Source organism: Piliocolobus tephrosceles, chromosome 14, assembly GCF_002776525.5.
Source record: "Piliocolobus tephrosceles isolate RC106 chromosome 14, ASM277652v3, whole genome shotgun sequence".
Taxonomy (NCBI): Eukaryota; Metazoa; Chordata; class Mammalia; order Primates; family Cercopithecidae; genus Piliocolobus; species Piliocolobus tephrosceles.
The window spans coordinates 107,069,411-107,140,646 of record NC_045447.1 but is presented as its reverse complement, the minus strand read 5'-3'; the positions used below and the strand labels follow the sequence as shown (position 1 = coordinate 107,140,646).

The 71,236-nt window shown below is 51.7% G+C and overlaps 1 protein-coding gene across 1 annotated transcript; it reads right to left on the bottom strand.

The window, feature by feature from the left end:
* Window positions 1-19,860: 19,860 nt before the first annotated feature.
* Window positions 19,861-67,375, bottom strand: PHF2 (PHD finger protein 2). The gene is made up of 21 exons (XM_023187779.1): window positions 67,292-67,375; window positions 60,877-60,991; window positions 51,636-51,796; window positions 48,197-48,338; window positions 44,228-44,414; window positions 43,018-43,180; window positions 41,615-41,702; window positions 41,035-41,141; window positions 39,387-39,478; window positions 38,051-38,140; window positions 37,098-37,466; window positions 34,608-34,727; window positions 34,023-34,141; window positions 31,833-32,011; window positions 31,637-31,707; window positions 30,474-30,637; window positions 25,506-25,783; window positions 24,353-24,448; window positions 23,607-23,716; window positions 22,459-22,828; window positions 19,861-21,848 (listed from the first exon to the last, which is right to left on the bottom strand). The coding sequence occupies exons 3-21, from the start codon at window positions 51,742-51,744 to the stop codon at window positions 21,760-21,762; spliced, it is 2,943 nt and encodes a 980-aa protein (XP_023043547.1). The 5' UTR covers window positions 51,745-51,796; window positions 60,877-60,991; window positions 67,292-67,375; the 3' UTR covers window positions 19,861-21,759.
* Window positions 67,376-71,236: the final 3,861 nt, after the last annotated feature.

Below are 71,236 nucleotides of genomic sequence, written 5' to 3'. Positions count from 1 at the left end.
ACAGTGCGGTCAAGGATGCTCTCCAATGCCTGCCCTTTAGGCTCGCAGAAAATTCCAGAACACTGGAGTTCAGAGGGGGCAAAGCAGCAATTAGGGCAAGAGCTCATCAGGAGCCAAGCTGATCAGCCACTGAGTTCAGGGGCCAGGGTCTGGGGAAGCTCAGACTGGTGTTGCTGGGGCAGGAACATGTTTCCCAGTAGCCTCCCACTCTGTGGCCTTTCCAGAGGTATAGAAGGTACCCACCACCAGGGCTGACCTGAAAGACTGGGCCCAGCTGGGCACAGGGCTGTTAGCTCAGAGGTCATCTGGTGCCCGTCATTCTGGCAATTACAGCTGTCCATCCTGTATCCAGCCAGAGTTGAGTTTCACACGTCACCATGCCTAACGCCCACTGCAGCCTTGCAAGTTCAAGAAGTTGAAGCTCAGCCCCACATCTTTTTACAGAGGAGGGTCCTGAGGCTCGAGGAGACCTTGTGACTGCAGTGTTCACTCTTCCTCCCTGCCTCCACACCTGACCTGATGCTGAGCCAGGCTCCTCCTTAGCTGCACAGGAGGGAGGCTCAGACCTCCCGTGGAGGCCTCCCCCTCCCAGCCCGCGGCCCCGTTTTCCCTGCAAGTTGATAGGACCACACGAGGCTGCCAGGTCTAGCCAAGAGGCTTCAGTGGTTCTGTGTGCAGAACATCCCTCTGGGGAGAGCTCAGCAGGGAGGAACAGAGGCCTGGGAGGAGTGAGGGTCTGTGGCTGAGGTGTGGCAGGGGAGGCAGCCCTGGGCAGGAGAACAGAGGCTTCCGGGCTTGGGTTGAAGCTGAACCCAGGGCCTGCAGGTGCTCCCACCCCTGGCTTCCATGGGCCTGTGGCCTGCATGGAGGCAGCCGTGTGCAGCCCCCCACCCCAAGCTCATGGAAGCAAGGGAAGGTCCTCCCTGAGGGAGAGTTGAGTTGTCTTAGGATCTGAGCACCAAACAGGAACACTCGTGTCAATTCCCAGGTAAAGGCCACCCGGGAGGGGGGCAGGGTGGACCTGCGCATGGTGGGCGTGAGAGTCCTTGGAGCTGAGGCCTCCAGGTGTGGCAAGGAGGAGCAGGCCCCCCTGGGGTGGGCAGGAGGGGGTGGCCTGGAGACCATTCCGGAGCTCTTCTGTCCCTGGGGACTCAAGTTGGGACGCCAGAGCTGAAGGATGAGTAAGGACATCCCTACTCAGCGAACATGGGAGACAAGACGCCAAGGCTGAGGCGAGAGGAAGCCGCACGCTCCCTTTCCCCATCGAGAAAGCCCCTTCCACAAGCCCCAGCCTTTGTCTTGTGGGGTGGGCGCCCAACTGGCATGTTTTAGACCTTGAAGCCTTGGGGGTGGGTGCCGCGGGGCTCCAAGGCCAAGTCATGTTTACCCGCAGTAGTCGGGGAGGGGACGCCCCGTGGAGGCTCCCTAAGCAAGACAGTGTTCTGTTGCAATTACCCGTAAGCCTGGTGTTTACACGGCAGCGAAGGCGTATCAAGTGAGTGTTCAAAAGGGCGGAGCCACGTTTGCAAAAATAAAAACCAAATGGCTGGGTAATTTCCACCAGAGAAGAACTCACTCTCACAATTGCACGGTCTATTTAGCACGCTTTTATAAAACCTTTTAACCAATCAGCTCTGAACCCCTGAGAGCAAGGCCCACCCCACCTGTCAGGCTTGGATTTCCAAACACAGGTAGGGCCTCCGCTCCGAGACTGGATGTGGGTTTCCTTCCCCAAATGCAGCAGAAGCCCTGGCAGTTTTAGGACAGGCACTGAACAGGGGAGCCTAAGGGCCGGGCCTCAGGGGCTCTGCGCCAGCCCTGTGGGTGGAGGTCCCTGCCCTGGAGGGATTCCTAGGGTAGAAGGGAGCCAGGGTTTCTGGAAAGACAAAACAGCAGGTCGGGACTGTGGCACCACAGGGACTCGAAGGACCCACAAAGGCCCGACTAAGCCTGGGACCCTGGAAAAGCTTCCTGCAGAAGGAAATGCCTGAAACAGACTGGACGAGAAAAGTAGTATTCAACACACCAAGAGTGAAGGGAAGGGCCTTCTGGATGGACAACAGCCCCGGGCAAAGAGGGGCACAGGTCAGCCTCTGCGGGGTTATGGTTTTTGTTTTTTTTTCCCCTGAGAAGGAGTTTCGCTCGTTGCTCAGGCTGGAGTACAATGGCATGATCTCAGCTCACTGCAACCTCTGCCTCCCGGGTTCAGGAGATTCTCCTGCCTCAGCCTCCTGAGTAGCTGGGATTACAAGCATGCACCACCTTGCCTGGCTAATTTTTGCATTTTTAATAGAGACAGGGTTTCATGGGGTTTCACCATGTTGGTCAGGCTGGTCTCGAACGCCTAACCTCAGGCAATCCACCTGCCCCGGCCTCCCAAAGTGCTGGGATTACAGGCGTGAGCCACCGTGCCGCCAGGATTATGTTTACTGCCTGAAGGAAGCAAAGTAGAGGAAGAGTGCGTTTACATGTAAGTCTCCCTCGGGGAACAGAAAGGCACTGGCCATGCCAAGCTCCCAAGCTGGGATGTGGGGGGTCATTAACCAGACTGAACTTTAGCCTTAGAAAAGGCCATTTTAAAATCAACTTTATTGAAGTATGATTTAAATACCATGGAATCCACCCATTTCCAGCGTTCAGTTCGATACGTTTTGATTCTCACCACAGTGAAGCCATAGCGCATCCCCACCCCGGAAGAGTTCCTTCATGTCCCTTGGTACCTAATCCCCATCCCATCCCTTGCCCTGGCCCCAGGCAGGCAGTAATTGCCTTTGTTACCATTAGGCAAACTTCACTTGTTCAAGAGTTTTATATAAATGGAATCATACCACAGGTACTATTTTAGGTGGGCTTCTTTGGTTTTGAATGCATAATTCAAATGCATAATGCATATGCATAATGATTTTGAAATTCATCCCTGTGGTTGTGCATATCAGCAGCTCAGTCCTTTTCGTTGCTGAGTAGTATTCCATTGTTTTCGTGGCTGAGTAGTATTCCATTGTTTTCATGGCTGAGTAGTATTCCATTGTATGAATGTATCTGAGTTTGTTTATCCATTCACCTGTTGCTCGATTTGGGGGCTGTTTCCAGTTAAAGGAACATAAAGCTGCTATGACCAGGTCCTGTGTGGTCATAACCTTGGATGGTGCTTATGGTAAGTACGTGTTTAACCTGATAAGCAACTACCAAAATGTTTTGCCCAGTGGGGAGCATTTTATACTGCTGCCTGCTGTGTGAGAGTTCCAGTGGCTCCACATTTTCTTCAACACACGGTCAATCACTTTCATTTTAGTCATTCTAGTGGAAATGTAGTGAGTGGTACCTCATCACAGTTTTAATGTGCATTTCCATGGTGAATAATGCCAAGCACCTTGTCATGTGATGACTGGCCATTTGAATATCCTCATTTTGAAGGGCTTCAAATATTTTGCCCCATTTTTATTGTTTTTTTGTCTTCTATTGAGCTTTAAGAGTTCTTCATGTATTTCCGACAATATATTCCATTTAGATTTTTTTCCTCCAAACTGTGGCACCTTTTTAAATTTTTAATTTTGAAATGTAGACTCAAAACAATTTGCAAAAAATAAAATGTATGGGGACATCCTATACACCCTTCACCCAACCTTGCCCAATGAAAATACATTGCATAACAAGAGTACGATATCAAAACAAGGAAATTGACATTGGTAGAATCCATGGAACCTATTCAGATTTCTCCCATTATGCATGCACTAATGTCTGTGTGTGTGTGTGTGTGTGTGTGTGTGTGTGTGTGAGTATAGCTCTGTGCAGTCTTATCATGTGTAGCTTTATGTAACCATCATCAGAATCAGGATCCTTAACTATGCCATCTCCAAAGACTCCCTCATCCCACTCCTATTATCCACAGCCCTAACCCTGGTCTACCTCTCATTGGTTCTCCATCTCTATAATTATGTTATTTAATGAATATTATATGAAAAGAATCACGCAGTCAGTGTCCTTTTGAAACTAGCTTTGTTGTTGCTCAGCATTGTTCCCTGGATTAATCCACATTTCTGGTGCATCAATACTCATTCCTTTTTATCACCAAGTTGCATCCATGGTGTGGATGTACCTCAATGCATTTCGATATTCACTTGTTGAAGGTCATCTGGGCTGTTTCAAGATTTCAGCTATTACAATGAAAGCTGATATGAAAGCAATTGTTCATTTCTCTGTGATTAATGCCTAAGAATTTATCTCTGGGATACATTTCTCTCATATAAATGCAATTTCTGGGTCCTCTAGTAAATCCATTTATAGGCTTAAAATGAACTGCCAAAGTACTTTCCAGAATGACTGCACCAGGAATGAGTGAGTGATCTGCTTTATCTGCATCCTCACCGCATTTGGTGTGGTCACTATTTTCTATTCTAGCTGTTCTGATAGGTGTGTAATAATATCCCATTGTGGGTCTAATGTGCATTTTCCAAATGGCTAGTGATGAGTATTTTTTTGCTTGCTCATTTGCCATCTGCATATCACCTTTGGAAAAAGTCTGCTCAAGCATTTTGCCAATTTTCTGATGAGATTGTTTCCACTGTTAGGTGTTGAGGGGTTTTCGATCCTAGGCTTTTGTCGGATCTGTGGCTTGCAGACATTTTCTCACGGGCTGTAGCTTCTCTTTTTATCCTCTTAATGGGTCTTTCACAGAAGAGCAAAGGTATTTATGTTTTATTAATTTTTCTTTTTTGGATGGTTATTTTGGTATCAAGTCTAAGAACTTTTTTATTAGTCTAATGGTAAAGATTTTATTCTCTATTTTCATCTAAAAGTCATTTAGTTTTACATTTTACACTTAAAACTATGAGCCATTTTGAGTAAATATTTTTATAAGGTGTGAGGCTTAGGTCAAGGCTCATTGTTTTGTCTGTGAATGTGTAATTGCTCCGACACCATTTATTGGAAAAGCTCTTCTTTCTCCACCATATTGCTTTTGTACCGTTGTCAAAAACCAGTTGGCTGTACTTGTGTGGGCCTCTTTCTGGGATCTCTCTTCTGTTCCATTGATCTGTGTGTCCATCCCTCCAACAGCACCATGCTGTCTTCATCACTGTAACTGTGGAGTAAACCTTCAAGTACAGTGATTCCTCTCACTTTATTCCTCTTTGACCAAACTGTTTTAGCTAATTATATTATGGATAGTTGCAATAGCAAAGTACCACAAACTCAGTGGCTTAAACAACAGAAATGTACTGTCTCACTTTTCTAGAGGATGAATGTCTGAGATCAGGGTGCCAGCAGGATTGGTTCCTTCAAAGGGCTGAGGGAGAATCTGTTCCAGGCCTCTCTCTTTGGCTTATAGATGGTGGTCTTCATCTTCCCTTGGTGTTCTTCCTGTGTGTGTGTCTGTCTCCAAGTTTCCCCTTGTTATAAGGACACCAGACATATTAAATTATGGCTCACCCTAATAACCTTAATTTAATTTGAATACCTCTGTAAAGACCCTGTCTCCAAATAAGGTCATGTTCTGAGGTACTGGGGGTTAAGATGTCAACATATGAATTTGAGAGAACACAAACATTACTCTAAGTCTTGTGCTTTTCCATATATCTTTTGCAGTAAGTTTCTCTATGTCTACCAAATGCCTTCTGGATTTTGATATGAATTGCATTAAACCTATAGATCAGTTTGGAAAGAACTGACTACCATGTTGAGTATGCCAGTTCATGAACATGGTATGACTCTCCATTTGTTTAGGTCTTCTTTGGTTTCTTTTTATCAACATTTTGTAAATGTCAGTGTTTCGGACCCTGTACATGCTTTGTTATGCTTATACTACTAAGTATTTAATTTTCTTTGGAGTGAGTAAAAATGGTATTGTAGTTTTAAGTTTCAGTGTCCAGATGTTCATTGTTAGTATATAGAAACACAATCGACTTTTGTATAGTGATCTTTTGTCCTTCAACCTTGCTGAACTCACTACTTCTAAGAGTTTTTGTTTTGTTTTGTTTTGCTTTATAGACTCCTTTGGATTTTCTACATAAACAATCATGTCATCTGCAATGGGAACAGTTTCATTTCTTCCTCTACAATCTGTGTGCTTTTTTTCCTCCTTGCCTCATCACAGTAGCTAGAACATCCAGTACTGTGTGAAATAACAGTGGTGATGCAAACATCTTTTCCTTGTTCCCCAACTCAGAGGGAAAACATTCAGTCTTTCACCAGTAAGTATGGTGTTAGCTATAGGGTTTTAGTAGATTTTTTTTTTTTTTAGCAAATTGAGGGAGTTCCTCTCTGCTCCTAGTTTGCTTAAGTTTTGCTTTTCATTAGTTGTTATTGGATTTTGTCAAAAGCTTTTTCTGCATCAGTTGATATAATTATATTTTTCTTCTTTAACCTGTTGATATGGTAGATTGTATTGATTGATTTTTAAATAATGGACCAGCCTTATATTCCTGGAATAAATCTTACTTGATCATAGTGTAATTTGTTTTATACTGCTGGATTTTATTTCCTTGTATTTTGTTGAGGACGTTTTAAATCTAAGTTCATGAGAAATACTGGTCTGTCGTTTTCTTTTCTCGTAATGTCTCTCTCTGGTTTTGGTATCAGGATGATGGTGGCCTCATAGAATGAATTAGAAAGTGTTTCTTCCTCTTTCATTTTCTGAAATAAATTATGTAGGAATGGTGCTAATTATTTATTAAGTGCTTGCTAGAGTTTTCCAGTGAACCATCTTGGCCTGAAGATTTCTTTTTTTGAAGCTTTAAAATTATTGATTCAATTTATTTAATGGCAATAAGACTATTCAGTTTGTCTTATTCATCTTGAATGAATTTTGGTTACTTGTGATATTTGAGAAATTGGTCCATTTCTTCTAAGTTATCAAATTTATGAGCACAGAGCTGTTTACAGTATTCCCTTATTACATGTTAAATGGTTGCAGAGTCTCTTAGGATATTCCCTCTGGGTATTGGTGATTTGGGTCTTCCTGGTGTTGGTGATTTGGGTCTTTTCTCTGTTTATCTTAGGTTTTTTTTTAAGAAGATTATCAACTTTAATAATTTTTAAATTAATTTTAGACATTGTTTTTCTGTTTCCAGTTGCACCAGTTTATGCGCTTATCTATATTATCTCCTTCCTTCAGATTGCTTTGGAGATATTTTGCCTTTCTTTTTCTGATTTCTTGAGGTATGAATGTTGTCTTAGTCTGTTCAGGCTTCTATAACAAAAATACCATAGACAGAGTAGCTGAAACAAGAAACATTTATTTCTCACAGCTCTGGAGGCTGGGAAGCCTAAGCTCAAGGTGCTGGCAGGTTCAGTGTCTGATGAGGTCCCACTTCCTGATTCACAGACTGCCAGGTACTCATTGTATCCTCACATGATGGAAAGCGGCAAGAGAACTCTCTGTTTCCTTTCATAAGGGCACTAGTCACATTCCCGAGGGTCCCACTCTCCTGAACTAATCACCTCACAATGATCACATCTCCTAATATCATCACATCGAGATTCAGGAGTTCAACACATAAATTTTGAAGAGACACAAGCATCTAGTCCATTACAAATACAGATTATGGTTTTGAGAACTTTCCCTATTTTAATATAAGCATTTAATGCTATAAATTTCCCTCTCAGCATGGCTTTTGCTGTATACCACAAATTTTGATATGCTTTTTTTTTTTTTTTTTGAGACAGAGTCTCTCCCTGTCGTCCAGGCTGGAATGCAGTGGTGCAATCTCGGCTCACTGCAACCTCCGCCTTCCGGGTTCAAGCAATTCTCCTGCCCCAGTCTCCCGAGTAGCTGGGATTACAAGCATGCACCACTACACCCAGCTAATTTTTGTATTTTTAGTAGAGACGGGGTTTCACTATGTTGGTCAGGATGGTCTCGAAATCTTGACCTCGTGATCCACCTGCCTTGGCCTCCCAAAGTGCTGGAATTATAGGCCTGAGCCATCGCGCCCAGCTGATACGCATTTGAATTTTTACTCAGTTATATTTATTATTGATTTTTCTTTGAGACCTCCTTTTTGCCCCATGGATTATTTAGAAATGTGTTGTTTACTTTCCAAGTGTTTGGAGATGTTCCTTTTGTGTTTGTCCTATTGATTTCTAAGTGATCATTGATTAAATCACTGACTATTGATTAAATTGGAATTGTCAGAGAACATTCCTTATATGATTTCCACATTTTAAAATTTGTTAAGGTTTGTTTTATGGCCCAAGTGTATCCTGGTAAATGTCATGGCTATTTGAAAAGAATGTGCATTCTTCTGTTGTTCAGTGGATTGTTCTTTCAGTTGCTAAGAGTTGAGTGTTTTAAGTCTTAACCATAATTGTGGATTTCTCTCTTTCCCCTTTCAGCTTTATCAATTTTTGCTTCATGTACTTTGAAGCTCTGTTGTTTCATGCATGAATATTAGGATTGCTCTATCTTCCTGATCAAATGATGCTTCTATCATTATGTCCCTCTTTGTTCCCAGATATTATCTTTTTTCTAAATTCTACTTTATGTGATATAATTTTAGTCACTTATTCTTTTCTCTTAAATTAATGCTTGCAACGCATATCTCTCTTTTCATTCTTTTGCTTTCACTTATCTATATAATTATGTTTGAAGTGAGTCTTTTGATGACAGCCTATAGTTGAAGCATGTTTTATTCACACTGCCAGTCTCTGCCTTTTAATTGATGTATTTAGACTATTTACATTTATAGCAATTACTGACATGTTAGGGCTTAAGTCTGTTACTTTATTGTTATTTTCTATTTGTTCCTTTTGGCTTTTTATTCCTCTATTTCTTTCTTTTTTTTTTTTTTTTTTTTTTTGCCTTTCCATGCATTAAACATTTTTGAGAGTTCCATTCTGATTTAGTTTTAGTGATTTTCAATTATACAGCTCTGTATAGTATGCTTAGTGATTGTTCTAGATGCTACCATGTACATACATTATTTATTGCAATCTAGTGGCGCAGATGTTTTACCAATCTGAGTAATGTCTAAAAATCTTCCACTTACACCTCGTTTATAGTCTCAACTTTCAAAATATAATGTTCCTAATTATTTCCTCTACATACATTGAACGCCACATCTGAGGGTACTATTACTTTTGTTTCAACCACAAAATGTGATTAATGAACTCTTTTGAAGAATTTACTTCTATTTTTAACTATTTCATTTACTTCTATTTTGTCTTTTTATCTATTCTGTTGTTGTTCTTTCTTTTCTAAAGGTCCCAGTATTCTTGCTATTATTTTCTTCTTTGCTATTTTTTTAAGAGTGGATGTATTAGCAAAAAGTTATCTTAGTGTTTGATCATCTGAGAGTGTCTTTATTTCTTCATTCATGAAAGATAGTTTCACTACATATAGGATTTGGGGTTGACAGTTCTTTCCTTTCACTTGAAAATTGTTGCACCACTTCCTTCTGAACTCCATGGTTACAGATGAGGAATCTGCTGTTTTTTGAATTGGTGTTCCTTTGTAGGAAATGTGCCATTTCTCGGACTTTTGTAAAAAAGATATTGTCTTTGTAATTTTCATAAGTTTAAATGTAATGTGTCTTGGTTGATGTGGATTTCTTTAGGTTTATCCTATTTGAAATTCATTAACTTCTTCTATCTGTAGATTTACAGCTTTCCTATGACTTACTTTTTAATTTTTTTATTAGAAACTTATAAAAAAATTTATTTGGAAGTCCAATTTGTCAATTTTTTAATATTATGTTTTGTTCCTTTGTGTTCAGTCTAAGAAGGCTTTGCCTATACAAGTTTATTAAGATTTCTCCTATGTTTCCTTCTAGAAAATGTATCGCTTTAACATTTAAGTTTAGGTCTTGAATCCCTTTGGCCTTAATTTTTGTGTATGGTATGAGTTAAGAGTCAAGGCTCATTTTTTTGCCCCTAGGCAGATGTCTAGTTTTCCAGCACCATTTGTTGAACAGACATTACTTTTCCATATTGAGATGCCTTCATACCTTTGTTAAAACTCAATTAACCATATGCATGTGAATTAACTTCTGAATATTCCATTCAGTTCCATTTTTCTTTATCTACTACACTGTTTTGTTTACCCAGCTAATAAGAAGTCTTTATAACTTTATATTGACTCTTGACATCAACCAGTGTAGTCCTCCCCATTTGTTCTTTTTGAAAATTATTTGTTTTGGATGTTCTAGGTCCTTTGTATTTCTATGTCAATTTATTTCCATTTCTATCAAAAATATTGCCAAGATTGAAATTGCAATAAATGAATAGATTGGTTTGGGGGAAATAAAATCTTAAGAATAGTAACTCTTTCAATTCGTAAACACAATCTCTTCATTTAAAGCCTTCTTTAGTTTTTTGTAGTTTTTAGGGTATAGGCTTTGCAAATATTTTTGTTAAATTCATCCTGAAATATTTCATCTTTATTATGCTACTGAAAAAGTATTGCTTTATAATTCCATTTTCCACTTGTTCATTGCTAGCATGTAGAAATACAATTGACTTTTTAGTATTGATCTTGTATTCTGTAACCTTGATAAACTGGCTTTTGCCAATCTTTCCAGTCTTACCACTTTTTCTCTTTGTCTCCTCCTTCGGCCATTATACACAAAACTGATTCATGCTCCAGGTCTTTGCTCAAAAGAGTTCTAATAGCTCTTTAGTAGATTCCTGAGGAATTTCTACAAATATAATAATGCCATCTGTGAGTGCCATCTAAAATGTGTTTTTTAATTTATTTTTCTTGCCTTATTACATTGGCTTACTACAAAGCTGAATAGAAGTGCTAAGAGTGGATATTCTTACTTCAATTCTGTTCTTGGGGGAAAGTGTTCAGTCTCCTCACCATAAAGTATGCATTGATGCCCTTTATCAGGCTGAGGACATTCCCTTCTAGTTCTACACTTCTGGAAACTTTTGTCTTGAATGGGTACTCAGTTTTATCGAGTGATTTTTAATCATATAGTTTCCTTCTTTATTCTCTAAGTCTGGTTACATTGACTGATTTGAGATAAACATCACTTCAACATGATGTATTATCCTTTGTATATATTATTGCATTTAGTTTTCTAGTATTTTGTGGAGAATCTGTGACTGCATACATAAGAAATATAAGTGTATAGTTTTCTTTGTAATTTATTTTTAATGTCTATAGTTTTGCTATCAGGGTAATGCTGGCCTTATAAAATGAGAAGTTTTGCCTAATCCTCTATTTTCTGAAAGACTTTATATATCATATCTTTATAAAATGTTGGAAGACATTTAATTATGAATTCAATTTTAATATGCAGATAGCTAATCAGATTTTCTATTTCTTTTTGCATCAGTTTTGGTTACTTGTGCTTTTCAAGGAATTTTTCCATCTAATTTGTCAAACTTATTTGTATAAACTTGGTCCTAATACTCACTTGTTATTCTTTTAATGCCTGCAGGATCTGTAGTAATGGCCACTCTTCTGTTTGTAATAATAGTAACTTGTGCCTTCTTCATTTTTTTTCTTAATTTTTCTAGCTAGAGGTTTATCAATATTATTGATCTTTTCAAAGAACCAATTTTTTGTTTCATTGATTTTCTCTTTTGCTTTTCTATTTCTTTGATTTTTCACGTGATTAATTTAAAATTAAATAAAATTTAAAATTTTGTTCCACAGATCCACTCAATTTTGAAAAAAGAGAAAAAAATTTAAATTCATAACTCAGCCACACTAGTCACATTTCAAGTGCTCGATTGCACGATATGAACATTTCTGTCACTGCGGAGTGCTCTATTGGATGGTCTTGCTCTGGGGAATGGGAGGTCTGTTCCTCAGTTGGTTTCATTTCTCTTAGCTAGGCATTTTCTCCAAGCTTCCCAGGATTTACAGGAAGACAGGTGGCTCTCAAATCTATGCCGTCCTCTTCATGACTCTGGCCTTGGCTCCAGCTCAGAACTTGTTAACTACCTCCCTTCCTCTTGGTCCCTCAACCCTTACCATCTGTTCCCACTTCTGCTTCTCAAGGAGCTTCTAACTCAGTAATCCACCCTGAAGCATCTTGCTCAAATCTCAATGCTCTCATTACCTGGACTTCCACAGGGCTTCCTAGTGGGGGAGGATCTGTCTCTCCCACAAGCCTGAAGTATGATTGCTTTTGGATGGGTCATGAGAATACCCACTTGGTGTCACTTGGCCTCAGTTGCCTACCGTACTGCCAAGGGATGAGGGCCATAGACAATAGCTGACAGCCCCAGAGCTGCGTTCCTACTTCTCTTTGGTTTGGTTTATGGCCTCAGAACCAGAGCTAAGATTGAGGCTAGAGAGGAAATCATTTCTCCAGGCCTCACCCCTAAGGCTGGCCCAGGAAGGCAGCTTCCAATTCGCAGAGTCTAGCCAAGTTTGGGCCGAGCACGCAGGAAGACATGGGCACCCTCAGAGGAGTATGGGATGGAGGGCCAGCGGCCACTTGTCTGGCATGGGCTGTGGTTGGGCAATCCAAAGCCTTGCCCTCTGCCATCTAGGCTTCCAGGAGCCCCTGGCCTGCGGGGTTAGGCCAGCCAAGCCCACTGTGTTAGAAGTCGCCAGACCCAGCCCTCTGCTGCCTGGCCATGCCCCTGCCTGCCTGCCTGTGCCCTCTCAGGCCATGAATCACTGGGGTCTCGGAGGAGGAAACAGCGATAACCCCAGACTCCAGAAGGGCCACTCGGATACACTGTGCATCCTAATCCGCATCTGCAGGGCCAAGCTCAGTGCAGCTCCTCCCCCACCCCCAGCTGCCCCAGGACCCTGCAAAGCCCATACACGTCGCACTTCTCCAGCAGCCTGACCAGCCACCAGACCTGCCCCCTGTCCTTCCCTGCACTCACTCTGGCCCCTACTGTGCTCTCATGGGTACCCCTGCCTGGAGCCCCTTCCTCTGACACCCTCTTTCCCCGCCTAAAATCACAGTCTCTTCTTGTCAGACTCCATTCTGGCACTTCCTTTTCTAAAATTCCCTGTGTGTCCTCCTCACCTTGGTCTCCAATCCTTTTCTCCTCCAGGGTCCGTGGCCATGCTGTTCACATTGCTACCCACTCACCACTGAGGCCCTCACCTGCCCAGGAGCTGGGGCTCCCCAGCGGGAGGATCACAGCTGGCTCACCACTCTGGCCCCAGCACCAGCCAACATGGGGTCAAATAGAGACCACCCTCAGGAGTGAAATGGGCCTGGGGAGGCCTGATGGCTGCCCAAAGGATGCCCTGCTGGGGCTGTGAGAGTTGCAGTACAAGAGAATGGAGGACACAGAATGTTAGGATCCTGTAACAGCTAGCGGGGAGCCACAGATGGTGGCTGAGCTGGTAAGTGACCAGAGGAAATGGTGTCTCAAAGCTGAATTTGGGGCAATAAAGAAGGGAATCAGGAGACCTAGACAGGGCAGGGCTGGTGTAGGGGGTCCTGGGAGATTGCATGCCCTCCCCCATGCCCCGCCCCAGAGTAAAGTGGAGAGCTAAGCCCAGGGAGTGTCTGCATTGAGTTGGGGAAAGAGGGAGGGTTTGACCAGGAGAGCGCACCCCCTCCTCCCTGAGCAGGGAGAGTGGATGCAGACTGAGGTCATCAACAGCCTTCAGGTTTGCTTCCTGGGTTTGCAGCTCATCAGTCCGAGGAGGACAAGAAGGATGTGGTAGATTGGGAACGTGTTCCAGCATTGCACGTGGAAACCCTGGAGGAGCAGAGTCCAGACACTGATTAAACTTTCACACTGGGAAACTAATCTCTGTGCATTTATATGCCACAAATACCTGGATTCCAATGGGGAATATATCAGGGCGATCCCAGTGCTCTGCAGCGAATTACAATACGTCCCAGTGGAGCAGAGCTGCGTGGTTTAAACAGTAAATAATATGGAAACAGGACTGTCTTCTTCCCCAGATTTAAAGATGAAATAAATGGCTTTTTTGAGCAATGATAATAATCCAGTAGACATCGTGTGGGTCGCCCTAGGAGCCGGGCACTGAGCTAAGGTGGCTTACCTCTGGAATCCCGATGGCACCGGAACGTAAGATGATTGTCCCCCTGGGGGCCCCACCAGCCCAGGGAGCACAGCAGAGCTGCCGATGGCCCCCTGGAGGCGAAGACATGTAGTTTTCCTAAACTCCAACAGGAAGGAGCCCAAGAAGGAAGGAAGGAAATACAAATGTACTCCTGGGCATGTCGCAGACCAAAGCTTCCTCTACCAAATATGTGGGTCACTGCACATTTATGTAAGATTTCCCTGTGACAAGCAGATAAAATTTCATATTGGTGTACACACAGGGTACTCCTGATGCTAGACAACACATGGACAAAATCCTTCCTCTTCTGGGTAAAAAGATACAGGTGACAACATGGAGGTGGCCTCACACACCTATTAAATCAGCCACAGTGAGCAGAAATCACACAGCACTGCAGTGGGCTGCTTCCGGCCAGGGTGTGCGGACAAGAGGGCTCTGCGGAGCTGCCAGCCTGTTTGGCAGCCCACTCATCCCGACCAGGCAGCCTGAGAGACTTGTCCCCGAGAGCACACCAGGCAGGTGGAATCATGGCACACCAGGCCCTTGATTCTTATTCTCACAGCCCTTTAGGAGGCCAGGGGTATTGCTGTATTTTATAGGCAGGAAGTCAAGGGCCCAGGTCACACAGTGGGCAAGGGCAGTGCCAGGACCTCCACCCCCCACATCAGCACCAGAAGTGGGGTGCACCCTGTTTCTGCTCCTGCCTGCGAAGCCGGTGCATCCATCGTTTGGTAAGTGCAGTTTGCAGGGACGAGGAGGATTCCGATTTTGGAAGAGCACTGACTGGACAGTGGGGCCCAGGGCCCAGCCGGGCCGGCGGGAGGACGATTAATGACAAGGATCCTACTTGGAGGCCGGGCGAGGGCCCAGCCAGCGCCGGGTGTTTACAGCTCGCTCGAATGTTTGGGCCTGCAAATCCGTGTCAGATGTTAATGGAACAGCATCATTTTTCTACCGAGGTGGCATCGCTGGGGTTGTTTGGATGAGGCAGCAGTGGGACTCGGCCTGGAACAGGCTTCAAGGGCAATGGGTGGCTCAGCGGGGCGGCTGGGGCTTGCCAGGGGGCATCCGTCAGGCATCCACAGCCCACTGGGCCCCTGAGGGCACCCCGCCTGGCACCCCAGTCACCACAGCCAGCTCCTCTGGCCACAGGGCTCTGCAGAAAAAAACTTTTAAGTTGCAGCCAAAAAAAAGTTTTTTTTACTCCAAAATATGAGAAAGAACCAAAAACTGGAAATGAATAAGTGTTTAAGCATCGGTACAGGCCCGCCCAGCACACATGCCTTGAGGTCCAGGACACAGCCTCCCCTGCAGCTCCTGCTGCGCTTGGGTGCCAGGTCCACCCGCGGAAGCTCTCGGGCCAGGCCTGGTCGCCCAAGGCAGCTCTGCAGGCCATCACCGCTCTTGATAAGGCCTAGAGGGCAGAAGTCAAAGCCTGGGTGGGGACATCTCCCCTGCCTCAGCTCCAGTGAGACCTCCCCTGCCCCTCCAGGGGGAGGCAGCCTTGCTGTCAGGAAGGCAGAGGGAAAAAGAGGCCCAGAGAAGGAAAGTGACCTGCCCGAGGTCACACAGCGAGCAAGACCCTCTGAGCAGGCTTGCAGAAGGGTGGGGGAGAGCCCCACAGGGGGCTGTTGGGAAGTGGGGGGCACTCACAGAGGCGTGCGCCCTGGAGCAACTCTATGTGGGGTCAGCGCCATCACCCCCACTCTGGAGACAAGGAGGCTGAGGCTGTCCCCCAAGGCAAGGACCTGCCAAGGGCTTGAGGGGGTGAAGCCTCCCTCTAACCCTGGCCCTGCGGGCTCTCAGCGCCCTCTCCTCACCTCCCTGCCTCCTGGCTCTTCCTCAGCAAGCTGGCTCCTGCCCGAGGGCCTTGGCACAGGTTGTCCACTCTGCTCACACTCTTCTCTCAGGCTTTCAAGGCTCTGCTCAAAGGCTCCCCAGGCCAGACTGTCTAAGCCTGCCCAGCCCATGACCCAGCCCTGTTCCCTCCGTGGGCTGGGGATTAGGGAGCGTGCTAAGTGGTCAGCCAGCCGGGGGAAAGCTTGTAGTGCCCTGCATAGCACACAGTAGGTGCTCAGGAACTGTGACCACTGGCCACAGAGTCACTGGACAAGACCAGTGGTTTTGAACCCTGATGTCTGAGACCTTCCGTCTGAGTGTTTATGTCACCGTCACCCCTGGGAATTACTGTTAAGGAGACTGCTTTCGTGAGGGCTGGAACACAGCTTGGATTTTAAAATCAGCAACATCTCTCTCTCTTTTTTAACCCTGGACTGTGAGCCCTCTCAACTCTTCCTTCCGCACCACCCTCCAGCCTCTTGATACTGTGAACAAGGAGGACAGAGACCCTTGGCTGCCATATGTTCCCGACAAGACCTGCCTCAGTGCCACCATCCACAAATCGGGCTCCTTGCCCAGGGCTGTGCAGAGTCTGGGACGGGCACAGAGCTCAGGCTAGGCTGGGGCAGGCAGGGGAAAGACAGCTGCCTATCTAGGGAAAAGGGGTGAGCCTCTTTGCAGCCCTTAGAGAGAGAGCCGCCGTGGAGACAGCGCTGGTGCCCCTTAGATGAGCTCCGAGCTCCGCCCTGCCCTTCCACTGGCTCAGGCCCTGGCTGCAGCCATCCACCTCAGGGCCTTTGCTCCTGCACCACCCCTTGGCCCACACCCACAGCCCTCCTTTCACAGTCCTTGCAAGCTGCCTCCTGTTTGCTGGCTGCAGAACTTCTCTCTGCAGGTTTCGCTTATAAGACCAAAGGCCCTGGAGCTGACCTGCTTGGACTTAAATTCCTGCTCTAGCAGCTGAGAGACTCTGTGCCTCAGTTTCTTCATCAGTAAAATAGAGACTTTCAGAAGATCTCCCTCAGGGGGAGACTGTGAAGCATGAACAAGGTAACACAGCACATGTGCATCAGTGACTAAGTTGATTTTTACTGTCGCCTTCCCAGCACTCACAGCATGCTTGTAATTTTTTTTTTTTTTTTTTTTTTTTTTTTTGGCCTGTAGTTACCATCACGCCTGCCATTAGCCCTTAAGTCCCAGCACCCGCCCCAGCCCCAGGAACTAAATAACCTCACACAATTGTCCTGCTTGTTCCCGGCCCTGCCCTGCCCCCCGGTGGTTATTGTGGGTATGGCCCCAAAGGTTCGCAAATTGAACCCTGTTTTGCCAACTGCAGGTTCAGGGACTGGCTCTGGGTCCAGCCGGGGCCAAAGGACCTGGGCACATACACAGGCAGGGCCCTGCAGAATAGACTGAGCTGGCCTAGTTTCTGAGCTCCCCACCAGGCAGGGAGATGATGGGCACATGGCAGGGGCAAGGGAGAGAGTCCCCTGCCTGTGGCCCACCAACAGCAGGCTGTAGTCCTGGAGAGCCCACTCCACCTGCTCCCAAACTGCCCGGCCCCCCAAGGGCCTGCCACATTGCTCCACTGTGAGGGTGGCCCCAGGGCCCTGCTCTGAGCCACTGCAGACTCTCCTTTCGGTTCAGCCCACAGGGCCCACGTCTGACAACCCCAGGGTATGGCTGCCTGCCTCCGCCTCTGCTCATGTTGCTAGAAACATCACTTCCCACCGGTCAGCTCCAGGGGCCCCTGCAGACCTGCCCTTCCCACCTGGAGGCGTGTCTCCCCCGCACGCTGCCCTGTGCTCCTGTGGCCCTGTGGCCCTGTGGTCCTGTGGTCCTGTGGTACAGGTGGCAGGTGTGGGTCCTGCTCCACGGTGAGTAGCGAGCGCCTCCTCCGAGCCTTGGTGGACTCCTGGGCAGAACTGGCTGGTGACAATGCCTGCCCCAGGTTGTCAGTCATGGTGAAAGCTGGGGCAGGTTCTCCACACAGTGCCGGACACATAGTAGCTGCTCAGTAAACAACTGGAATCCAGCGAGCGTTGGAGGGCAGGACTGGGGGCAGTTTGCTTGTGTGTGTTCACTACACTGCATGCTGACCTTGCTCAGGCCAAGCCGGGCAGGCTGCAGGGACAGAGGACAGACAGGCCCGAGTCTCAGAAGCGTGACCCACAAAGTCCGCTGCTGGTGGGCGGCTCCCTTCCAGACCTCACCCTCCCAACTTCACTGTCACAGAGCAGTCAGCACCGACACCAAAGTTAGGGGAAGAGCCACAGCTAGGGGCACGCTTGGGGTCGCATGGGCCCCTGGCCTCCCGGTTTCAGGAGCACACCCAGAGATGCATGCCCAGGTCTGTGTGCCACACACCTGGGCAGGATCCTTGCATGACACCTGGCTCACAGGTTGCCTGGCACTCAGTGGGGGCTGGGCTCCAGACACCGGCCGGCCTGAGTGCAGCACAGGGAGGAGCCTGGGCTCCAGGAGCTGCTGGGCAGCCGCAGAAGCCCCTTCCAGGGCCCAGGGTGCTCAGCTCATGTGAGTCCTAACAGCAGTGCTGGTGGGGATGGACCCAACTAGCACCCAGACAGCTCTACCTAGATCCAGCTGCTGGGCCCAGGGGGCGGCCAGCCTGAGGGTGGTTAGAGCTTCAGAGCCTGGACCTGGAGGGTGCTGCACACTTGATCCCAGTGCTGTGGGGCTGAAGGTGCGGGGACTCCTGGGGGAGGACAGGACAGTCTCTGACTGGACCTGGCAAGGACAGGCCAGCTTCCCAGGCAGCCTAGGGCTGTGCAGAGGACACCCAGCTCTTGTGGGGTTCCGTGGAGTGGCTCAGGCTGTGGGAGTGCCCACAGCCCAGGGGCATCCAAAATGCCTGGCAGCCTGGGCAGCCCCAGCATGGGTCCCAGGCACCACCTGGGGACAGCACTGGGACCCCACCCCATCCTGCAGTCCCCAGGTCCTGGATGGGTTCCTTCTGGGGGCTCGACCACTGTGCGTGGTGGGAGCATCCCCCGAGCCCCCAGCAGGGACTGGAGGAAAGCAAGCTCACAGCAAGAAGGGACTTGCCCACGGGCAGCCGTGGGTTAGTTTCCGGTGTCACATGACAAACTGCACGAGTGAATGACCACAGACCTGCAGGCTGACAAACCCCCCGGAATCTCGCAGGGCTGGGGCAGACGCCCGGCACGGCAGGGCCCTCTGCTCAGGGTCTGCTGGGGAACTGGCTTCCCACTTCCTCAGGGTGGCGGCAGCCAAGGCCGACCCTGCTCAGCGAGCTGCAAGCTGAGCGACTTTGGGTGACCCAGGCCAAACGCCTGTCCCCAGCTGCTTATCTCACTCCCAGCTCCCATGCCAGGGCAAGACCCCATGTGTGGGGGTTTGGGCCAGTCCAGCCGTCATCACACCCCCAGATCCTCAACGTCTGCACTGCCCGAATGGCCCGAGGTTATTCATGTTTCTTCAATAAATGCCAAATGGCCTGTTTATCCGTGGCCCTCAACACTGTCACCAGCGCCCCACGCATGCACCCCCCAACAGACTGACCCGGGTCTCACCCGTGTCCCAGCAGCCCTGCCTGCCACGCACCAGCGACCCCACCCCTGCGCCCAGCACCCTCCCTGGGCTCGCACCATTTGAGTTCCTCTGTCAGGCAAGGGGCTGCTCCTGGTAGTTCGCGGTAATCACATCAGACTTAGGCTGGAACCCGGCAAGGGACTGAATGCTTCCGGGCGTGCATCCGTGCCGGGGTGCACATGTGTGTGCCTGCTGGACCCAGCCAAACCCCATACCCATGAGTCCAAAAGAAGGTTCTAGAGGCTTCCCGAGGACATCCTCAGGGCTGCGACTGGCAAAGCCAGAGTCTCAAAGGCTGCTGCCCCCACTGCAGCCCCCGAGGGGCTCTTCTGTCCACTCCTGCCGGCCAGCTTGGGGTGCTGTGTGTGCCCCTCAAGCGGGGCAACCTGAGGCTTTCCATGAGCGACACAGGTGGCCGGAGCCCCCCACCGCCCTTGCCACCCTCGCTGCCAGGGTGAACAACTACAGTCAAGGCAGAAATGACACAGACATGGTTCTGTACAAAACCTGAAATATTTTTACTTTTTTAAAACTTTGATCTAAGTTGCCTTAGACCTCATGGACTCGATACAAGAGTAATATGAATTGGGAAATAAAACACTTTAATAGCCACGATAAACTTTGTTAGAAATGTACATGTTGCCAAAATAATAATAATAAAATTAAAAATAAAAGAGAGAGAGAACAGCCTGATGTCCAGGTTAGATTATATAAATGTTCAACAAGGGCAGGGTAAAGGAAACTTTAAAAACACCGGTTCTGAATAAGCCTGGGGCCCCGCGAGACTCCCCCTCTCCCAGCCTCGGGCCCTGGGGACTGCGTCCCTCCAAACAGGACAAGTGGGAGTGAATAAGGCCTCCACCAAGCTGCCTCTCCCCGTGGACAAAACATCCAGGTAATGGGTATATAAACAAAGCTCATAAGAAATGTACAAATATAAAAAGCTACAAACATTAATAAATTACAGCATCACAAAACACGGAAACACTTCACAAGGTGCTAGTAAAATAACTGTATCCCCCAATCCCCTCATCATACAAGAAGGAAAACAAAGAGCTGGTATTAAAGTTGAAGATTCATCTTCAAAATGTGTCTGAAATAGATCTTTTGTGTACTATTTGCTTCTGTAAAGACAGAGTGTAAGGCTGCACAGACATCACTTGTTTTTCAGGCAATACCTTAGTTCTTAAAAGAAAAAAATAATAATAATAATAAAAGGAAAGGAGAAGGAAAAAGCATCAGAACCCAACTGTCCATCTGACTCAGCAAAAAACTCGTATAAATGTTAATGAAGAACTCTATAGAAAGAAATTCCTAAAGATACTTTTACTCTTATAAAAAAGAAGTTATTTAAAAAGCTATTTACACGCTACATTCTATGAAAAATATGCTTCAGGAAATACATCTAAAATGAAAATACAGGATTGCCTGAGAAACAAATCCAGCCCCTCCGTGTCAATGGCGGACACACCATCCAGGTGCGACCCATGCAGGCGACACCACACGCTGACACGGGAGAACAGAGCAGTGCCGACCGTAAGTCCTCGGGCCGCCTGGCCGCTGCCCCTGCCCCGCCAGTCCCAGGGCAGGGCTGCCCTGGCTGAGAAGTGCTTCTCCAGAGTGTGGCCGGCAGGGCAAGATGGTCCCTGCCACATGGCTTAGCCTGGGTCTCCCAGACCCCAAGATATGGCTGAGCCCTTGCCCTTTCCTGGGGACCCCACAATGGCTCCCCTGCCTGCTAACACACCAACCCAGCTTTCAGTCTTAGCTGCCCCCGAGAAATGCTCCTGGGCATTCAGGCTGGACACCCACCATCCTGCTGCCACCTGCCAACCAGGGAGCTCGGGGCAGACCCTTCCTCGCCCACCGAGCACTGCCTGGACTTGGCTGAGAATCACTCAGGAAGAGAAGGGGGGACAGAAACATCCCACTTGCTCCTCCTCTTTCTGTGTTCTTTGCCTTTTTTTTAAGCCCCAGGAGGCTGCCAGCCTGTGGCCAGCTCCGACTCTGGGGCTGGTGAGCACTGGCTCACTCTGCCTTCCTCGAAGGACTCATGCTCTCAGCAGAGCTGCAGAGGCCCTGCCATCACACGCACGCTCAGGGGAGCCTGGAGGCTGTCCTTAAAGTGGAACGAACGGTCCTCAAACCTGAGGGCTGCTTTTCTGGGACAGGTCACTCTTAGCAACTTGAGAAAAGACGTCCATTTTCAAATCGAGGGGCCGCACTGGGCTTGCTCTGCCGGCTGAAGGGACAGACGCTCACTGGGGTGATGGCAGCCGGGAAGAGGCAAGGCCCTCCCTGGTGAGGCAGCTCGGCACCCTCCTGGGAGGCAGCTGTTTTCGCGGGGCTCCGGGGGTCCTGAGCGGAGCAGAAGGATCCTGGCTTTCCAAACCTTAAAGGAGCAGTTTCCCGTTCCGATGAATTTTCAGAATTTTCCCAAGCCTCTGCTTGGCGGTCGCCATGCCCTTTTTTGTACGTTTTCCTAGGGGAGTCGGGGAGGGGACACAAAAAAGGAAGGTGAGCTAGATGGCAAGGAGCGTGGCACGCCAGTGCGGGGGAGGGTCCCGCTAACACCAAGGGGCAGCCTGCAGTCCCGCATCTGTAAAATGGGCCTATGAGGCCCCAGCTCTGAGCTCAGCACCCCTCAGGAGTCCGGGATCACTGGCAAAGCCTCCACCTCAGAGGCCATGTCCTCAAGGGGCCCTGGCAGGTAGGATGAGCATGGACTTGGGGATGGCATTACGAGAAGGACGTGAGGATGCCTGGGCACCACCCCCAGGAACAAGGCCAGGAGCCACTGCTAGCACCCCGTGCTGCGTCACTCAGTCTCCACAGCTGGCCAGCCCCACGGCTGGGGTGCAGGGGTGCAGGCAGATCAGGGGCTGAGCACGCCCCCTGAGCAGAAGGATGAAAGCACACATGTCCTGTGCCGTAGGACACGCTCACACGGAGACGCAACTAACTTGGACCGCAGCACGCTGCCACCTGAGGCACAGGAGCCCCTCCCGATGTGCTGCCCTCTACCACATCTGGGACTGCCCATGGGGGCAGGCAGGGCAGCGGGCTGCAGGCTCCCTCCAGCAGGACGGTACCTTTGGCAGCGGTGTTGTTGTTTGGAGACGACGCGGAGGGCCGCCTCTGGGTGAGAAAGACCCCGGGGGCCATGGGCTGGGAGGCGCGGCCCGCCTGGGCCCCGGGGAAGGCGCCAGCGGCCGTGTACTCATGGTCGGCCAGGCTGCTGCTATGAGACTCAGGCGGGGGCTCTGGCGAGCTGCCCTCCTGCGAGGCCTGGCTGCTGGCTGTGCTGGTGGAGGCCGGGGTGGTGGAGGCAGGGGTGGTGGAGGCCGGCGTGGTGGAAGTGGAGGTGGTGCCAGCAGAGATGGAGGTGGAGGTGGAAGGGGAGGTGGTGTTAGGAGTCAGCTTCCTCTTGGCACTCTTTTTTTTCCTGCTTTTCTGCTCCTCCTTTGAACAAAACATGCAGGGCAGATTCAGACGCACGGCCCACTTGGGCCAACAGAGCAGGGAGCTCCCAGCATGGCCTTGCCAGGGGCCCTTAAGCACAGCAGGGCTGGGCAGACCGGAGGCACAGGACGCAAGGGGACAGGGTGCCAGCACCACAGTAGTTGCCTGGCCTCCCCGTCAGTGTGAGTTAACCTAGCAGTTGAGCCTGCAGGAAGGCACTCCTACCCCATCACCCCACGCAGCGGCCATATACATCTCCCAGTTTTGGAAGAATATGACTTTGACCCTAATAACTTCCTTGGGCACCCAGATGACGTCGGGCCTGGTCCGGAGGGTAGGTGAGGCTCTAGGACCCTCCATTTCTGAGCTGGGACGAGCTGAAGGTGGGCGATGAATTTTTAGGAGCATGTAGAGACAGAACGCCTCATTTCCCAACTGAGGACAATTCAAAAATACTCGTGTGATGGGGGAGGGAAAGGGGCGCTCCCTCCACGCTGCTGTTGCACCAGAGAGCAGTCCAGCCTCGGCACGGATGGCGCCGTCCAGCGTCAGGGTCCCAGCCGTCAATTCCTAGCTCCCCCCGACCCCACACGGGGAATTTAGGGCCTGGAGGAATAGGGCGCTCTCTAACCAAATGTCGTCAAGCCTGTGACTGGCCCTGGCTCAGGGGGTCTGTGCATGGCATGGGGTGAAGAAACAGGTGTCTTGGGGAACCTGAGCCCAGGTGGGGTAGCAGGGACCTGGCTGCCATGTGTCCCTCTCCCTCGCCGCTCCTCACCTGCTGGGACAGCTTAGCTGCAGCGGCCGCCAGCCCGGTCTCGATGGAAGCCACCCGTGTCCCCTCACGCACAGGCCTGTCCTGTCTTGGTACTGATGGGCCGACCCTTGCTGTGGAAGAAAAGGGCCAGCCCCCTCAAGTGGTAGGCCGCGGCCTGTCCACCCCTCCTGGTTTGGGGCTACCCTGCCCCCACCACAGCCTTTCCCCCTGGCCAGGTAGGCCTGAGCACCAGGCTTCCTGGCTGCAAAGCCACCTCACAATAGGGCAGGGTCAGCTGCCCCACCCCAGGAGGAAGATACCACGGTGGGGTCTGCATGGGGCAGAGCGCAGGAGGCCCAGCAACATCAGAGAGGCTGGGCAGGCGGGTGAGGGTAACGTGGAAGGAGGACAAGGCCTCACCCCACTGGTGCCCCAGCAGGTGTCCCTCAGCCACCATCAAGGGGGTGCCCCCGGTACAAAGGTGACCCTCACAGAGCTTCCCATTGAGGAAGAAACCAGAGAGGAGCCGGCCAGAGGAGTGAGGGCTTTTGAGTGGGGGCTGTGTAGAGCACATCTGGGCTCCCAGGCCCCCAGAAGCAAAGCAGAAGTGAGGCCCACAGCACTCCTGCAAGTGGCCGACCATCCCCAGTGGGACAGGACAGGTGCAGAGCTGAGCTCACATTCTCAGGGGCTGGAGGGACCACAGACAAAGTCACAGCTTCCACACTGGGTGTCGGGTGGACCCCCCACCCCTGTCCCAGCACTACCTGTTGGGCTGTAGGGAGCATCATCTGAGCCTTTCCTTTTCTTCGACCGGGACTTGAAGATGGGGTTGTCTTCGTCTGACTCCAGTGAGGGGTAAACTACAGGGAGGCAGAGGGAAGGCGGGGCCCGCTGAGTGCAGGATGGGGCCACAGAGGGGGGCGGGGGAGTACAGGTGGCTGCAGACCTTCCTCACCAGCGACCCCAGGGCCTATGCTAAGGCCTGCCACACTGTGTCACTGTCGGCTGTGATGGAAACTGCCCATGGGTGTGAGGACACCCCAGGCATGGGCACAGGTGCCCCAGAGATTATCCAGAGGGGAGGGACTCGCCCAGACAAGAGGGCATCTGCATTTACCTGACCAGCCTCATCTGCCCAGCCTAGCCCCGGTGCCTGCAAGCCCCTCGCCTCTAAGGGCTGCCCTCCGTACATCTGTTCATGGAGCTTGAGATCCCCAGAGGCCCCACCTGGAGGAAGCTGCAGCAGAGACTGAGAGACCAGGGAAGGATGGGGCCCCACAATCAGACTAGGGCATCTCCGCTCCTGCAAGAGGAACACTTTGAGGCTCCAGGAAACGTCGTTTGGTGAAAAGTCTCTGATGCTATGAAAAGGGAAAGCGTCTAACGTCCATGGAGGGTGGGCTCTGACAGCCCCGCCCTGCCCGACAGGTCTTGGTGGAGGGGACCCTGTAGGGCACGCCCTGTGGCTGGTGGGGAGCTGCCCCAACACGGTGACGCGGTGACTCTGTGACCCTCACAAGCCAAGTGCCACCCTGCACTCACTGCAGGTTGTGGTCCTTCAACTTGCAAGGCCTGTTGAAGAACGCCCAGGACCCAAGGCTCAGGAGGAGGCAAGATGGCGCCCGGCACCACACACCCCCCCCCGAGCCCAGAAAACAGGAGTTCACCGTGCTGTCATTCTGTTTGTCAGAGGAGAGTAGGCCCCACCACGAAGCCCACGTCTGTCCACCAGATGTGGGCCAGGGCCAGTCTCGCTCACAGGAGGGTCTCCCAGGACAGCAGTTAGAGGCTGCGGGTTTTGCTGAGCTGAGGCCCGCTGTAACTTGGAGAGCTGCATGTTTATGCTACTGTCTCCGTTCTCAGCCAGGCCTTCTAGAGCTGAGCGTGGGCCCTGCCCCATGCAGGAGTGACACTCACCGTAGTCTGAGTCCTTGAAGCAGGCATCCAGGTGGTCCTGCTCTTCCTCGTAGTCATCCAGGTCCACACTGTTCTTGGCAGCCCTCTTCAGCAGTCGTTTGCCTGCACTCTTGCCACTGCCACCCCCATTCTTCCGGGCACCATGGGCGGCCAGTGAGCTCCCCTTGGCCTGGCCGGCGCCCCACGTGGTCTGCAGGCAGGAGTCGGAGGCCTGCAGGTTGGCCATGGACAGCATTCCCTGAATGGCTTCCTGCGTGCTGGGGGAGGCCGGGGGCTGGCTACGGGCACAGAGAGACAGACACTCAGCCCAGCGCTCTTGGCCTGCAGCCCAGGCACTTAGACAACAGTCTATGGCCTGCAAAAACTCCTGCACAAACTCCTGGCCCAGGTGGCAGGCAGAGGGCACGGAGTAGAGGGTGGCAGTGAGCTGATGACTTCTCCCTTGGAAGAGGCCAGCCACTGCCCCCATCCAGCTCTGTTCATCCACCCATACACCACAGAGAAGGCTGGAAGCCTGGGGAGAGAGCTGGGCATGGAGAGGAGACTTGGGAAGACAGCAGATGGGAAGGAGGGTCCAGACCCTCACATGGTCACACACTGGTCTCTCCCACCTTAAAGCCAGCAGGCCGACTCAGTGACCTCCCTCCTGCACCCCAGCCACTCCGTGTACCCCCTCGGTCCACGCTGTGCCTCTCTCCCACTGCAGAACTAGCGCTGAGGACTCCTTACCCCATTCTGTAGAGAACCCTCCCACATGTCACCCTGAGATGGGGCAGTGCAGCCCACTGCCTCCCATGGCACATGTTCTCCCCAGTGACCTGCAACTCCTCTCCACACCCATACGCGCACCCGCACCTGCATCTACACCTCTACCTACCCTCACACCTGCACCTGCATCTACACCTGTGCCTACACCTACACCAGTACATGCATCCACACCTGTACCTACACCTATACCCACACCTGCATCTACACCTGTACCTACCCCCACTACACCTACATCCACACCTGTGCCTATCTCCACCCCCACACCTGCATCTCACCTGTACCTACCCCCACACCCGCACCCACATGTCCCCCTCCACCACCCCCCTCCCTACCACCCCTACCCTGCACCCCCACCTGCACCTCCCCCCAGCCTGCACCCCCACCCGCATCTACACCTGCACCTACCTCCACCCTGCACCCACCTGCACACAGACCTGCAGCTGCATCTACACCTGAACAGGCATAGCTGCACCTCAGCTCAGCCCAAGTTCACCCGCCTCTGGCAGACTCCAGACTCCCAGACTTTCCCTTTGCCCTGCCCCAAACCCCGCTGCCCTCAGCTTCGGGTGGCCCCTCCCACAGTGCCCCGCCTGTCTCTCCTTCGCATCCTCATCCTCTGCCCCATGCCTGTGCACACACCTCCTCCTGTCTACACTGGCTCCCCACCTTCCAGAAGCTTCTGAGACACCCGGTCTGCGATCAGCCTGTCCAGGTTCATAGAGTGGTGAGATGGGGTGACCACTGTCACCCCACAGAACCAGGGGCATGGTGCTGCTGGACAGCAAAGATCCCCAGGGCCAAGTCCTGGGCTCCTTGGGGACCTCCCTGCCAGGCCCTCTCATGTGATCCAGCCCTGGCCTCTTCATGGGGCCTTGCCCCACCCCAGCCCACAACTCCCTGCAGCCAGGACTCTCGCCTGTCGGTGCACCAGAACCACCTGGGCAGCTTTACACATGTCGAGGCCCAGGCCCCACCCAGAAACTCTGAAACAGGGGCCTGCCCTGGGCTCCAGATGCTGTGTGTAGCCAGGACAGGTGCCCCAGACTTCCCCACCACTGACGTAGTCCAGCCCAGCAGGTACACCCTGCAACATCCCTTTCTAGTCCTCACCCCTGCCCACTTCCCTGTGGCCCAAACCTGGCACCCAGCCCACCCCACCTTACAGGGGAGGCCCAGCCACACCTGTCACTGCATCTAGCCACTCCTGGGCCCATATTTGAGGCACACGGGGTGCCTACCATCCTCTCCCTCTGCTCCCTGGACCTGCCCCTCCAGGACTCCTGCATCAGCATCACTGTCTCTAGCGCTGCCCATGCCCTCTCCACCACTTCCCAGAAGCACTGGAGGCACTTTCAGTAAAGCCATTCAAATGAGAGGGGCTGGCAAGCCTGTGGCTGTGAGCACACCCAGGGACTGTATGGGGGCTTGTATACCCGGAACTCCTTGCCAGAGATAGCACACATGTGAGACAGGAAAGAAGAAGCCAACGCAGTGGCAGGTGGGCCACTCAGCTCCGCATGCCCGTGCCCACCTCTGTTACCAGACACAGAGACTGAGGCACCCGGGGCAGTGGCCCCACAGGACAAGTCCCAGTTCAGAAGCAAGAGGGCTCCCCCAGACTGAGGCTCTGCTGCAGCGGGACAGGGAGAGGAAGCTGCCACGGGGAGCCCAGACAGAGGGAGTCCTAGGGCTGGTGAGGCAACGTGGACAAAAGCTGCCCATGCTGGACAGCGCTGAGGCCCGAACTCACTGCTCTGGGAGGGTCCAGCAGACTCAGGGGGATGCCCAGTGCCGGGGGAGACGCCCTTGCTGCAGCCTTCACCAACGCCACCTCCCAGGCCCCGTCTGAGACACACTGGGCTGTGCTGCATTTCGGGTTTCACAGGAACTGAACAGGACTAAGGTTTGAAAGGCACAACAATGCGGAAATCAAGTATGGTCAGCCTCGAGCGCTCCTCAGAAGGCACTGCCGGGAGCCGCCCCCACAGTGCCAGGACCACACTGCCCCTGCCACACAAGCTGAAGTGCTGAAGGCCTGCCTAAGAGAGCGCGGTCACTCCTGCCCTCACTGGTATCTCCGCAGGAACAGGCTCTCCCAGCCCCAGCTCAGGAGCCAGCCAGAGCACGCAGCTTGCCCTGTAGCCTCTGGCAGGCCCTGCCCCGACACCTCAACTGGCCTGCAAGGCCTAGACAGAGTGGAGGGTGGGGGCCTGCACCCAGCCACAGGGGAACGGGGGGTGGCCAGGGACACCCACTATGAGGGTGCATGCCATGCCATCTGGGCAACCCAAGAGGGTGAGGGCTGCATGCCCGGGTCCCGCAGGGTTGCTGGTGAATCAATGAGTAACGTCTAACTAGTCAGCATGGAAAATAATACTTTTAATCCACCAATTATCATACTCAAATCCTCTCCTTTTCCCCCAGCAGTAAACACTGAGCAAACCATCCACGATAAATTAACATATTTTCCTCCATTTTCTTCAGCAGTTTTTTCCAAGCAGCCGATACTTAAAACAGAGCAAATGGACCATCAAAAACTGACCTACGCTCCAAATGGGAGACTTTGGGAGAGGAACTGCCTGCAGCGGGCTGAGGGGGGCTGGTGGCCTCAGTGGCCCCTGGCAGGCACACGTGCACATGCACACCACCCCTAGGCGCGGGCTAGTCGTGCGGGGCGGGGAAGCTCTGGGTCTTTTGTGGTCAGTGTGTCCACGGAGGGGCTGCCCCACTCCCCGGCTCAGATTCACAGCCAGGAGCCCAGGACACAGCGCCTCCTCACAGACTCCAGCACAAAACCCTCCCCACCGCTGTCCCCATCTCCATGACCCCTGCAAGCCCCAGGTGCCCATGACAAAGCACCTGGTGGCCCCCGGGCTCTTGGCCCTGTCTGCCCTCATCTTGGGTGGCATCAGACACCCCCCAACCCCCATAGCCCCCAGGCCTCTCCATGGACCTCGGGAGGGGCCTAGAGTGTTTAGGGGCCACCCCTAAGGCCAGTCACTGAGGTGTCGGCTACTGCATACTTCTTCCCAGAAGACAGGCATCCCCCAGCAAGCTGTGTGGAGCACCACAGCCTCCGATAGGGAGGAGGAGCTCACAGCTAAGCTTCACCCCCAGCCACAAGCACATCTCTGCAGCAAGAGGCTTAACATGGACAGGAACCACCTAGTGCCAAGCAGGAAATCTGTCCCCTAAGGCGCTATGGAAGCCTCCCGTCATGCTTCACTCCCATTAAAAAGGCATCTTACAGCTGGCTTTCTGATCAATATTACATGAACATAATATTGCATGTAAAACAGTATATGAAATAAAATATGGCCAATTGATTTAGCAAAAGCTCTCTTCAATCAAGTCCTTAATCCACCTTGACCAAGCCCCCAATCTGTCTAAAAGCAGGCCTGCCCTGCGGCCTCCACCCGCCCAGTGAACAAGCTTGAGGCTGTGTGGAGCAGTTAGCAGGACGGCCCTAGGTTGCCCATCGATTCTGGAAATCACAGAGTCTCAGGCAGATCCTGGGAACCGAGCGGGACCCAAGCACGGCGTCCATCTTCCTCAGTCCAAGTCATTGCTGGACCAGGGACCAGCCACACACACCCAGATATCACTGCCCAGCACTAGTCAACCCCCCAGGACCCCCAAGTTCAGGTGCTGCAATCAGGCAGATGGAGATTCTGGGCCTCCCTCTGCGGCTTCCTAGCAGTGTGGCCATGTCCAAGTATAAGCCCTCAGAGCCTCGGTTTCCCCATCTGTGCAATGGGAATCTGCAGCTGTCACGAGGACCGGGAGGGCTGTGCTCCCCCGTGGCAGCTGCAGCCCCCTGCATGGGCTCAGGGGCACCATGGAGGGGGTCACAGCTCTGCCCCCTGGGTTACCTGTCTGTAGTACATGTGGAAATACCCGTAAGATTTCCACGTGAAAAAAACAAGTCTCGGCACATAAAATTGAAAACCTGTGGTTCTGAGAGAATTTACCCAAAAAATTAAAAAGAAAAATAAGCCCTTAATTGAAAGCAAAGCCCTAGTGGGACCAACCAGTCCAGCATCTGTACCCTGAGGTCTGCCCTTCTGCCCAGGCCCAGGGGCGGCTCAGCACTGGCTCCAGCTGTGTGTCTAACTCACAGGCTCCCACCATCGTGGCCGAGGGCCAGCCCTGGGCCTGCCTGGTCCCCGCTCTTGGGTGCTGCCGGGTGGTGGGGCCCACCTGCTGGGGTTGTACTCCAGGGCGCCGACCTCCTCACTGGCCTGCAGCAGGTCCAAGATGCCGGCCGCTGAGCTCCCGCTTTCCTTCTTGACTCTGGCATTGCGGCCGGGCTTGGTGTCTGTATCGATGTGCAGCGAACCCTCATCCGAGGAGTCATCACTCTGCTGCGAGAGACAGGGCTTCGGGCAGAGGAGGGTCTGGCCACCGGAGTGGCCTGGGAGTTGGGAGGGGGATACTTTTTCCCTTCAGGGACTAAACTAGGTTTTTTAACGTTTTTATTTATTTATTATTTATTTTGAGATGGCGTCTTGCTCTGTCGTCCAGGCTGGAGTGCAGTGGTGCGATCTCGGCTCACTGCAAGCTCCCCCTCCCAGGTTCACACCATTCTCCTGCCTCAGCCTCCTGAGTAGCTGGGACTACAGGCGCCCGCCACCTCGCCCGGCTAGTTTTTTGTATTTTTAGTAGAGACGGGGTTTCACTGTGTTAGCCAGGATGGTCTCGATCTCCTGACCTCGTGATCTGCCTGCCTTGGCTTCCCAAAGTGCTGGGATAACAGGCGTGAGCTACCGCACCCAGCCAGTTTTTTAATGTTTTTAAAGAGCCACTGCCCTTCTAATGAACACTGGCTGGGGTCAGACAGAGGCCCCTGGAGCTGACAGGGCTGGATGGCCGACACACAGACACACGGGTCAGACGCGGGTGCCAGAGCTCTCTCAGAACCACAAAGGACCAAACTGTCTTCACACTGTGCACTATACTCAGAGGAGCTCTGGTTCAAAGGAACCCTTAAATGAGACAGCCCCAGTGTGTAACACATGTAAAGAGATGCTGCTATGGTTGGAAGAAGAGGCGGGGGCAGGGCCTGCAGCCCCAGAGGGACCTCAGGCTGGAGGAAAGCAGTTAATACACTAGATCCTGATAACCTCCCCCGGCAGGGGGCCCAGTGGGGACACACCCCGCGCAAGCCCAGGCAGAGATGACCACTGTGTCTTAGAGTTGGACGTGACCTCAGAACATGAAAGAGTGGGGTGAGGGTAAGGGGCCCGTTCGCCATCTCATGCAGAAACACCCTCAGAGACCACCCTGGAGTTACTCAAACCACGGCCTTGGGGACTGCCCAGAGATGGCCCCTGAGACCAAGGCGGGCCCGGAAGGCAGCTCACCTTGTACGCTGCCGAGTCCAGCTTTGGCTTCGTGACAGGCGTGGGCAGCACAGCCTTCTTATCCAACAAGACTGAAAGCACAGCAGATGGGAGTCCAGCGGGCAGCCTTGCAGGGAGCCAGCCACCCCGGGAAAACCTCTCGGGGAAGGGACAGGCCTCTCCCACACCCCTCCCCCAACACCCCCTCCCAACTCACAGGACAAGTCCCTTTTCGGGGTGTTTTTCTTCCTCCTGATGGGAAACTCGTCGATCTTGAGCTCGCCGTCATCCGACACGTACTCATACTCATCCCGCACGGGCTTGGGCTTGTCCTCCTTGAAGTTCTGCAAGGCCCCGAACACACCAGGGCTCGTCGGAGGCCTGAGAGCCTTGGAGCTAGGGCAGAAGCGAGCAGGTCAGCAGCATCCACACAGCCCCAAGGCCAGTGGACCGGTGGGACCTCCCAAGGGGTCCCCTGCCAGAGCCACGGCAGGATGGCCTCCAGGAGGCAGGTGATGTTGTCACCATTTGAATTTCCATTCAAAGAAGCCTCAGGCCCAGTTAAGATGGGAGGAGGGCAGAGGGCCCAAGCCTCTGCAGACAGGAGGCCAGGCTGGGCCCTCAGTCCCCATGGTGGGAAGCTACCTGCCCACAGGAAAGGACACCCCCCTACACACGGCCTCCTACACAATGCTGTGCCTCCCCCCGCACAACATTCAGGCACAGAGAGCCCTTCCCCAGGCAGTTTAGATGCTCAAGACAGTGACCCCCAACTGTCCCAGGGCCACTGGACAAGCTGAAGCCCTGCCTCCGGCCTGCCTGGGAATCCTGGCACATGCTGAACTGGTCTTTAACCAGAATAGGATCCAACTTTCCTGGTTTTTTCCTCCATAGCTATGTTGGAAAAATAAACTCCGGGACAGGGATACAGAATAGTGTGTAATTTGTCTCCCTGCCGGCGCGAAGGAGGACTACTTCAGAGCTTGGCCTGCAAGCAGCTCCGGCCTTTGCCTTCCCAGGGGTTTGAGGACAGGTTTCTCTCTCTATAGTAGCAGGGACAACAGGCTGAGGCAGAAAAGTCTGGAACTTCAAACAGACACAGCGCCAATTCTGAGCAAACGGAAGTGCAGACACCCGGATGGAGCGCCTGGGCGAGGCTGCTTCCAATGCTCTAAGTGAAGGGGTGGCGCGCCCCGCTGCCTTACAGGCCGGGCCACAGAACACACAAGTGTCCACAGGCTAGAGTCACACCGCTCTTTCTCATCTCCATCCTCAACTCCGTAGCACCATCACAGAGTGAACGCCATCTAATAGCTTCCCAGGAACCTAGAAGCAGAGTTTCAGACAAGGCAAGCGACATGCCCAGGGCAAGGAAGCTGGGCAGCCACAGGACCCTGCAGACCTGCCCCTTGGCTGAATGGCCTCACCTGCTGCCCTGAGCTCCCCGGCCCTCACAAGACTCCACCTGGGCACTGCCCCCTCTTTCCACCACCCAGAAAGAGGCCTTCTCCTCCCATCTCTTCAATGAGGACACTACAACCCGGCCAAATTAATCAGTGGCTGCTGCAGAAAAGTGGCCGCCCCTCCTGCTGGAACCTGTCTGACTCCAGCCAGGCGTGGGGCCTCAGCAGGTGACATGCCCCACGCACTGGGAACACACACAGGCCCAAGAGTTGCCACTGGAACCATGAGGCTCTTGAGGTTGCCACTGGGCTCACAGCCCTCAGCACCCCTTACCTCACCCCGCGGCTCATCCAGCATGACCACACCACCCAAACATACCCCCTAATCTCTGCTCAGGGCCATCTCCAGGAGGCCCTCCTGACTCCCATTTGGGTCACGTTCTCAGCACTCAGGGTCCCATGTTGGGTTCACACCAGGCCCTCCCCACTGGCTCTGAGAGCCAGGACCCTGTTCCCCATGCACGTCCTCAGCACCAGCTCACAAGAGCCACACATCTAACATTCATGGAGTCCCACAGCCTCCTCCCTGACTCGGGGCCCATCCCCCACTGCAGGCTGCATCTTCCAGTCCACCCCCCCCAGGCACGTCTGCTTCCTCACACCCACCCTGCAGGTGGAGCGTGGTGGGAGGCAGGGACGTGGCTCTGCTGGTGTCTAGGTCTGAAGAAGACGTGCCAGGAACAGGGGCTGCAGTCAGTGAGGTCAGCAGCTCAGAGGGAGAGGGGTCCCCCGAGGCGTGTCAGGCAAAGGCTGTGTGTGTATGGGGTACGCGACGTGCAGCATGTGTGGTTGCGTGTGATGCAGTGTGTGGTGTGTGTGTGTGAGATGCAGACTGCATGCATGGTGTGTATGTGGTATAAAGCAGTGTGTGTGATGTAGTATGTATGGCGTGTGTGCTGTGGGGCACGTGTAAGGTCACCCCTCCCATCCAGGCACTCACATACCTGAGGAGTTTCTTGTTGGAGAAAGAAAAAGAGAACTTGTTGTCTTTGTTCCCAGCCAGAGGTGACTTCTCTAGCTTCTGTTCCTCTTCCATCTTCAGTAAGGAGTCGGGTTTGCTGTTCTGAAAAGCAAGACCAGGGCCGTCTCTGAGCCCCACACAGAAGTGGGGGGTCAGGACCCCGACTAGTGTCAGTGGGAAGAGGCAGCTGCTGGGAACACGCCTAAGGAAAGTCACCCCTAGCTCTGGTGGCCACCCAGGCCACTGTGGGGTGCTCAGGGGCCTGCAGCCCATGGACTCAGTGCCTCGAGGCTGCCTGGCCCCCAGGGAGTGGGAATGAAAACCAGAGTGTGGACAGTGAAGGAAAACACTGTTACCAAACAGGGTGACACATCCAGCCTCTTGCATCCCAACGAACTCAGAGGAAGGCAGTCCACGGGCGGTCACACACACCTCAGACCCACATAACCACACCCCATGGTACTACCTACTCAGGACAAGCAGACACATGTCTGCACGTTCCTTCACACACACAGGGCCTCAGATTCATTCTACTCACATTCACCGAGCTGACACGTGCATGTCTCACCTTGTATTTCCACTTGGCCTCTGACTTGCTCTTGGTTTGCTCTCGAATTTCCAGCCTCTCCACATCATTCTGCATGTGAACCACGTCTTTGTTGGGCACACTCAGGACACTCTTTGTGGCCTAGAAAAAAGGGCTGCTGTGACCCAGAGGCAGACATAGAGGGCTGGTGGGGCTCCCTTGAGTCACAGATTCCCTGTCTCTGGCCCATGTGCTTGCAGTTCAAGTCTCCACCCATCTACCCATCCACGCATCCATTCACCCCACCCATCCGTCTACCCATCCATGCATCCATTCATCCACCCATCCATCCATCCATCCATCCATTCATTCATTCATTCATCCACCCACCCATTCACCATGCATTTGTTCATCCAGCTACTCATCCATCTGTTCATTCATCTGCCCACCTGTTCATCCGTTCATTCATCCCATTCATCTACCCATCCATCCACTCACCCATTTGTTCATTCATTCATCCATCCATGCACCATATATTTGTTCATCCATCCCTCCATCCATCCATTCATCCCATTCATCTACCCACCCATTCATCCATCCACTCATCCATTTATTTATCCATCTACCCATCCACTCATCCATTTGTTTATCCATCTACCCATCCACTCATCCATTCATCCATTTGTTCATTCATTCATTCATCCACCCATCCACTCAATCATCCAGCCATTCATCCATGTACCCATCCATTCATTTATCCATCCATCGGTCCATTCACCCACCTATCCATCCATCCATCTGTTCATCTATCCATGCATGTATTTGCTCACCCATTCATTCATCCATCCATCTATCCATCCATTCATTCCTCTATCTATCCATCTATTCATTCATCAATTTATTCATCCACCCACCCATTTGTTCATCCATCCATATATCCACCCATCCATCCACCCACCCATTCATCCACTCACCATTTGTTGATTCATTCATCATCCACCCATCCATCCATTCATTTATCCACCCATCCATTTGTTTGTTCATCCACCTTTCCATCCATTCATCTATCCATTCATTTATCCATCCATCCATTTTTCATTCATCTATCCATCTATTTATTCATCCATCCATCTACCCATCCATTCCATCCATTGTTCATCCATCCATCCATCCATCCATTTATTCATCAACCCATCCATCCACCCACCCCCCAACCATCCGTCCATTCTTTCATCTATCCACCCAAGGATCCATTCATCTATCCATCCATCTTATGCACTCATCCATTTACCCACTCATCCATCCATCCCTTCATTAATCCATCCATCCATCCATCCATCCATCCATCCATTCATCCATTTGTTCATCTACCCATTCATTCATCATCCATTCATCTACCTACCCATTCATTTATTTGTTCTTCCATCCATCCATCCATCCATCCATCCATCCATCCACCCATCTACCCATTCACCCATCCATCCACTCATTTATTCATTCATCAATCTACCCATCCATCAATTCATTCATGTAGCCATCTATACATTCATCTATTCATCCATTCGTTAATCCATTCAACCATCCATCCATCCATCCAGTCATTCATTGAGTCATTCATTCATTCATCCATCTGTTCATCCATTCATCCATCCATTCGTACATCTATTCATTCATTCATCCATCCAGCCATTTAGCCATCCACTCATTTGCTCATGCATTCATTCATGCTTGCCCTGTTAAACAGAACACAAAAGTGTCCCACTACACCCCTGTGATACTGGCCCTGAAGTGTCCTGGCCCCCAGGAAGTGGATAACAACCTCCTCCTGGCAGAAGCTCACACTCAATGGTGCTTGATCTCAGGGGTTTATGGTCCCTGAAGCCCAGACCTAAGATCCTCTAGTCAGAGTAGGTCTTCAGGGCTGGGCCCATCTCTCTCACTGTCCACAAGGGCTCAGACTATCAGGGCAACCCTGGTCCTGTCCTCACCCCTAAACCCCCTCCCCTCCAATGGCATTCTCCCTGTTGTTTCTGCACAGACACCTCATCTACCTTCAGGTTTTAACCTCAATGCCTTGGCCCCAGGGAGGCCCCAGGGCCTCTTTGTCCCATGGCAACTACTCATCTGGCTAGGAAACCTAAACTAGACATCCCTTCCTGGAAAACCACCATGCCTCCTCCACCAGGAGGCCCTCTTGGGTGCCACCTCTGCCACAGCAGACACACATTGTGTTGCCTTCCTCAATGAGGGCCCCTCTCCAGGCCCACTGCTCTGTGGCTTGCTGGCACAGCCTGTCCACTCTGGGGGGTCTGGACCTGGCTGCGGCAGGACTGGGTCAGGACCAGGCAGGGAAGTGCATCTTCTGGGCAAACTGAGCCCACAGCAAGAGCCCAGACCCCCACATCTTCCCAGGTGCCCCAGGGGAACAAGGACAATGGGCCCTAGCTATATCCCCCAAGCCTGGCCTGGCCCCCAAGAGATGCTATAGCACCTCTGGTGCTGAGGTGGGGAGTCAGGGTGAGGGGGGCCCACCTTGCCCTTCTTGGGCGGCTCCATCTTAGTCAGTGCCTCCTTGGTGTGGGCTTCAAGCAGGTCCAGGTTGGGGATGGTGGGCGAGGCTGACTCCCGGGACTTCTTCCCTTTCTTCTTGCCTCCATCTTTGAGCTTCAGCGTTTTGGGGGGCCTTGGGGGCTTAGGGGACTTTGGGGGCTTGGGGATTTTGGACGGCTTGGGCATCTTCACAGTTTTGGGAGTCTTTTTTTTGGACACTTTCTCCAGGAGGGATTGAGGCGGGGTGGCCTCAATGGGAGACGGGGGCTCCTCCTTCTCCCGGTCCCCGTCACACACCTCATCTGACGAAGCGACAATATTCACTTCCGGTCGGACGGCTTTGGAGGCATTCTGGGATACAGAAAGGAGAGGGTCACATGCTGCTTCTGCCAAACTGTGGCCCAGGAGGGTCCACACACCAGGACGCTGGAGACCCTCACTGCCAGCCTGGTAGGGAGCTGTCAGTCCGGAAAGGCTCAGCTACCCCACACCATCAAGTGACACACTCACACCCAACCCACGCTGTTGTGTGACACACCCGTCACATGCCATCAGTCACTGGCTGTCCCCAAGGCTCTTCTGTTCTACCCCAGCACAGCAGCTGAGGGCTCATCCAGGATCACACAAGCTGGGACTTGAGGGGCTAAGTCAGGGGCTCCTCCCACAGAGTACCCTCCCCATGGGAGATTCAGAGAGGCTGGTGCCATCTCTCAGTCCTTGCACACTCACACCGGAACACAGACCCAGCCAGAGACCTGGGACCCTGAGCCCTCACAAAGGCAGGCTCGCCCAGGAAAGTGCAGGGAGGACTGCCTGGGGCACTGGCCTTCCTGGAGCTGGCAGCTGTCTGTCAGGTTGGCCCCTGGGCCCAGAGAAAGACAGGCCAGCCCTCCCCCATCCCCAGGATCCAGCCCAGCACCTGGACATGGCCCCACCTCACTGAGCCGGATCTCTTTGGCCAGGTCTTTGATGAGCTGTGAAGGTTTGAAGTGCTCCGGGAGCTCGTCCTCATGCTCTGCCAAAGCCTGCAGGACAACCAGGCCCAGGGTCAGCACCAGACATGTCCCATGGCCCTGACATACCCCTGCATTCTTGCAGGCTGTCGCCTGACTGCTGAGCCACTCTGATCAGCATGAGGCGAGGGGCTTCCCAGCCAAACTCTGCCCCGGCAAGAGGTCTCTGCTGTGAGCCCCCATCAATAGGGGGACAAACCGAGTACCGAGAGGACAAGCTTGCCTGAGGCCACCACCAGCTGGCCATGGAGTGGACGTGGGCCCCATCCCTTCTTCCTGGTCAGAGGCCACTCCACCTGGTCACCTGGCTGAGATGAGCTGGGAGGGGCGCCCTGGACTGCCCTGGGTCTTGAGACCTGAGGGAGGTGGTGGCTGCAGGATGGCCCTGGGAGTGCACTGGCTACCTCTCCTGCGTGGCCCATCCATGAGAGAGGCAGGCTGCACACAGTATTCCCTGCAGCCTGGCCTTCCTGAAAGCTGCCTGTAAATCTCCACTGTCCTTCTCTGGCCTGGGAGAGGGTCCTCCTCTCAGGAGCGGGCATAGCGCCTCTGCACAATGACAGTCCCAGCAGGAAACACTGTCCCAGAGGGTGCCCAAGGCGGAGTCAGACCTTCCCCTCCCTTCTGTAGCCAAAACCAAGGGAAGATGCTAAGGAACACAGGAAGCGGCTTCTGTGGGGGTGCGCACATCAGGAAGAGTCACAGGGAAGGGCTGTCCAGGTCACAGAGCAAGGTGGCTGGGGCGCTGCACCCGCTATCAGGCAGCTTAGCTTCTGAGCTAATGCCAGGGCCAGCCAGGAGGAGCTGACAGGGTGTCCCCAGCACTCCCTGTCCTGGAGCCAGCCACTCCCCCAGGCCTTCCCTGCCCCCACCAGGTTCCAGGCCTTTCTGTGCTCAGTGTCATCCCACCATGAGCCATCTGTCCTCCACCCGCAGACCCACCTTCCTCCCAGAAGGCACTGGCACCTGCTCACCCTCCTCCCACCAACTTGTGACCAAGCTGTGAGCCCCTGAGGGAGGGGGCTCTGCATCTACATCTGTCCTGCCCCAGCCCTCAGGTGGCCCAATCAGTGGACAGCAGGGGTGTCTGGGGCAAAGGCATACCCTGGGCCAAGCCAGGCAGGGGAGCACCACCATCCTTCCCAGGCTAGATCTCACTGAAGCAGGACAAGTCCTGGACATTGTTGCTGGGTCTCCAGGGAGGTCCTCCCGCCTATCACTGCTCTCCTGCCCTAGGCATTTGTGACATGATTCCTACCTGCTTCTTTGTCCATGATCGGAAAGCACCATTGAGAATTTTAGCTCCTTGGACTAGATGAGGAGGCAGCTGCTTCCCAGATTTGTGAGAGCCTGGGAAGGAGACACTGGGTGAGGTGGGTGGATGCCCATTGCCCACAGGTGCCTTCGTGCCCAGCCACAGAGCCAGACCGGGGGACACCAGGTCCAGCCTTCCAGAGGTCGCCCTCCACCCACGGCCACCAGCTCAACTGCCAACAGTTCCTCTTGGAACCTGGGGGTGCCTGTCCTCCTGGTGGCCTGCCCTGTCTGAGGAAAGACTGGCCCTCCCACCATCCTCCCACCGTCTCACCCTCCCGGCCCCTAACACAGGCTGCCTGGCTCTCCTCACTCTGCCCAACACCCCAGCCCTGCCTCAGCAACGGGCTACACATGCCAGGACCCGGGCCACAGGCTGTCTCCGGGGCCCACACAAGGCATCCCCAAACACCTCTTCCCATCTCATGACACCCCTTAGCACAGTGGAGGGACCAACCACAGTTCAGCTGGGAGGCGTGCTGTGCTCCTGCTGTGGGCCTCCCTCCCTCTTCCCATTGGAGAGGGCTCCAGGGCTCCAGGGCTCCGACTCACCGGGACCATGGCAGCTCCCTGGGTCCTCTCAGTCCTGGGGGCCAACTGTACTGTCGTCCACTCAGAGAGGGAGGCCCAGGCAGAGAGGACACGGCCACAGTGGCCTAGCTGGCCAGTAGTCAGGCTGGCCCTGTGGGGTGGCTTCCCGGATGCCGCCCTGATCCCTGCCTCCCTGGCACGAGTCCCCTGAGGGCAGGCCTAGACTCCCATCTTGGGCACTTCCTTCTGCCGGAGTCAAGCTCAGGGCTCCACATTTGGGGAGCAATGGGAAAATCTTACTGAAACCTGGCCAGCCACAACTAAGGACCATTTTACCTTCTCAAACTAGGGCCAGAGTGCAAAGGGTTCTGCATAAAAGAACTCTTGGCTGCTATCAGAACCAAAAAAGAAAAACTAAGAGCAACTTCTAGGGAAGGGCACACTGAGAAAGGAAATCACACATAAATGCAAACTCTCCTGTAGGCTCCCTCATGCTGCTGGGCAGTCTGGAGGCCTGAACAGGGTGGTGGCTGCCAGGAGACACCTGCTCTCATCTCTGAGGGTATGGCCAGGCAGGACCTGGGACAGAAAGGGGCAGCCCAGGGATGCCACAGTGCATCCACAGAGGGCCAGGACCGAGTCACAAGCCTGCCTCACGGTCCAGCTGCCACGCCCCTGAGGGATCCTAAGGGGACCCAGAGCCCACTCACACCCACTCCTCAGCTGGTGACAGAGCGAGGGCTCCACCTTCCCAGTGTGGAGGGTGGAGCAGGTGTGACTAATACCTGCACCAAGGCCACGCACACTCGCCCCTCTCAACCCACAGCCCAGTGTTCGTTCTAAAACAAGGGACCGTCCAACCGGAAGGAGAGGCCCAGCCCATTCAATCCAGTCCTGCATTATACAGACAGGGAAACTGAGCCCCAGGGGGCTGAGTCCCAAAGGGCCTTGCTCAGGCCACAGGAAGGCGGCACTCACACCCAGTCAGCCCTGACCCAGGTCCGGCTGTCCCCACAGCCAAGAGCCCCGGGCTCGGACGCCCACCCTGGAGTGACCAGTACCTCTGAATGCCTCCAGCAGGTGCTTCCCCATGTACCAGCAGGCAGTTTCAAAGTTGGGAAACTGAGTCAGGCTGCCCAGTTTCAACCTCCTTTCCACTTCATATGCTCTGGAAGCCACCAAACAGCAGTTCTCAGTGCACTGACCATCAAGCAGGTGACATTGGGCGTCAATCCAGGCCCCAGACACACCAGCTCAGGCCTCCGCACTGGGCCTTGCACAGCTGCAGAGGACCAGGGGACAACTGCCCTGGTGGCTGCAGGCCTTGGGGCCCATGAGAGCTCTGTCAGTGCCCAAGAAGAAAAGGCAGCAGCCTTTTAAGCAACCCCAACCCCAACCCCACCAAGGGCAACTACAACCGTCCAGCAGCCAGGTCCCTCGGGGAGCCGGCCTGCACAACCCCAGAGCCCACCTCCTCCTTCCCTCCACATCACGAAGAGGCCCACAGAGGGTGACGGTCATGTCCAGGCCTCCCACAGGCGGGCTGTGGCAGGATTCAGCCCAAGGCGTCCAGCACCGACCCAGCTAGAGGGAGGACACTGCCCTGCGGAGCCCGAGGGCAGACAGCGCAGCAGGCACTACCTCATCTGCATCTCCACGCTCAGGCTGTGGAGGAAATGTCCCGCGAAGGCCAGGCAGTCCACAGGGGTGAGCGTGGCATAGATCCAGCCTGGGAGAGAGAGGGGAGTGGCTGGTGCCCCACCTTGCTACCATGAACGGGCTTCTCATGGCTCCAGATCAGGGAGCGGTGGAGACCAGCACAGGCCTTCCCCAGCCCAGCCCAGGATCCAGCTCCTGCCTGCCTATACCTTGGTGCCCTGTCCACCTCTGCAGCTTCACCAGCAGCCTGGGGCCTCCCTGGGAGAAGCTCTCTGGCCCTGGTCCAACCCTAGCCTCCATGGAAAGGGGTCGGGGGAGAGGCTGTCTCTGAGGCGGCACAGACTAGTCAGTCCAGCCCTGCACAGACAGAGAGACCAAGGCCCAGAGCTGAGGGGACTCACTCAGGCCACCTGAAGGGGCAGTACTCAGACAGAGAGAGGAAGCCCCAGCCTCTGTCCAGCTACCCAGCCTCCCAACCACACTCAGGAGCAGAAGACAAGCCCAGGGCAGCTGCATTGCCCCCAGAGCTGGGACTGGTCCCCAGGTTATCCTCAGAGACAGAGCCTGGGCCAGACCCTGGGAAATCAATCCACAGCTCTTTCCTAAATAGCTGTGACTGTGAGGAAGCCAACGGAGGGAGGAGGGACCCAGAGATTACAGAAGATTCTGAGGCTTATAAGTCACTAAAATATGAGGGCTTCAGTTTGATACTTATTTAAAATAAAAAAAAAAAAAACCCTATAAAACGATTTAAAAATCTGAACACCAATCGGCTATTTGATGATACTACGGAATTGCTGTTAATTATTCATTTTTCGAGGTGTGAGAACGGTATTGCAGCTATGTTACTTTAGAAGGAAAGGAAGTCCTTCAGAAACAGTGGAATATTTAAGTGAAACAGCAGGATGTCTGGGATTTGTTCTACCATCATCTAGGGGCACACAGTGGCTCATGATGGGCTTTCTCCCCCAGCATAGACTCAAAATGTCCCCTACTATTGCCTTAATTAGCGGCTAGCGCCCTCCTCCCTCGCTGGCTCTGACGCCGTGGCTGCTGTCCCCGCACAAGGCTCTCTGAGCTGGGTCTCCAGCCGTGGGCTCGGTCACAGTGAGCCCAGCCAGGCTGTGAAGGCGGCTGACTGGCTGTGCAGCTCCAAGGTGGCCTCGGTGGTGAGGAGTGCTCATGCTGACCAGACAAAACAAGCCCCGTGGCTGGCCCCTCTGCAGGGACTGGGCTGGGGTGGCAGTAAGCTCCGGACAAGGGAGCAGGCACACCAGGGACGCTGAGAGACCCCGTGGTGGGGACACGGCCCAAGGGACAGGGCAGTAAGCTTGATGAGGCCCGGCAATCCCTAGGACACAGTCCCCAAAGCTGCCCGCACTCACCTGACGGGATGAAGAGGGTCTGACCCTGCTTGACGATGCACTTGTAGCATTTGTCGACCTGGTCGGCAAAGAACATCTCGCTGTGGTTAGAGGCAGACCGCCAGCGCTCATACAGGGAGATGTTGGCCGAGGCCGGCCTGATGAGATAGAAGGTCTTCTCCCCCTGCCAAGAGAGGCTGTTGGCAGAGCCGCCCACGCCGGGATGCGGGGGTAGGGGTGCAAGTGACAGGTCCTAAAGTGAAAAGTACCCTGCCCAGGTCCACGACTCCTGCCTGCAACACTGAGGGCACCGGTGCTTTGCAGTTCAGAAGTGTGGGTGTTAGGAAGGTTCTGGGTATCTGGGCCCCCAGCACAGTCAAGAGCTAAAGCCCATAATCCCACAGTACATTGTTTTGAGGCACTACAAATGCTGTGGGTGCCCAGGCTGCAAATAAAGCTGTAACTGGGTAACAAAAGCATTCCAGGTAGCTCCACTCTTGAGAGCCACTTGGATCCCACGCTGGGTCAAATAATGCCATTGTGTCCCAGGCAGTCTTACAGCAAGCCCCAGGAGGGGTTCTGCACCGGGAGCAGCGAGACCCCTGTCCTACTGCAATGGGACCAAGGCAGGTTCCGAGGACGCCCCAGTGACTTGCTCAAGGCCTCCCAGAGGTGGGACGAGCACGCGCACCCGCCCAGCCCCAGGTCCAGCTCCAGTTGGTCTGCAGAAGGTCAGTTAGCAACTGGGGGAGCCCACAGCTTAGGGTTTCCTTTGTTCCTGTTGCTATTTATGTCTCATTTTTCTTCTGGCTTCCCTCTCTCAGCCTTGATGATGAAGCACCTAGCCTTCCCTGCCCACTCAGATGCCCCCATCCTGCCCACTGGCTCCTGTGCGGGGCCCTGGCTATGGCTGGCCCCTCTTCCAGGATGTCTTTGCAACACCCCCCTTTCTCCTCTAAGTGCACGGTCACCCAGCGGCCTCACCCAATTGTTAACAAGCCTGAATCCCATTAGAACAAGGAGACACTCATGCGATTCTCTGGTCCCACATGCACCCCTGCCCCTCCACCCACAGACATCTCCAGAGGCCTCCTGTCCCAGGGATGGACGGTCCAGGGCCCTCTGGGGAGTGGCATCCTGGCCACAGTCAGGACTTGTGGGGACTGCAGACAATCTTGCAGATGGGTCATGGCCATGGCAAGGCTGAGGTGCCCCGAGGGGCATGGCTCACCTTGAGCACGTGGTACCAGGCGGAGGCGCCCCCAGAGTCGATGTGGAAGTCAGTGTAGCTGTCCTTCACGCAGATCAGGCAGTACTTAGTCACTTTGGGCTTGGCCAGCAATGCATCATCTGGCCAGTAGTTTTCTACCCAGGACAGTTTCTTCACAATGTCAGGTGGCTCCACGAAGCTGGACATTCTGGGGGTGGGAGAGGAAGGTGGTGAGGGAACCTGGGACTCCCTTTTTGATGTCCCCTGGAGAGGGAAACAGGCTCTGTGAGGCACGTCCCACACTCGCTCACCACCTGCAGGTCATGTGTCACAGCTCCCATTTCACAGAGAGGCAAACAGTATCACAGAGGGCGGAACAAGCCCAGGCACTGGCTGTGGCCCTGGCAGGAGACTGGGTCTGATGCTGGCCTCCACCCTCAGAAGACGATGAGAAGGCCCCAAAAGAGGGAAGCTTCTTTCTTGGGAACTGGAAAGCAAGTCTTTCCAGACTGGCCACATGCACGTGGCTGTGGTGAACTGGGCTGGAGCGTAGACATCATTTCTCACACTCAGCCCAGATGCCTCTGGCGTCACCTGGGTAACAGCCACTGCTCTCCAGGGCTGACAACAGGGTGCCCACGAACCCTGGCCATGTCAGGTCACTGTCAAATCCAGCCAACTCATATCCAGGGAAGATAGGGAGATGCAGAGGCACTCTTCGATTCACTGAAATGTCACTGTCCTGGATAAAATGCGTTACATTTCATCAAAAACGTCAAATTAGCCTGGGCCCGGTGGGTCACGTCTGTAATCTGAGCACTTTGGGAGGCAGAGGTGGGCGGACCACGAAGTCAGGTGTTCGAGACCAGCCTGGCCAACATGGCGAGACACGACACTGTCTCTACTAAAAATACAAAAACTAGCTGGGCATGTTGCTGTGCCTGTAATCCCAGCTACTTGGGAGGCTGAGGCAGGAGAATTGCTTAAAGCCAGGAGGCAGAGGTTACAGTGAGCTGAGATCACCCCACTGCCCTCCAGCCTACACAACAGAGCGAGACTCCGTCTCCAAAAAAAAGAAAAAAAAAGTCAAGCTCAACAGCACCTGTGTAGTGACATTTCAGCTGCCACTAAGAACCAGATCTGGGAGGTCTTGCCTCCAGGAAGAAGGGTCTGTCATGTCTCTGTCAGCCCATCTGCAAGTGCTGCTGTCTCTACCCAAAGGCGACACCAACCTAGACAAGCTGTCCCTGGACAAGACTGTCACAAATCACAAGCAGAGTCCCGCCACCCCAATCCTACCAGCTTCAGTCACAGACCTCACCTTCAAATCTCCAGCACGTTCCAAACTAGCACCCTTCTCCATTCCCCATGAGTCCTCATCGCCCCCATTCACACCCACTGCCAACCTCTGAAACCTCCGCAGTCTGGGCACACTGCTGCGCACAGGAGAGGGTTCCCTGCCACTAGGGCCCTCATGACCCATCTCCAGCCATGTCCTTCAAACACCACACACCACAGGGGCCAGGCTGTCCCTGCCTCCCACCACACCCTCAAACATCCTTCTTCCCCTTGCTTGGCCTGTTTAGGGCAGGCCACACCTTCCCCTGAGTTGGCGGGGGTTGGTCCTCGAAGCCCCCATGGACACGCAAGGCACCATGAGCACAGTCCAGATGTGATGTGTGTCTGAATTACCAGCAGTGGGCACATCACCCTAGACCTGCCACACAGCAGGCATCTCTCTGGTCTGGGGGTACATTGGTCACTGTGGGCCCCCTGAGGCAGCAGGCCCCAAGAGCTACCCCAGACAGCACATAGGGTCAGGCCTGACCTTACCTGCTTGACCAACATCCTTGGGGACAGACTTAACGATGAAGCAGAGCCCACTCCATGGCCCCCACCCAAGCCCATGTGAAGGCTCTGGTAGGTAAGTGCCCAACAAAAGTTGCAAACAACCCCCTAATGGTCCACGGACTGGGCCTGTGGAAACAGGAGGCAAAGGGATGGCCCTGAAAGGCCCAACAGAAAACCACGTGCCAAAGTACCATCTCTCTCTAGCTCTATAACCCAGACATCTCTCTGTGAGAACCCCTCAACCCAGGAAGGGCAGTAAATTAAGTTGATGGAAACACGACTCAGTTATGTTGTTTGGTACCAAAGCAATACATACCACTTTCTCTGATACCATAACCCACTCCAGTTCCCTTTTTGCCTTTGCTGTTAGGAAGCTCAAACCAAACTGAAAGCTCATTACTTTTTTTTTTTTTTTTTAATAAACACAGGATCCTGCTTTGTTGCCCAGGCTGGTTGCAAACTCCTGGCCTCAAGTGACTCTCCTGCCTCAGCCTCCCAGAGTCCTGGGATTACAGGCATGAGCCACCACGCACAGCCATATTACCTTTTTGTGACTCTTGGCATAGTTTTGTATTCTCTTTCTTGGTGTGGTTTTAGATAATACTTATGTTTCTCCCTACCTGCCCCTTTGCACATGTTATGTGCTTTCAGGAAACAGGCATGATGGAAATGATGAGGACTGAAGCCATCCTTAGCCACCCATGCCTTACAGTGACTGAGTGTTCTGGATCGTTCCCAGGGGCCAGCAGGAGGGCAGAAACGATGTGATGGAGAGGGGGTGAGGGGTAGATCCAGGGCAGGCACCGACCACACCCAAGCCGGCAGCCCGTGGGGAGAACAAGGTCAGAGCCACAAAGTGCAGGGCCAGCAGCTCTGCCACCAGGAAGCCAGGCTAGTGTAGGTCAGCCCTGACAGAGGATGCCCCAGCCAGTGACTGCAGGGCTGACGACGACTAGCGCCAGGAACTCAGGGGGACCAGGCCAACCAAGGCACATCTGTGTGGGGCCCGCCTTGCCTGGAAAGCAGGGAGGTGGGTCACAGAAGCCGCCCCTGCAGGATCTCATGTGTGAGCGTAGGCGTCTACACGGGTGTGTGCAGGTGTGGGTAACTGTGCCAGGGATGCAGGTGTTAGGAGTGTGAGTGTGCCAGTGAGTCAGTATCTCAGTGCATCAAGGAAGTGCCTGTCATAAGCGTGTCATGAGTCTATGTACTGTGTTTGTGTCAGTGTCTATCAGGAGTGTGTCTGTGAACGTCCATGAGTGTGTCTCACACGTCCATGTCATGTGAGCGGCGTGCCGGTGTGTTGTGAGTATGTCAGAAGCGTGTCGGCGAATGTGTCCATGTGTGAGTGCACACTGTGTTGGTGAGTGCTGAGTGTGTGTCACGTGTGTCCATGTGTCCGCTAGTGTGTCGTGTCTATGAATGTGTCATGAGTACGTCCATGAGTGTTGATGTGTTGTGTCACGAGTGTGTTGGCGAGTGTGTCCATTAGTGTGAGTGCACCACGCATCGCTGTCTGCGAGTAGGTATGAGGTATCATGACTGTGGGCGCATGACATATCTACGGGTGAGCATGTCATGAGTATGTCCACGAGCGAATGTGAGGGTCAGAGTGTCATGAATGTCTCATGCATTGGAGTGTCCATGAGTCATGTGACATGTCCATGAGTCATGAGTGTGTCCACGAGTGGGCGTCATGAGTACTGGTGTGTCCATGAATAAGCGTTGAATGTTGCGTGTCCAGAAGTGGGTGTGTCATAGGTCTCAATGTGTCATGAGTGTGTGCATTCTGGAAAAAAACTACACACCGTTACCAATGGTTCTCTCTGAGGAGTGGGATGGGCAGGGCCAAGACCAGAGGATGCTTTGCCTTTCTGCTCCTTTTTTTTGTTTGAATTGTTCTCAATGTGTCACCTTCATACTTTAAAAAGAGAAACAGTCAGTTGTGGGCCAGCCTTAAAGAAAAAAAAAAAAAAGAGGAAAAAATGAAAAAATTTAGAGAGAGAGGAAAAATCAGTGTGTGCTGTGTGCAGTATTCCAACTCTGAGACCTTCGCCCTGTGCTTCTCACCAAGGACGGCACAGCGCCCCTGCCCCTGCCCCAACCCCAGCCCCCACACCCCCAGGTGGCAGCACTCACCGGGTGTCGGAGAACTCGAGGTTGGTGACGTTGAGGACCCGTTTGCGGTTGGTGCTGTAATAATAGTCCACAAACTCCTTCAGCTTCATCTTGCAGTCCTTCTGCTTGGTGACATCTGTCACATCCACACTCCGCTCCGGCCCTGGGGAGGTGGCGGGAGGAGCTTGAGCACCCTGGGAAGGTGGCACAGCCTCCCTGAGGCCAGGATGTGTGGAGTGGACACACAGCCTTGGCTGCCTCACACACAGCAGGAGTTGCCAGGGGCTGGGTGCAGAGGCTCTAGGTGCCAACGTCCAGCTTCACCTGCCTGCTTTTCCCCTGGCTCAACAAAGTACCCTGACCACTCTTCCTCTGACCTGGTGATGCTTCGAGGCAGCCAGGTCACAGGCCTCAGCGAGGGTGGCCAGATTAACAAATAAAAACATAGGACGTCTGGCCTGCCTGAATTTCAGACGAACAGCAAATACATTTTAGTGTATGTTCCAGGTAATTCATGAGACATACCTACATTTTAAAAATTAAGCTATCAAAACCCCTGCACTTCTAGGGCACCTATTCATTACTCTGAGAATTGGCAAACTGATAAATAAAGGGAACAGGCTTTTCTGTAGTTGACAAAGAAAAGTTCAGGATAACCAGATGAGCTGAGAGGAAAATTTCTTTACAAAAGACTCATGACTGATAGCAGGAGAAGGAAGGACAGAATTGCCAGTCGCCCTTTGCAATAGTTCTCTATGGCTCCTCTGACCACAAACTGCAAGGCCGTGGGATTAGTGTGGACAGATGAGGTGGGTGCCGGGGCCACTGGCCTTGTCTGCATCACTGCAAGAGTGTGGTCAGGCACGATAGGCCTCCCCACGGATGGAAGCACACCCACTCAGAGGGAGTCCTGCCAAAAACCTGAAGGCAAGTCAAGCGAGCCTCTAGCCACGAGTTTATAGGAAACACCTGGGACAGAGGGACCTGCTTAGTGATACCACTGGGGACGCTGGCAACCGAATCCTGGATGTGGGACATTCTGCAGGACCAACATGGCCTTTTCTCCAACAAACTAACAGGATAAAACGAAATGGGGCTGTCAGAATAAAAGAGACTTCAGGGATATAAAAACCAAATGCAATGTGAGGGTCTCATTTGGATTCCACAGCCAAATGTAAAAAGGCACTTTTGAGGCAACTGGGAAGAATTAAACTGGGTCTTACATGCACCAAGGAATTACTGTTAATATTATCGAGTGTGATGATGGAATTGTGATTATATATTTTTTAAATTGTCTGCTAGAGCTATGTACTAGAATTTGTATGGGTAAAATGATGTATGTAAAAAGAATTTTTCTTTCTTCTTTTTTTTGAGATGGAATCTCATTCTGTCTCCCAGGCTGGAGTGCAGTGGCACAATCTTGGCTCACTGCAACCTCCACCTCCCAGATTCAAGTGATTATTCTGTCTCAGCCTTCTGAGGAGCCGGGACTACCAGTGCCACCATCAAACCCAGCTAATTTCTGTATTTTTAGTGGAGACGGGGTTTTGCCATGTTGGCCAGGCTGGTCTCGAACTCCTGGCCTCAAGAAATCCACCCACCTCTGCCTCCTAAAGTGCTGGGATTACAGGCGTGAGCTACCATGCATGATCAGAATTCCTTTTAAAATACTACAAGAGAACAAAAAAGTAGGGAGACAGAAAATCAGCCGAAAGCTGGTGGTTTTTGTTTCCGGTGCTGGGTGCATAAGGGTTTACTGTTTCTCTAATTTTGTGCGTGTTTAAAAAGTTCCATCATAAAAAAAAAAAATCAAGAGGAAAACGAAAGACACAGAAGCAATACAAACTACGAACCATCTCCTCCCTGCTTTTTCAGGGACAGCTGTGAAGGGAACAGGGCCAGGGGACAAACCAGGCCCCACCCGCATGATTAGGTGAGTCCAGGGTCTTGGTGGCAGGGCAGGACCCACCTCTCAGAGCTGTGGAAGGGAGGAAATTAGCTCTTACATGGGAAGAGCTTAGAAAAGTGCCTGGCACTGGGCAGGCCCTCACTATGTATTAGATGTTATCCTGCATGCACCACGCCAGGGTCTGGGAAGGGGAGAAACAGCACTGGCCTGGCCAGCATGAACATGACAGTGGGGGTACTCAAGGCCGCCTGACCAGCATTGTGCAGCAAGACAGAAACAGCCCACCAGATGGCCATGGCCCCCTCTCAGGCAAACCTGTGGGAAAGCCGAGCACAGGAGAGACCAGGGGCTGGATCCCGGCTCAGGGCAGGATCAGCCACAGAGCTAGTGCCACGGCTCCAACTATGTCCAGCCTGCCCTCCTCCTCAGTAAGAACCCCACAGAATCAGCCCCTCTGCGTGGACACCCAACACCCTCACCCCAGGTCCTGGGATGAGCACTTTCTAGCCCCTCTTCCTGAGACGTCTGACAGCTACCACGGTGCTCGCTCTTCCTCCTCACCACGAGTTTGGGAGCCCAGTCTCGGTAGCCCCAGGGTGGCCATGTGACTCTAAAGAAAACCCAGGGCCCTAGCCCCTGCTGAAATGGAACTTGATGGCCTCCTGGTGGGTGCCCCTATGTGCCCACAGGCTTGTAAAGGTGACCTCATTTCACCTCCAGCACACACCCCATGAGGGGTGCACAGAGGAAGAGAGTGAGGCTCAGAGCAGTGGGGCCAGTCGTCTCGGGGCCCCAGCACTGAGAGGCCGGTGTGCCTGCCTGCCCATCTTCTGTCCTGGGCATTTGCCCGTTCAGGGTTGTTCCTCCCCAGGCCAGCCATCCAAGCATCCCCCATGAGCACCTTGAGGCCCTGCAACCATGTGGGCCTCCATGCTTGGCCGTGGGGCCGCTGACCTGTCAGGGACACTGCTAGGTGTGCCGGCCTCTCCCTGCCGCTGCCTCTTGAACGGCACCCCCACAGGTGCCTCCTCTACCCACAAGTGCCCACCTGAGCCCAGTAGCTCTGGAGGGGACATGAAATGGGCGCTGCTGATGGCAATGGCACTGGCTGGAACCCAGATGGAATCCAGAGGAGGAGAGTCTGGTGCCATGGGGGCAGGTCACGGTGCAGATGAGGAGGGCCAGGCCCCTAATCAGGCAGCCAGGATGGGGACATGGGCCCGCACCACCAGGGCCTCCCAGGCATGGCAGTGTCAAGTAGCACCCACAGTAATGCAATTCATAGCTGCCAGAATCAAAGGGTCTCCCAGACCAGCCCCCACTTTGCAGTCAGAGTATCTGGGAGGGCAAGGGATCTGCCAGGTCATTTGTCATCTCAGTGGGACGCAGGGTCTAAGAGTACCGGGAACAGAGTACAGTGAGCCTTGAGGCTCCCCTGCTCACGGCACACATGGGACACAGCCAGGGCGCGGGGAAACAGCATGCACAGTGGTGGGTGCCCCAGCACTCCCAGCTCCAGTCCCAGAGCACTGTGAAGGGGACAGCACTTACCCACGTAGTTCTCGACGTCGCTGACATAGAACGTGGGGGCCGGGACAGCCAGACCCAGCCCATCTTTCTTAGGGACAAGGATGGGCTCGGTGAAGCCGTGCTCCTCCATGTAGCCCAGCGTAAGCTGACTGCCTGGCACACGGGCCACCACGTCTTCAGCACTGCAGAGAAGCACAGGTCAGAGGCCACATCGGGCCTGAGGCCTCCTGTACCAGGACAGGTGTGGACAGGGCCTCAGCACTGGAGAGGCAAGCCTGGGTCTGGCCACCCACCTCCCACAGCCACAGGAGGAGGCCTGGCCATGATGTCACACGTGGGACCATAGGGCAGCCAGGGCAGATGACTCCGGAACCCCACTGTTTGGGGGAACAGGGACATGAGGTCTCACACATGTCAGATGGAAATGTCGAGAGGTGACAAGGGCCTGTCCTTCCCAACAAGACAGAGAGGCAAGAGGTGCCTGGGCCTAAGCAAGGTCGCTCCCCCACCACCAGCACCCAGGCTGACCCATAGGTGAGGACGGGGGCAGCTCCTCCACTGCACCCCTTCCCAGCTAGGTGCTTCTCCCCGGCAGGGTCACCAAATCACAGCTCAGGAACAAAAGCCACTAAGACGGCTCTGATGTTGGGAAGGCCTTGGACAAAGCCACAGAGACAGCACGGGGTGAAAACTAGGTCTCCTGTCTCTCTCGCCCTGCCTAGCCTGTCCCCACACTCCTGCCCCAGAGGAAGCAGCAGAGGTGCAGGGCTGGGAGGAGGCCCCTGGCTGGCAAGGATGAACGGCATGTGCGGTGTCAGCCCCAAGGACCCAGGCGAGAGCATCCAGTCCTGGCCTGCTCCCTACTGGACATGGCCACCACCACAGGGCCAGAGGCAGATGAGAGGGGCCCACAGGCAAACAGGACAAATGACCTTGGCAGAGCATTGACACACCCTAGGAATCTTCCCAGGGACATGAGGCCCAGGGGGAGTATGGTCTGCCCAGGGTCATATAGCTGGACCCAGAGCTCTCAGCCCCACTCCATGCCCCAGGCTGCCTCCTGCTCCCTGAGAGGCCCCTGGGCAGCTGTGGTCCACAGGGCCTGCTAGAACAGCCTCTTTTTGGTGACCCTGGGGACATGCTTCTATGGGATGGGCACAGCTGTGAGCAGCACTGGGGAGGAGGACAGCAGAGAACAGGGGCAAGAGCACCCAGCAAGGCAGGGCCAAGGGGAGGAGTGCACCACCCAAGGTCTCTGGCGCGGACAGACGGCAGCAGGCGTGGGAATGACAGGAGCCACAGCTGGAGGGCTCCCACTGCACACCAGAAGCACTGGGAACCGCAAGAATTCTTTGCACACCAAGAGCACTGGGAGTCACCAGAATTCTTTTTTTGTTTTTTGGAGACGGAGTTTCATTCTTGCTGCCCAGGCTGGAGTGCAATGGCGCGATCTTGGCTCACCGCAACCTCTGCCTCCTAGGTTTTAAGCAATTCTCCTGCCTCAGCCTCCTGAGTAGCTGGAATTACAGGCATGTGCCACCACGCCTGGCTAATTTTGTATTTTTAGTAGAGACGGGGTTTCACCATGTTGGTCAGGTTGGTCTCGAACTCCTGACCTCAGGTGATCCACCCATCTCGGCCACCCAAAGTGCTGGGATTACAGGCGTGAGCCACCGCGCCCAGCCAAGCCCCTGGAATTCTAAGTAGGGCAGCGGTGTAGTCTGCGGGTTGTCCATGGCTGTGTGGACAGTGGCCTACAGCAGGGCAGAGTGGGGGTACAGAGCATCAGGAGGCTCAGGGCACCATGCCTAGACTAAGGGACAGGGAAAGGGCCAAGGGGGTTCAGGAGATCAATAAGTCTGGTGATAGCTCAGAAAGTGGGAGGGAACAGGAAGAGGCAAATACCGACAGCCAGGAGACTGCTGTGAGCAGAGGGGCAGAGGCGAGGCCATTTACAGAGGGCCCATGGTAGAGGGGCAGGAGCAGGGGACAGGGATAGACCAAGAGCTGATCTGGGGACACATGTGGTCTAAGGTACATGTCGGATTGTCCAGGGACGTGCCAGTTGGGTGGACAGGCCACAAGCTCAGAAGAGCTAAAGAGTTTGTGGAGCCGAGTCCCCAGAAATGCCTCAAGGAAAGCAGTTACCAGGAGAGGAAGCAGGCAGGTGGGAGGAAACCCATTCTCAACAAAGGACAGGACTTCAAGGATCGAGAGGGCTGCAGTGCCTAATTTTGCCAAGAGGGCAATTAAGATCAGAACTGAAGAGTGTCCGTTGGCTTTGACCACATGGGAATAGCGTTAAAGATAAACCAGAGGGTACTGGACGGTGAGGAAGAAGAAAGAATGTGTACAGGCAACCATGTGAGAAACTCGAGGTATACAAACCATGCAAATGAAGCTCTGAAAGCAACAGGGAAGGCCTGCCATCCACCTGGGCCACAGGCAGAAAATTACCCTTGATGAATCCCAAGGCCAAGATCCTGTCTAACAGTGAGAGTTCCAAACTCGCACTAAACCCATCGGTTGGGAATCCCAAACTGGATCTGGAACTAATCTGTGAAAACCATAAGACCTTAGCAAAAGGCAAACACAAACCATCTTGTAGGTGGACAGCAGCCAAGGACATACTAGTCCCAATGGAATGTGACCCCTCTGAAGCACCATGCCCCACAGAAGGAAGTGAACCACCAAGAGGGTCAGTCAATAGACACACCAGTCAAAAGAGATCACCAGAACTGAGGATAACAGAACAACTGAAAAGAGATTTGAAGATAAATATATTGGAACACATTCAGAAGGAAAACAAGAGGATGCGGCAAGGCACAGGGATGTATTAAAAAAGAAAAAAGACCCGGCAACATTGAAAAGGAAATTTATAGAAATTTTAGAAATAAAAAATATGATGATCAAAATTTTTTAAACTCAATGGATGCACTATACAGTAGATGGCTGAAAAAATAGTAAACTTGAAGAAAATTTTTTAAATGATATAGAGAATACAGAAGAAATGCTACTAAAGAGAAAACAGTATTTTTCAGAAGTGACATGTGACTCTCCAAATTAAAGGGGCTTACTGAGTTCTAAGCAGAATAAACAAAAACAAATGAACATCTAGGGGCAGTACCATACACTCATGTACTGAGTACATCAAACAATATAAAGAAACAGCAACTAGACTAAGAACAGACATCTCATTAGCAACAGATATCAAAAGACAATAAAATACCTTTCAAAGAATTAAAGAAAAATAGCTTTCACTCTAGAACTTTAGATCCATTTTAGAATATTAGAATCATGTAAGAAAAAAGACAGTCATTGTCAGACAAGACAGTATATTTTTCATAAGCCTTTGCTGAAAGAACTAAAAGATATAATTCTATAAGAAGGAAATCAAACCTAGAAGAAAGGTGTGGGATTCCAGAAACAACGGAAAACTCATCTACAGATTCCACACAATCCCTATCAAAATCCCAACTGACTTCTTTGCAGAAACTGACAAACTAAACTTGGAATGCTGAATAAAAATGCAAAGCACTCAGATGACCAAAACAGATTTTTAAAAGAACAATAATGTTGGAAGACCCTTCCCAACCTCAAAATTCAATACGAAGCTCCTACAGTCAAGACTATGGTACTGTGCTAAGAAAAGATACACAGAGCAATGGAATACACTTGAGTGCCCGGAAATAAATCCTTACACCCACAATCAACTGCTTTCCAATGAGAATGCCAAGACAGTTCAATGGGGAGAGGCCAGTCTTTTCAATAAATGTTGCTAGGAAAAATTGATATCCACATGCAAAAGAATAAAGTTCTTCCTACCTCACACGGTATACAAAAATTCAATCAAAATGAGTCAAAGACCTAAATATAAAAGCTTAAACTATAAAATTCACAGAAGAAAACAAAGGCATAAATCTTCAAGATCTTGGATTAGGCAATGATTTATTAGCAGTGATACCAAAAGCACAAGCAATAAAAGGAAAAAAAGAGGTAAGTTAGACTTCGTTAAAATTAAAAACTTTTGTGCTTCAAATGACACTGTCAAGAAAGTACAAAGACAACACAGAATGGGAGAAAGTGCCCGGTAAGTGACAAGTATCTAGAATATGTAAAGAATTCTTACAACTCAACAATAAAACAACAGATAACCCAATGAATATAAGGTGGCTAAAATAATGTGGAACTGGACTTCCGGTTTCAACTCCAACGTGTGAAGAGCTTAGATGTTGTCACTCCCCTCTTCCACACAAGAAAAAGGCTGAACAAACAGAAAATCAACAATTTTTCTTATATTCATCAGAGAATCGAGCTCATAGGACAACCAACCAACCACCCAAAATCTGAGGAGACAGAAAATCATAGCTGAGATCGCCTTACCTGAAGCAGAAGCTGCTGGAGGCAGTGACCTGTAGGAACACTCAAGTGATAACTTTTGACAAACTGCCAAAAGTTAAGTGTAGATTAGTTTAAGAGTTAGAAACTCCTTAATTCGGCAGGAGGATGGAAATAGGAACAATTTTTAAATACACCCAGAGTGTTGATCTCCACAACAAAAGTCTGCTCCCCTGTATCAGACTCTACTGGACATGAGGAAGGCAACTGGTCACCTCCAGCCCCCACTAGCCTTCCTGTCTCAGATAAGGAAAGAAAAATTAAAAAGGTTGAGAAATGTGCCTAATGATCACAGCCCAGACTCTACAAAACTGAGATTTAATCCTGAAATTGTAGAACACTTCCCCTCCCCAAAACTTACCACCATACATCAGTATAATAACAGCTGACTATAACTGAGAGAGCTGCAGACACAGACTCTGTTTAATATGAAATTCTTAGGAAAACCCAAAGAAACCAGGAGAAAAACAAAGAAACTAGAAGAAGCTTACATCTCTGGCACCTAGAGCTAGAGCAAATTTAACACAGCCCAGGTCCTACCCAGATTAACATAAAACTTCACACTAAACCCTAATTACCTCAATTCCTATTACACAATACATCATGTCCAGCTTTCACAAGAAATTATAAAGCCTGCTAAATGGCAAGAAAAACCATAGTCTGAAGAGACAAAGCAAGCATCAGAACAAGACTCAGACATAGCACAGATTTCTGAATTATCAGACAGGAAATTTAAAATAACTAGGATTAATATGTTAGCTACACTAATGGGAAAAGTTGACAACATGTAAGAACAGATGGGTAATGTAAACAGAAAAATGGAAACTAAGACAGAGCCAAAAGGGAAAGGCTACAAATTAAAAAATAATAATAAAAGTAGCAAAAATGAAGGATGCCTTTGATGGGTTCATCAGTAGACTAGACATCGCCAAGAAAAGAACCAGTAAGCCTGAAGTTACGTCAATAAAAACTTCCAGCTTGAACTCCAAACAGAACAAAGAAGCAGGTGGGTGGGGGTCAAGGGGAGGAGTAGAATATCCAAGAAATGTAGAAGAATTACAAACAGTGTAATGTGCATATTGAGAATATAAAAAGGAACAGAAAATGCAGTAGAATAAATATTTATTTGAAGTTATAAGGGCTGAGAATTTTCTTAAATTAATGGCAGACATGAAACCAAAGATCCAAAAATATTAGACCACATAAAGGAGGATAAATGCCAAAAATTCTGCACCTAGGTATATCATATTCAAACTGCAAAAAAAAAAAGACAAAACAAATATCTTGTAAGAAGTCAGATGAGCAAGGTCAACTTCCAGCATGACAATGAACTGGTGAAAATTATTTAAAAAACAATTATTCAGAGCCTCTGGAAATGGTCCCAAGACCAAAGAGCACATGAAGAAACATCTATTTAAAAAAATCTCCAAAAACTCAGTAAGAAGGGTCTGTGACATTTGGACCAAGACTGCTCCCTCCATTCACACTCAGAGCTCAGAGAGGACACTCCACTGTGCTGCAGCCAAGAACACAGGCTTCATCCCCACCAGCTCCCAGCTAGAGAGCTTTCTTCTTGGAAAAGCAGGACTTCCACTTCTCATTCCACCCCAGCTGACTGTTGCTGAGTTTAAGTCTGTGGCAAGTAGTGCCAAGGGGTGAGGGCTGCCTTCTTGCATCCAGCTCTGACTAGTGAAACTGAAGCTCTCCCTTGGGTGTGGCATGCTGATTGTACTGAGTGGGGCCCTGACCACCCTCACCTTACCACTTCTATTCAAGGTGATATTGGAGGTTCTTGGCACAGCAATTAGGCAAGAAAAATAAATACAGGTCACCTAGATGGGAAAGGAAGAAGTCATACTATCTCAGTTTGCAAATAACATGATCATATGTATATAGAAAATACTAAGGAACCCTCTAAAAAAAACTATTAGAACTAATAAACTAGTTCAGCAAGGTTGCAAGATACAAGATCAACATATAAAAATCAATTGTATTTCCATACACTAGCAATGAGCAATCTGAAAATTAAGAAAACAATTCTATTTACAAGAGCACCAAAAAGAATAAAATACTTCAGAATATATTTAACAGAGGAAATGTAAAATGTATACTCTGAAAACTATAAATCATTCTTGAAAGAAACTTAAAAGATCTCAATAAATGGAAAAGCATCCGTGTTCACAACTTAGAAGTTTTAACATTGTTAAGATCGAAATACTTGCAGAGTGATCTACAGATTGAAAGCAATTGCTTTCAAAACCTCAGCTGACTTCCTTGTAAAAATTGACAAGCTGACCTTAAAATTCATATAACGTAAAAGGGACCTAGAATGATCAAAACAAACTTGAAAAAGAAAAACAAATTTGGCCGGGCGTGGTGGCTCATGCCTGTAATCCCAGCACCTTGGGAGGCCGAGGTGGGCAGGAGTTTGAGACCAGCCCGGCCAACATGGTGAAACCCCATCTCTACTAAAACCACAAAAAATTAGCCGGGCATGATAGTGCAAGCCTGTAGTCCCAGCTACTCAGGTGGCTGAGGCAGATGAATCACTTGAACCTGGGAGGTGGAGGTTGCAGTGAGCCTAGATCATACCACTGTACTCCAGCCTGGGTGACAGAGTGAGATTCCATCTCAAAAAAAAAGAAAAAGAAAAAGAAAAACAAACTTGGAAGACTTGTACTTCCTGATTTCAAAACTTACTATAAATTATTATAGTAATTAAGACCGTGTGGTATTGGCATAAGCAGATATATAGATCAGTGGAATAGAATTTAATATCAGAAACAAACGCATCTATGGCCAATTGAGTTCGGGTGCCAAGACTGTTTACCAGCAAAAGAATAGTTTTTTCAACCAATGGTACTGCAACAAATGAAGAGCTGCATGCAAAAAAAAAAAAATGAAGTTCAATCCTTACCTCACACCATATACAAAAATATGCTCAAAATGTATCAAAGAACAAACTGTATGTGCTAAAACTACAAAACTCTTAGAAGAAAATATATCAATAAATCTTCATGACTTTGGATTTGGCAATGGATTCTCAGATATGAGAACAAAAGCACAACAACAAAAAAATAGATTAATTGGACTTTATCAAAATTAAAAACTTTTCTACTTCAAATGACACCATCAAGAAAGTAAAAAGACAACCCACAGAATAGGAGACAGTATTTTGAAATCATATATCAGGTAATGGGCTTGTATCTAGAATGTACTATATATGAAACTTTTAAACTCAATACTTTTTTAAAAAAGCAAAAAATACAAATAAAAACGGGCAAAGGACCTGAATAGTCATTTTTCCAAGGAAGATATACAAGGATCAACAAGTTCATGAAAAGATGCTCAACATCACTAATTACTAGAGAAATGAAAATCAAAAAATAAGATACCAGTTCACACCCACCCGCATGGCTAGAATCAAGTTAAGTCAGATAATAACAAGTTCTAGTGAGGATGTGAAGAAATGGAGACCCTCATATCCTGCTGGTGGGAAGGTAAAACGGGGAAGCTGCTTTGGAAAACAGTCTGACAGTTCTTCAAACAGTTAAACACAGAGTTACCATATGACCCAGCAATTACACTCCTAAAACAATAAAAGCATATGTCCACATAAAAACTCATATAAAAATGTTTATGGCACAATTATTTGTAGTAGCCAAAAAGTAGAAACAACGCAAATGACCATCACCTGATGAATGGATAGAGAGAGTACCTATGTGGAATATCTATATGATGAAGTATCATTCAGCCTCAGAAAAGGAGTGAGGTGCTAACACATGCCACAGCACAGATGACCCCTGAATGCACTCTGCTAAATGAAAGAGGCCAGTCTTGTTGTAGAGCTCCATTTATATGAAGCTAATCTACAGAAACAAGAAAGTGGATTAGTAGTTGCTAAGGACATGCTGGGAAGCAGGATGGGAAGACAGGGATGATGTATAAACGTAATGGGATTTATTTTGGGGGTGATGAAAATGTCCCAAAATTAGTGATGCGCACATATCTGTGAATACGGTAAAATCCACTGAACTGCACATTTTAAATGGGTGAACTGTATTATATGTATTTTATCTCAATAAAGGTCAGAAAAGAAAAAATAAAGAAGCCAGGAGAAAAACACCTTGCCCAGAGAGGGGTCAGAACAAGAGTTCCATTGGATTTTGCATCAGAAATCACACACGCAAGAAGGGAGTTGGAATTTAAAATGTCAAAAGGAAAAAAAACCTGCCAACTTAGGATTCTGTGTCCAGTGGAATTATCCCTCAAAAGTGAGGGAGAAATAAAGGCTGTGTGACAAACAGAAACTGTCTCCAGCTCATGAACGGCCGCAGGACAGCTCGGAGGTGCTTCCCCTAAATAGCTTCTTTCTCACCAGGAGCTGCTCCCAGCTGCGTCCTCCCTGTGGCCAGAATTCTGTCCTCTGCCCTCATGCAGAGCAACAGTGTGGGCACTGGGGGTCTCTGAGGAGGAGACATTAGGAGGACGCCTGCCTGGGTCATGGGAGCACGTGTGTGGGCTGAGGAAGGACTGGGAGCCAAGGGTTCAAGAGAGTACCTGGCAGGTGCTGGGCATACTCAGGTTGGGAGAGAGGTCCCTTCCACCCAGCAGGAGAAGGGTCACCAATGCTTGTCCCCCACCCCCAGGGAAGTGCTGACCAAGGGGAGGAGAGTCTGGCCCATTTGCAGGGAGCTCTGGGTTGCTGGTGCAGGCTATGCTGCCTCCAGGAGACAGGCTCCCTGCTTCCTGCTTTCCAGCAAGCATAGCAGAAGGAGCTCCCAGTGATGGACAGCAGGGCGAGGGACGGAGAGAATGCACATCCCCTGGCTGTAGGTGGAGCATAGAAGGGGGGCCAGCCCACCTGGGAAAGGTCCGGCTCCGCAGCTCCTTGATGAAGAGCTGGCTGCCGTTCTGCACGGGCTTGACGTCGGGCGCTTGGCCCGGTCCGTGTTTGTGCCAGGTCCGCTTCTTCTTTACTGTGGAGGAGACCGGAAGAAAGGTCCATCACACAGCGCAGGCCCAGCCGGGCTCCACAACCTCCCCTAAGAACCTTGGCCCACCCAGCCTACTAACAACTCCCAGCATTGCTGGGCTCATGCTCACCTCCCAAGGCTGATGACACCCCCACCCTGCCACACACAGAGAGAGGAGTCAACTCCTCTCCCACCCCACACCTCACCATGGATGGCACCACTGGCCTCCATTCCCTGACCCAGAAGCTGGGGTCTCCCGGGACCCCTCCTCATTCAGGCTCTGAGTCTGCAGAGACCACCAGAGAGGCAACTCCCGAAAAGGTCCTCAGCCACGCTTCAGCCTCACCATCCCAAGGCCTCCACAGCTGGACTCTGTCACCTCCCTACTTGGACCTCCACCACCCCAATAGCCACAGCCACCGACAGGGGCAGGTCAGGTCCCACCATCTCGTTCCCTCTCCTCCCCACCTCTCCAGGTGGTGCACATCCCCGCTCCCCTGTGCTGGCCACACTCCAGCCCTCCCCTGCCCACTGCCAACCATGGACCTGTCCACCCCACCTACTTCCTCACACTGCCCAGGTCACAGCTTCTCCCGGGGCACGAGGTATACACACCCTGGACTTCTTATATGTGCATGTGAGCACATGTACACACATCCCTAGTGGACGACACGCCCATGGAACAATGCATGCACACACACGCATGCACACACACATGTACATACACATGCACACACCCCTACCGAACCCAAGCCCTATGCACGCACACACACCCCTACTGGACTTCAAGTCCCTGAAGGGAGGGAAGCAACTTCTTCTCCACCCTGCTGTGTCCCTAGCTCCCAGCCTTGTACTCAACCAGGTAGAGAAGAGCAGCTGGGGTAAGGGAGGCCCATCGGGGCATGGAGATGCCCTCCGTGGGGGCTGCTTCGCTGAGTCTGACACAGGCTGACCCTTGAGCAGGAAAGGGACTGAATTCAAGAGCAGAGCCAGGCAGGGCCCGTACGGTGCTCTTCCTTCACAGACGAAGGTGAGGTGGGGGCGCAGGGATGGGGGCCTTAGAAGGCCATGTGTCATTCTCCTGAGTCTCGGGTGGCTGTGGGGACAAATGGAACTAACGACCACCTAGTGACAATGCCTGTCTCTGAGCAGGATCTGCTGCCAACTCAAAGGAGCAGGGCTGGGTGGGGCTGGGACCTCTTATTTGCAAAGAACCTTCGCATTGTGTTCAATCTCTCTGCCCACAATTCAAGTGGACATTCTGGAAACTTGGCAAAATCTGACAGAGTCAAGGCCAGAAGCCAGGACTTCTGAAGGAAGCACTGGGCACAGATGAGCAACAAAAAGGGTTCAAATCTGTTTTGGCCAATCCTCTTCTAGCTGTGTAACCTTGGGCAAATTACTTGACATCTCTGTGCCTCATCTTTACCAGAGAAAGGCTCACACAGGCCTTGTGGGGTGGCCGTGGGATATAGGTTGGCACATGCACAGTGTCTGCTCCAGACTCCGCTGAGCCTTTTCTCAGGGCAAAGCCACCTGGTGTGGTAGCTGCTTGTTTACGGGCAGAACACACTCGCAGGCTGACTTGGTGCTCGTAACAGACCCTGGGCTCATCCCTGGGTGCCCCCTGTGACCAGTACTGGGCCCAGCACACAGTGGGTATAGGGGGAGTGTCTGCAAGCAGATGTCTCCCATCCTTGTCACACTGGCTGCTCAGCTTCAGAGCAACTTGGAAGGAGAGGTAGATGCATCTGCCTTCATAACTATCAACAGAGAAGGCTCAGTTTAGCCCATACTCCTGCCCTCTTGGTGCCAGCCTGAGCCAGGCAATGCCAGGGCCACAGATAACTCCAACCTGCCCTCCTGTTGCAGTTTGCAAGCACTCACTGAGTAGCTTGGCTCCCTGCAAGGCTGGGGGTGCTGGAGCAGGTGTCACTCAAGTGTCAGATGCTTGGGAGCCCCTGCTTCTTAAGAACTGAGATGGGAAGGGGCCAAGGCTGGCCCTAGAAGTGTGTGTGCTGAGATGTTCAGCCCAGAGCGTAAAGGAGTTGGAAAAAAGACACCCCCAATGACAGCCCAGACCCTCCTGACCCCCCAACAGTCCTAAGCCTCGGTGACTGTTGATGAATACCATCAGTTTCCTGCTGGGCCTGCTGCTACCTGGGGAGGTGTGGATATCAAGGGAGCAAAGGGCTTCAGAGTTCACAAAGTGCCTTCCCTGCCTTGGAAGACCTCGTGGAAATGGAGGCAGTTATATCTACTCCATGGGACAGCCAAGCGGGACCTAGGGAGGAAACTTCCAGAGCTGAGCTTTCTGCACCAAGCAGAGCTCCCTGCCTGCCCTTAGGTCACCACCTGTGAGGAGTACCGAGTGTGGACAGGGCTCCAAGGAGGGGCTGCAATGAAGGTCCAGGACAGCAGCGGCTCAGGCAGGAGTGCGAGGCAGCCCTGTGGTTACGCGGCAGCAGTGACATTGCAGCTGGGAGAGGCCTCAGGGCTGGCTGAGGAGATCAAGGAAGAGGAGGCAGCCCACAGAGACAGGGTGCCACGGAGGGGAGCCCACAGGGGCCCAGCATGGCCGGCAGGGGGAGGGCACCCTCCCCATCACCTGTCTGCATGGTCATTATTTCATCGATCACACGCCTGTCCGAGGACGCTCACTGAGGCCACGGGCCCCCGGCTATACTTGTGTACCTCCTCTCTTGTGGGGCGGGGTCCACACTTCATGGGTGAAGCAACTGAGGCCAGAGACGTGGGGCCGTGCCAAGGTCACCAGCAAAGGTACACAGAGGGGCAAGGAGGCCGACTGTCCCTCCTGCTGCTGGCATGGGGCACCCTGTCCCAGAGCCACAGGCAGAGCATGATGACAGCGCCCCTGTGACAACACACCGAGACAGCCGCTGAGCAGAGTCACCCCAACCCCACAGGGCAGGACGGGATGAGGAAAGTCAGTTCAATAAGAAAAGTGACTGTGTGTAAGTCAGGAGCTGCAATTCAGGGCCGCTTCTAACCACTCCTCATCAGATAGGGATGCCTTCCCGAGTTCCTGGTCAGGTACCCTGGGACACCCTGTACCAAATCTGTCAGTCACGTAAACCTGTGGGCCTATGGTCCCTGTCCACAGGCCATGGCCAAAATCAGCTCAAGGGACATACTGGAACAGGCAGGCATCCTGCAATCCCCACCACTGTGGCTTTCAAAAAGAGGGGGCAAACTGTGAGGACCAGGCCTCAGGCACAGCTGGCTCTGGAACCCTGAGCAGCCCCCATCCCCACCCGCAAGCCAGGGTGGCAGGAGCAGGACAGGTGGAGGCAGGCTCAAGGCCTCCAGAGGTTCCCAGCGCTGGCTTAGAGCTTCTCCAGGGACACAGAGGGGCCCTCTTGTCCCTAAAGTGCCTTGGTGTGCAAGGCGTGCCTGGAGTCAATGCAAAGACCAACTGAGGCATCACAGACAGGCTCTGGGCACAGTGCACACTCACTTCAAATCTGAGCATACATACTGGTGGAAGGCACTAGAACCGTGTACCTTTGTCCTGATGGAGCACATGTCCCTCAATAATGACTGAAAACCTGCTTCACAGAATTTATACAGCACATTCAGCACACAGACACGTGCATGCAGACACACGTGCATGCACACACACACACATATACACACGCACACAGCTGTGGACTGAATATCCGTCCCACCAAAATTTATGTGTTGAAATCCTGACCCCTAAGGTGACGATTTTAGGAGGTGGGGCCTTTGGGAGGTGATGAGGTCATGAGGATGAAGTCCTCCTGAATGGGATGAGTGTCCTTATAAAAGAGACCCCAGAGAGCTGCCTCCTTCCTTCCACCACGTGAGGACAAGGCAAGAGGTCACTGTCTATGAACCAGAAGCAGGCCCTCACCACACACGGAATCAGCCAGCACCTTGATCTTGGACTTCCAGCCTCCAGAACTGTAAGAAACCAATTTTCTATTACTTAAGCCCAGTTAAGTAACTGGGGCCCAGTTGCGAGCTGAAGCACCAGACCCCCAGAGCCCTGTAGGATGAGTCCTGTGGAATCAGTAGGGGCAGAGGGAGGATGCAGGCAATAGGTGGAAGGGGCTCCAGCACCCCTGTTCTGTGAGCTGAGGCCGGGTCGAGGGAGCCTTGGAGGCCTGGCCTGGCAGCTGGTGATGCTGGGGCTGGGGCAGGTGGGGCTCTCACTACTCTGAGGACCTGGCTGCTCTTTGTTGGCCTCTCCCAAGGCCTGAACACTTTGTGCCTGTCCATTGCTGGACAACGGTGGGGGCTGCATGTGTTTCAGTTCTCGACCCGATCCCCAGCACAGCCTCAACAAATATGCAAGACGGTGATGAGGAGAAGCTAGCAGCTCTTCTGAACTTACAGGCTGATGGTTTGCCTGTGCGGAGGTTCCGGGATTCCTAAATTGCCTTCTTACTCCTGGTCCCCAAGAGTTGGCTGCATTTATGCTCAGAATGCATCTGCCTATGGCAAGCTCATTAACCTATCATCTTGTTATTGCTCAAAAACAGTAGGAAGGATCAGCCCGGCGGGGTATCTTCGTGCTTCTGGCACCTCAATGAGCCCACCCGGAAAGCTCAGGGTCAAGCTGTCTTTACAACAGGAATGACACAAACAGGGCTGAGCTTCCAGTGGGAATCTGGGGCTGCCCCATGGGGCCTAGGTGGCAGGTGTCAGGGCAGAGCAGGGTTGGAGCCAGGACACCCCAGGACATGCTTTCCTGGGAGGCAGGACCCTCTCAGGTCCCCTGAGTGGGGGGCTCAGGAGGCTGCTGGGGTGGCGTTGCTCTTGTGTGGTTTGTACATGTGTGCATCACTTGAGAAGAGGCTTTCAGACTGGTAGAAAAGAAAGTGTCGGAAACCCCTGGGCCAGGAGCCCCTTCTCCTGACAGTCAGCATATGTTTCAAGGGGTCCTTGCTTGGGGGCTCTTGCATGAGCTGGGGTTGGGGTAGAGCAATGATGTGGTGCTGGGGTTGGGCATGTTTTACACATTGGTGAGCACACAGTTTCGATTTCTCTAATGTCCCCAGGCATCCCGAGAAACAGCCCACCTGCCATGGGAGTCCTGTGTGCCTGCCTCACCCAGACCCTGCCCCTGTGCCTGCAGGGAGTTTGGACAGAGGCCTGGAGTCCCAACCTGCCCTCTATTGCACTAAAACATCAGTGCAGGCTCCCCTTCCTGTCTCCTATGGCCAACCGCCCAGGGAGAGACATTCTAGACTAGCAGACAGTGCTGAGGTTGCAGGCGGTGGGACCCCCAGCCCCTGCCTGGCTGTACACATGTGCATGTGCATGTATGTGTATGCTTACATATCTGTGCATGTGTATGTGTGTGTGCACGTGCCTGTGCGTACATCATACTCTGTTCAGGCTGCCATAACAAAATACCATAGACTTGTCCAGGGCCCAGGTCAGCAGGGATGTGATCAGGTGACCCAGCCAGGGCCCATGTCCAGCCTGCAGATTCTGTGAGCACCCAAGACCCTCCAATGACGTGGAAACAAGACGCCACATTAAACAAACACACCCACATCCATACCATCTGTCCTGTCTACAGGCCACACCCCTCCCGAGTCCTTGCAGACCACCATACAGCTCCCCGTCTGCAACCAGGGCTGAGGCTTGGAGCTCAAGGCTCATGTAACCTCCAGCTCACCTGGATGAACCTGAACAGTGTGAGCCAAGCCTGCATCCCAGGACCCAGCACACCTGAAAGGGCCAAGAAGAAAACGGAGCCTCAGCCCTTATGACACACAAACAGCAGGCTGTGTGGGAAAAGCAAAGGCCCTCCAAGATTCTCTGCAGAGGAGGAGGTGGGTGGCATGAGGCAGGGCTGAAAAAGGAGGGGAGGACAGAGCCCACCAACAATGCACGTGCCCAGAAAACACAGACAGGCTGTGCCCCCCGTGTGGCAGTGGCTGGCTGGGTAGAGCTAGGCTGGGGACCCTGGAAAACCCCCACATCACCATTTATCCAGGTCCCCAAGTTCATGTCCCCCTAACTCAGGCTGGTCTGGCCTCTCCCTAGGCCTCAGAAGGCCCTTTGGGTCTGTGCACAGCTGCCTCTGCCAGTGGGAGCTGATCAGGAGGGGCTACGGCGGGCCTAGTGAGGCTACAGGGAACAGTAAGCTAGGCTGGCAGAGTCCCCAGCCCTAGACACTACTCAGGGCGTTTTGCCCCCAGCAACCCAGGGCCCAGGGCCAGCAGAGACCTCGCCCTCCACACAGCCCAGGCAGGGTGGACGCTGCTCTCGCCAGCAAGAGGTGGCCGCTCGGGCTGTGGTACTTACAGGTGGACTTCCCGTGGGTTTTCTCACAGTTTGGGCAGTGGTATATGTCGATGTCGGGCGCCTCCTCCTCTTCCACCCCAACACAGCTGCAATGAGATGAAACAGACCATTACCTAGGCCCTCAGCACCCCCTCAAGCACTTTCCATCTGCCAAGCTCTAGGGAGAATCCCTGCTCATCGTCTGGGAACCTGGACCAGATGGAGCACAGCTGTGCAGGGACAGTGTTCTATGGAGAAAGCAGGGTGGAGGGAAACAGCTGCAGAGATGTCCTCCTGGAAAGGCCTCTGCAGCCTGGACCTAGATACAGCGTCTAGATATGCCCCACCATGAGGACCCAATGAATGGGCCATCCAGCAAGCCTGCCTGGGTGAGGGCCACCAATGCCCAGTCACCCGGGGGGCAGGGAAGGAAGAGGGGTTCTCAGAGCCAGGCTGTCCCCATCACTTCACCAGGGGTAACCCGAGGGGGCAGAAAACACCAAAGGCAGCTCAGAGCCCCTCCTGCAGGCCACGCCATAGCCACCCATCCAGCTCATCCTCATGGGGGCCAAGAAGAGACCCAGACACAGGCCTAGCAGCCTGGCCTTGGGACATGCCCAGGACTCCAGACACAGGACTATTCTTTCCTCGTTCCCTCCCTGGAGCTCCTCCAGACCCCTTGCAAACCTGCTTGGAGACTTAGAACAAGAGAGGGCTCCTCCCACGCAGATGGCAGGGCTACAGGCTTTAAGCCATTTGAGGAATGAAGACAGAGTATCAAAGGACACAACCTAAGACGTCAATAAACTTCTGCAGAAGCAAACCCAGCAAAATAGAAATGCTTTGTTTTATTCTGATACTTTTTTTAGTTACAAGGGACATGAGGCCAGGTGTGGTGGCTCATGTCTGTAATCCCAGCACTTTAAGAGGCCAAGCTGGGTGGATCACTTGAGGTCAGGAGTTCAAGATCAGCCTGGCCAACATGGTGAAACTCTGTCTCTCATAAAAATACAAAAAAAATAAGCTGGGGCACAGTGACACACACCTGTAATCCCAGCTACTCGGGAGGCTGAGGTGGCGGAATTGTTTGAGCCCGGAAGGCGGAGGTTGCAGTGAGCTGAGATTGCACCACTGCACTCCAGCCCGGGCAACAGAGTGAGACTCTGTCTCCAAAAAAAAAAAAAAAAAGTGACATGAGAATGGCCATCTGTAGCATGTAAAGAGGCCCCAAGACTAAATAAGAACACAGTGGATAATGGGCAGGGCACAGATCCAGACAACTCCCAGAAGAAGAATGCAGCAAACAAACTGGAAAATACTTCAACATCTTCCTCTAGTGAGCAAATGCATGTAGATAAAACTGACCAGTAATTTTAAAAATGGACATTCGCCTCAGGCAGCCCTAGAGTGTCACTACAGAAGGGGGTCTGGGCAGCAAGCTACCTGGAATGGAAGCTACAGATGTGAATGAAGCAAACTGTTTTTAATCAGCGCAAACAAAAAAAAAACAAACATAAAGACACTGCTGACCTTAAGGAAATAAAAAAGGATTATAACAGAATACTATGAAAAATTATAGGTCAATGAATTACATAACCTGGATGAAATGGAGAAATGCTCAGAAGCACACAAACTGCCAAAACTGACTCAAAAAGAAACAGAACATTTGAACAGACCTATAACAAGTAAAGAGATTACATCAATAATAAAAAAAACCTCCCCCAAAAAGAAAATCCCAGAACCACCAATAGTGAATTCTATCAAATATTTAAAGAAGAATAACACCAATCCTTCTCAAACTTTTTCAGAAAATAGAAGAGCGGGGAACATTTCCTAACTCATTCTATGAAGTCGGCATTACCCTGAGTCCAAAACCAGACAGAGACACTATAAGAAAAGAAAACTACAGACCAGTATCTCTACAGAATCCTCAACAGATTCTTGATGTAAAAATCCTCAACAGAATACCAGCAAATAAAGTCTAGGAGCACATTAAGGGGACAATGCACCATGACCAAGTGGGATTTATCACAGGAATGCAAGGATGGTTCAGCACATGAAAATAAACCAGTGCTTCAACCCCTGAAGCATCACGTCTGACTGCAAGAAGAAAAAGATGCAACCCTGGGGCTCTGTCCTGGAGGCTGGGACAGCAGAAGTTGTGCTTCTCTTTCCTTCACCTAGGAGGAAAGATCTCATTAAGTGGGTAAAATACAAGAAGAAGCAGGGCTCACTGGGCTCCTTCTCCTGAGCCGGCACAGCCCTCTGTCTCATTCCTATATTCCCATCTCTCCCAATCCTTCCCCAATTCCTCATCCTCCCCAAGACACATTATACCATATTAACACAATGATGAAAAATCCTATGTGACCATCTCAATTGATACAGAAAAAGCACTTAACAAAATCTTTTCATGATAAAAAAAAACTCCACAAACTAGGAATAGACGGGAACTTCTTTAACATGATGAAAGCCACGGATGAAAAATCCACAGCAAACATTGTATACAATGGTGAAAGGCTGTAAGCTTTTCCCACAAGATGAGGAACAAAATAGGATGCCTATTGTTGCCACTTCTGTTTAACACAGTACTGGAAGCTCTAGCCAGAGCAATTAGGAAACAAAAATTCCTGAAATAAAAGGAGTCTGAATTGGAAAGGAAGATATAAAATTATCTTTATTTGCATATGACATAATCCTGTATATAGAAAACTCTAAGGAATTCATACACAGAAAAACTTTCTATAGCTAATAAATAAATTCAGAAGTTGTAGGTGCAAAAACAACACACAAAAACCAGTTGGATTTCTATACACTAACAATGAATAATCTGAAAATAAAATCAAGAAAGCAATTACCATTATAATAGCATCAAAATAACAAAATATTAATATATAGGAATAAATTTAACCTAGGAAATGTAAGGCTTGTACACAGCTGAAAGAGGTCTTAAAGGATACAGTAAATGGAAATATATCCCACGTTGATGAACTGGAAGACTTAATAGTGTTAAGACAGCAATACTACCTAAAGGAATCTACAGATTCAATGCAATCCCTATCAAAATCCCAACAACTTTGTTTACAGAAATGGAAAAGCTAAGGAAACTTACACTTCCTGATTTAAAACTTGCTACAAGGCTATGATAAAACACTGTGGCACTGGCATAAGGATAGACATACAGATCAATGCAATAGAACTAAGACCTCAGAAATAAACCCATACATCAACAGCCAACTGATTTTTAACAAGGGTTCCTAGACCACGCAATGGAGAAAGAATAATCTCTTCAACAAATGGTGCTAAGGCAAGTGGACATCCACATGCAAAGGAATGAAGTTGGATGCCTACCTCACACCACATACAAAAATTAACTAGAAATGGATTGACAGCCTAAATATGAGCTAAAATTATAAAACTCTTAGAACATAGGAGTAAATCTTCATGACCCTGAATTTAACAATAGATTCTTAGATATGACACCAAAAGCATGAACAACAAAAGAAAAAATTGCTAATTTGGATTCCATCAAAATTAAAAACTTTTTTGCATTAAAGGACACTATTAACAGAGTAAGAAGGCAAGTGACAGAACAGGAGAAAATATTTGCAAACCATAAATAAGACAAGGGTACGGTATCCACAAGATATAAAGAACTATTACAGTTCAACAATAAAAAGACAATCTGATTAATAAACAGGTAAAGGACTTGAACAGACATTTCTTCAAAGAAATACGCAAATGGACAACAAGCACATGAAAAGAAGCTCAACATTCTCAGTCATTAAGGAAATTAAAATCAAAACGACAGTAAGATAACACTTCACACCCACTAGGATGGCTACATTTTATTATTATTATTGTTGTTATTATTATTATTATTTGAGACAGAGTCTTGCTCCGTCGCCCAGGTTGGGATGCAGTGGCGAAATCTCAGCTCACTGCAACCTCTGCCTCCCAGGTTCA

Bases quoted from the DNA above. Each gene is read 5' to 3' on its own strand.
- PHF2 (XM_023187779.1), bottom strand. From the start codon at position 51,744: ATGGAGGAGCACGGCTTCACCGAGCCCATCCTTGTCCCTAAGAAAGAT. The intron at 48,339-51,635 runs GTAAGTGCTGTC...CCACCTCCCCAG, and splicing joins CGACGTCGAGAACTACGTGG to GGCCGGAGCGGAGTGTGGAT. The intron at 34,142-34,607 runs GTGAGACATGCA...CTTGCTTTTCAG, and splicing joins AGGCCAAGTGGAAATACAAG to AACAGCAAACCCGACTCCTT.